General features: G+C 39.3%; 3 protein-coding genes and 1 long non-coding RNA gene across 5 annotated transcripts; 3 read left to right on the plus strand and 1 right to left on the minus strand.

Annotated features, from left to right (window-relative positions):
* Positions 1 to 23035: 23035 nt before the first annotated feature.
* On the minus strand, positions 23036 to 33795 carry LOC119726159. 2 transcript variants are annotated; one of them, XR_005270785.1, is made up of 3 exons: positions 33728 to 33795; positions 25027 to 25107; positions 23036 to 23575 (listed from the first exon to the last, which is right to left on the minus strand). It is a non-coding gene; the product is annotated as an uncharacterized LOC119726159 (long non-coding RNA). The 2 variants fall into 2 exon arrangements; XR_005270784.1 differs by lacking the exon at positions 33728 to 33795 and having other exon boundaries at positions 25027 to 25112.
* Positions 28005 to 30836, plus strand: LOC119726156 (E3 ubiquitin-protein ligase TRIM71-like). The gene has a single exon (XM_038197767.1). It carries the CDS (start codon positions 28086 to 28088, stop codon positions 30072 to 30074), a length of 1989 nt encoding a protein of 662 aa, XP_038053695.1. The 5' UTR covers positions 28005 to 28085; the 3' UTR covers positions 30075 to 30836.
* Positions 33796 to 39393: 5598 nt separating the features above from the next.
* On the plus strand, positions 39394 to 42093 carry LOC119726158 (E3 ubiquitin-protein ligase TRIM71-like; the record flags this gene model as incomplete). Its single annotated transcript, XM_038197769.1, has 1 exon — positions 39394 to 42093. A coding segment is annotated over one exon (1734 nt), but the record flags the coding sequence as incomplete, so codon positions are not given.
* Positions 42094 to 56573: 14480 nt separating this feature from the next.
* LOC119726157 (E3 ubiquitin-protein ligase TRIM71-like) lies at positions 56574 to 58234 on the plus strand (the record flags this gene model as incomplete). Its single annotated transcript, XM_038197768.1, has 1 exon — positions 56574 to 58234. A coding segment is annotated over exon 1 (1497 nt), but the record flags the coding sequence as incomplete, so codon positions are not given.
* Between the last annotated feature and the right edge of the window lie 2714 nt (positions 58235 to 60948).

A 60948-nucleotide genomic window follows, 5' to 3' on the forward strand; every position in this document is an offset into this window, starting at 1 on the left:
TCAGCATCTTATGTTTTCATGACGTGTCTCCGACCATTAGCGACCAATGCGAAATGAGGAATGTAACCTAAAAGCTTGTTTTGAGTAATCAGCGCTCAAGTCCAATAACACATTAAAAATAATGTCAGCATTGATTTTCTGTTTTGACATTTTTAGATACCTGAGGATCAAACATTTCTTGTAGTTATGTTTTTTGTGTAATAAAGATTAATAAAGGTGATAAAAAAGGAGGAATTCTCACATGACTTTGCGTCAAGTTTTCCAAAAATGTAATGTGTTTACCCCTCAAACACCAAAATTCTAGCATTATTCAGATGTGATTTTCGAACCTTTGGATTAATGCCTTGGCGTAAAGCATAGTACCATTTGAAAGAGCAGAGATTTGTCTATCCATTATACATCACTGTCTGAGCTTCAGTCCAACCTAGGCGAACCATAAAAGGAGGTAAACAAAACGCCCTTCCTCACACTGAAATACATGTCCCGTTTGTGGAGACGGCCTACAAAATAAAGCTATTTGATTGGACCACAGCAAGCGTGCGGTTTATGACATCACTTGGATACATGACGTGGGTGTGTAAGCAAAATGATGCTTTGTGATTGGCCCCTACTTATGCAAATGAAGCGTACGCGTTTTACGCAGATCTGTGACCTAGTGTGCGCTTGGCCAATAGCGTGAATGGAACATCATGAACATGCCTGACGATCAAGCATGACGGCCGACACATACAACAAACGTGTAAATAGCCACATGTACAATGTACATCGTGTGCTGCATACAAAGTACATTCTACATGTACATGTACATAGAGCGATGTTCTTGTGAGAGCCATATTTAGGTTCGCAATTCCAATTGCCATAACGATGGCATACTGTCTGGCAACCTCCGGTTGTCAACTTTTGCAGTAAGTGGAATATGTTGAGTTTATTAAGGTTTACTGAAAGTTTGAATTCCACAACTTTTTTAAAATGAGGAGAAATGGAAGTGCACAATTCACCTGTGCAAACTCAACTCAAGCATACAAAAAAATTGAGTCAACGTTGATTCGAATCTTTGTACGTTTTTACATGAAACTTACACTCCAATTACTCATCTTCTTTAAAAGATACGTAACTGAAACTTTCAGGAAACCACATTCAACTCATGATTTCCATTGAGGCTAAATTTCATAGTCCCAAACTGTGTACAACTTCACTATGCCACTGAAGGCAATCTGCAATGCGAACATGCACAACTCACATCAATACACAAATAAATAATACAAGTTTTTCTCGAAAAGTGTATTCGACCGCCCAGACAATCCGTATCGTCTTCATGGGTCGCATTTTTGAAAGGGCATAAGGTACATTAATACATTTGGTATCATTTAAAAGCTTATGAAATGCTCTTTATTCTCATGCATATCTCAAAAAGTAAGAGTTGGGGGTTATTCCTCATTATGCCACAGCAGGTCACATTTAGTCAAACATTGGAGATCCCAAGGTATTTTCATCGTTCTGTATTTAGATGATGGCTGGTGTACATGTAGGTCCCCAGACGAAACTTCTGACTTAAATACTGCTAAGATTGTAAAGTCTGATCTGATAAATGCTGGGTTTGTTCTGAACAAAGATAAATCACACTGGACCCTACACAAAACATTGGATGGTCAGGAATGGTCTGGGACAGCTCAGTCGGCACAATAGCTGCAACAGACAGAAGAATCCGAAATACCACAGGTTCAATAAATTCATTTATTCATGTATTACCATGCACTACAGCTAGACAGTTGGCATCGGTCACAGGCAAGATTATGCATGCCAGTAGGTCCAATGGCAACATTAATGACACAGTTTCTTCATCATGAAATCAATAACAAAACAGGTTAGGACACAAAATTTAAAACTCACCAGGAAGCCAAGCTATACAAGAGTTGTTCTTTTAAAAAAAATAATCTAACATCATACAACAGCCGTAACGTGAAGAATGACACTGTTCCCCAGGTAATCGTATTTAGTGATGCAAGTAGCAAGGTTGCCAAGCAGTCATTCAGGGTACAGACATCATCAACCACAGAGCTTGGTCAGAAAAAGAGGCACAATAAACTTCAACTTGGCGAGAAATGAAAGGAGTCTCAAGTGTTGTAGTCGAGTACTTTCTTTCTGAGTACCGAGTACTGCCGAGTACCTACGGGTAGGTTGCCAAGTACTTGTACCTCCGAGTACAAGTACAGGTAGTCCGAGAGCCCAGTGAGGTTTAATTAGAATATCGCGCACAAAAGGTTTGACGGTGGCAGCGAGTAGGTGGGGGTGTCCAACCTTCAAAACCGTCATTCTTATTAAAGTGTCACACCCCGTGCGTTTGGGAGGGGGACCCGCCTAAAGACCCCCAAAATTGACTTTTAACTAGAATATCGCGCACAAGCACGATTCCAACGCAAAAGGATAGTATTCCATTAACTTATCAATTACCAGTAACTTTAGAATGAGAAATCCTGTGCATTCCATGCTTAAGAATGGCCTAATTAGCGCTTATTTTTGACCGTTAATTAGAATTTTGAGCACAAGAGCGAAACCTTCACTAAAAGCTAATTAACTTGACTATAATGCAAGATTCACAACTTAAGAATGGATATTCCGGTGGATTTTGTGCTTCAGAACAAGTTAAAGTTCAATAATTAGCCGCCCTAGGAAATATTTTTTTATGTGTTTAATTAGAATGTTGAGCACAACAATCATTCTAACACCAAACGGTAGTGAACAAGTCAGTGTTTGCAGAATTTCAACTTTCAAGAATAAAAAATATACTGAAAACTTACTTAAGAACGGCTTTATTTACAGCTAGTTACGACTGTATAGTACGGAGGCCGATTTCTGCACGGCTTAAACAATGAAAACTTAAGTGTTATTATCAAATACGCAAGACACTTGTTAAACAGCGTAATCAAATAATGCAAAAGCATCGCTATACACAAACTGCATTGCAAAATAACCCGCAGAAATACTGCAATATACTATATTATGCAATAAATTTTGACTGGCCTAAATGTTATCAATGAAATAGTAATGCTTTTGCGATTTACGCAATAATGCAACCTATCATGTTATTGATAAATAAATGTCCGCGTTATGGCCCAATTTGGCAAATTCTCATGGTATTTAGATGTTTTTGACGATGTATAAAAGCATGCCCAATACACAGAAAGCATACCCAATCATGGTGGATCCTGAATTATTAAAGAGAGATAAATTACAGAGAATCGCATCGGCTTTTGTTTTGGCGATGATAGTGAGTGGAAGTGTATCTGTGGTGCGAAAATTTAATCTGTTTTTGCCCCCATCAGTGACTGAAATTACAATCACCGCTTCCTCTCCCGGGACACAGGTGAGCTACATCAGTATACCGACAGGTGTATCATACTTTCTTATTTTTACCCCTTGTTTCCCATCCCCCTCCCCCGGAAAAATCTGCCATATATGGCCGATGATGACTGGGAAACACAATCCGAAAATGACTCATGGGATAAGCTATCTCAACAAACTCCTACAGAAGCACAGGAAAATGACCAATCACGCTCAACTCTTGACATCCTGATCAGCCAAGCTCAAAATAACACTCAATCCCAAATGCACACTAGAAAACAGCCGAAATCTAGCATAAGTTATAGCGACGTCTACTCTGATTCTGATGACTCCCCTGAAGAAAAACCCACAAAACGCCGCTATGTAGGTCAAAAAATCACTCAAAACCTCCCCACCCTAGTAATCATCAACTCACCCGATGTTAAACTAGCAAAGATAAACCCAATAAGAATTGCTTAAGCTCTCAATAAAGCTGGAAAATACCTTGTCAAGAGCGTGTCTAAGAATAACCAAGGCGGGATAACCGTTCGATGCCACACTCCTGCACAAGCCAGAAAACTTAAAGCTATAACCCAACTTGATCAATGGGTAGTACAAACCGAATATGCTAAATCAGAAACCCAAAGTAAAGGCGTTATAACTGAAATAGAAACCGATATTACAGAAGAGGAACTACGTACTAGCTACCTGTAAGAAAGATGGAATTATCAACATAAAACGACTGATGCGTTGCCGAAACGGAAAGCTAGAAAAAAGTTTGTCGATTTGCCTAACATTCAACACACCAAATTTACCATCTAAGATACAGGGTTACGAAATCTTCAACATTAAACCCTACACCCCACTCGTTATTCGACGTTTAATTGCCAAAGACTAGGGCACACTGCGAATAACTGTAGAAGTTCCACACGTTGTGTACGATGAGGGGGACCCCACTCCTTCGAACAATGTAACCCAAAGGAAAACATAAAGTGTTGCAGATGTGGAGAAAACCACTCATCTGCTAATGGAGGCTGTAATAACATAAAACAGGAAAAGAAAATTCAAGGGATCAGAGTAACATATAACATCTTGAGACGCAGCAAAATCCATCAAAACTGATATCTATTTTCGCCCTGACGAGACACCTACCCAGTCAACCCCCTCAGTTCAACCCACCATGACAAGCAACAAAGAGAACAAAACCTATCCACGACCTAGCGCCTATAGACCAAGCACCAGTAATAGCGCAAATAGGCCTACCACCAGTACAGAGAACACCAATAGTACGCCCACTACAAAACCCACCTCCAAAGATGCCACTACTCACACTGACGTAATCGCTGAAACACAAACGGAACACACACAATGTACCTGCAACGGACAATACCTAAATTGAAATACTAACTGGTACCATGCAAATTTGGGATACAATCAAAAACAAAGAGAAAAGACACTCGGCTGTTAAGGCACTTGTGAACCACATCACCCAATCTGTGGACACTCCCTCACATACCGTAAGGAAACAAAGAACACCTGCACATCTTCACGAACGTTGCCAATGGTTGCCATGGCAACTGATTGTAAAAAGAGTTTTTCATAATGATGTAAGGTGTTAAACATCACAATAAGAGCATTTTTGCTAGACAAACAATTTATGGTCTATGCCCGGCCAAGACATGGCAAGAAGGTAACGTGACAAATGATACCCCAATGGTTGTTATGGCAACCGAGTTAAAAGAAAAACCTTGGTTTTCATAAACTATAGTTATTTTTTATATAACATTAAAAGTACAATGTATGGGGCTTTTGGCTAATCCAAAAACAAAACGTCTATGCACAGACATGTCAAGAATTCGCTCTCAACCAAATTGATCAATTTGATCAACTGCAGTGATTATGGAAATCCAATATGGCTGCAATCGACATGAAGTAATGTTTAATTCTCATATTTCTCTTTTTGTTTGTTTTGGTTACTGTTTTGGCAGAACTGAAGAGAGGAAATCCAAACGTAGTAGCAATTTTTACAGCAATAAAGTAACTTTATTGGATTCAGTAACTTTAATTGTTTTCAACCAAATCACTAATAATGATGATAAATTTGTACCCCAAAAGTAGTTAAACTCCCTCCCCCAGTGGTAATCTTCATGTAATGTGGACATTTACTGTTTTTAACCCGCAAAATGAGTTGTACAAAATTCTTAAAACACACTTTTGTGGTGGTTATGGCATAACCAAAATGAAGTAATTTTCGTGACATACATGTATGTAGTTGGATCCTGTTGGATTCAGCAAATTACAATGGAGCCAAAATGCAACAACCCCCCCCCCCCCCCCCCCCCCCCCGGTCCCGGAAGAAACCCGAAATGTTCTGGTCTTTATATGGTCTTGATAAGATAAGGTACCTCTTATCACTCTCATTGCCACTCTCATGCAGCATTGATCTTCCCTGAACTGGTCGCCAATTCCAGGCACGATGACAGAGAAACAAGATACATGTACATGTACTGCAACCAAACAGGTGTCACTTTGTGGGGTTTTTTTTGCTTGAGTTATAATCCTCCCTCTCTCAGGTGTTGGAAAGCTGTCTTAATGTCAGCCAAGTCTTCGTGAACAATTTACACATTGTCTAATTGGACTACAAAAAGGACATTCAATCTGGACACTTGGACAGAACACTATACATTATTAACCTACACACACAGTACATTAGTCCTTCAGAAATCGAAGCAGTACTATACACCCCCAATGATATATTACGTTTCAAATTTAATCTTTGAACTTCTGACGGCGCCTTCTTCGGAGCCTCCTTGTCCAACCCCATTGCTAGTACTGGTGGCCTATTTCAAGTTATTTAGACACTGTCGCCTGTGGCACCCTTCCATCAAATGGTGCAAACTACATCTCAAGCACTTCAACCAAGTCACCCTAGGTTTCCTGCCCATCTTTCAATGCAAAGTTGTCTTAAACTTCTGGCTGCTCCTTGCAAGAATGTTACAAGACTTCCCTTGCCTGGCCACCTGTCAAGCCATTATAACAAGTCTTCAAAATTCTGAGTTTAGTCTCCCCATGGGACCTTCTAGCTGTACCACTGCACTAGACCCCCAATCTTGCTTTCCCCTCATCGCAGCTCCCATGTGATTCGCTGGCACTTTCTACTGTATATCGGAGCTACACAGTGACGTTAATGGTGCAAAGGGCACACGAGTGCTGTAGGCACCAGTCTAGAACATCAACAACAACAGGAAGTATGGAACTCCAAACATACCACTTATCACAACATTCGTATATAAAGATATTAAAAGTTATTATTACAGTGTAAACAAATTATTGCAAATAAGTTTGCATTCCTTAGGCCAAAAAAAAAGTCTCCGGTTTCTGGTATGCAGCTTGCCCAAAAAGTGGGGCAGCGACACGTTTTTTTTTTTTTAACTTGATTTTTTTGCTTCAAATGTCAGCTGATGACTGCAAATGGTGCGCGACTAAACTTAGTGCATATATATGGGAGTCCAGAGAGGCCACATAAAGCTTATTCTCGATCATAACCCCATCTTAAAACACGTTAAAATTGTGCAGCAGCAGGATTCTAGTCAAACCAGTGAGTTTGGTGTTTTTGAGACATCATAAGATGGAGTTTTGCGTCAGGGTGATATAAATCAAATAAGGTTTTGCCCTTCACCTCCCGAGTGAAAGTTGGAAAAAATCACTCGGGTGGGACTCAAACCCACGACCTCCTGCTTTCTAGTGCAGATGTCTTACCACTCGACCACCGAGCTAACGGGATCGGTTGGCTGGTTCGAATCTGATGTACATAGCAGTGGGTACCGCAGGAGGTCGTGGGTTTGAGTCCCACCCGAGTGATTTTTTCCAACTTTCACTCGGGAGGTAACACACTGAGTATACAGTGTTTAAACGTCGGTGAAGGGCAAAACCTAATTTGATTTTTATCACCCCGACGCAAAATTCCATCTTATAATTAACAGTTATTCATTCACATGGCAACATATTTCATTTGTTTGGAAAAACTGGAGAAATAGTTTTAAACTGGGATAAATGTGGACACAAATCCAGACATTCAAGTCCTTTCATATTTTTTCATCATTATAACCATAATGCTTCTTTGGGACTGTTTTATTTTTTTAATTTGTAAAATGTGGGTTCATATTAATTTAATTAACCCTAACCGCCCTGAATCCTCCAAAATCCTTTTTGCAAATTGGAGGAATTTGCAGGATTGAGGTTACATGGCAAAAGTGCGTTGCTGATTTCGGAGTATGCACTGTGTCAAGGTCTTGGGCCGGACCTTGTGTTGTTTATGCTCATCCGTGCATAAATTTAGTCCTTGATTATACTTGACAACCTCCATACTGCTCCAGGATGTCACTGCCTCTGCCTCAGCCTATTGACAGTCATAGCTGGAGGATTTTGCAGGATTCAGGCAGTGGTCATCCCTCCATGGACCATACTCAAGAAATAACGGAGGAATTTGCAGGATTGAGGCTATATGCTATTTTTCCATGAGGCCAATTGGAGGATTTTGCAGGATTGAGGCTACATCCTTTAAACATGGTTGCCCACTTCATATTTTATGTCATCGGGAGCTTCCATGAATTCTATGTTGTGAATATCAATGATTTACTTCAACATACAAAATGAATGGAACATTTTCATGAGTTGTTCTCTTCCACAGCATAATGACCTAGTGCGCATGCGCGAAATCAGAACTAAGTGGTGCACAATGGCATGGGAGTGAACATACGTGATGTATGTGCAGTCATGTTAGTGTTCAATTCCTGGTTGGTTTTGGCATACATCTGCCTGTGAGCCGTAAATTGTCACTGTTTTCATGAAGAGTCAAATTTCATGAAAAATTTTTATTTTTATTTTTATTGATTTTTGTTCAACATCCACAACCTGGTGAGGTTATCAAAAAAAAAATTAGAATTCCAAATAACCTAATTAACGAAGGGGCAAATTTTTTCTTTAAGTGCCGTTTTTGCGTTTTCATAAAGGGGAGAATTTCTGTAAAAACGGGTCACAGTTTGCAGAGAAATAATATTAGATGTGGGATGAGTCTATAAAATACCGATAGTCACCAACAGCAAATTTAGACAAAACTAGAGCTTCGTGTTTGTTTAGTTACAAACGCAGAGTGGTCGGGCAGGCATTTTTTCATTAAACATTGCCGAGTTAAGTTATGAATATGTTTATGTAAGAACAAAGGATCAAGAAATTCAATTCTTTCCAGTACAATCAATTACTTCAAGTTGTTGATTTCATTTTAAATTCACCTAACTTTGACCTTCCGGTAGACCCGGAAGTAAAGGTCAAGCGAGTTCACATACAGGAAAAGAAATGTTTTAACAATTAATGGTCTATCTGATTACAAGGTTGGAATATGATAGATCATTTTGTTCAAGAGTTATAGGTGAAAGAACATCATCCTTTTTCAATGAAAATCGCTTGTAATTTGACACCTGATGACATCATTATGAGGTCAGAGTAATATGCACCACTTGGAATGAGGGTCGATATATCTTGAAAGTTACAAGCACATATCATAAACCATTTAGGAGAAAACCTGTGGAGCATTATTGTCTGGAAAAAAAAAGGAAGAAAGAAAGAAAGAAAGATTAATCGTAACATCTTTCAAAGAGTGGTCAGGTTGTGCCCGACCACTCAAAGAAAGAAGATTTATGAGAACAATTCCAGAAAGTGTTCAGGTTGTGCCCGACCACTCAACAATATGGTTTTTTTTTTCAAAAGCGCAATAAATTATCTTTCTTAAAAAGTGGAAATACTACTACTCTGCGTATTTCTCACTGTAGTGCCCAAAACCACCTGAGTACTCTATTAGTATTACCCTAACCGAGCTCAACCCATCAAAGCCCAAAAGCAGGTTTTGTTGAAATTTTTTAGAATGGCTACAGTACCCTAAAGTGATGGTCTTATACAATGGGTTTGGCATACCTCCAGAAACTAAGTCCAACAGTGTGTGTGTACAATTTCCCATGTGGGTGTTGGAACTTGCCTGAATGGGTATGGCTCCTAGTAAATTATGCTAGAGAGTTAGGTTAATGAATTTGCAGTAAATAAATACATTGTATTACACAGAAGCGTTTTTACAAGGGGCAAATTTCAGGCGCTTGCAATGAAGCGTTTTCATAGAAAATCTGCACGTAATGCCAAAATCTCTGCATACTTACTTAAGCGTTTTCACGAAGGGGCGAATTTCACAGCCACAGAGGCGAATTTGGTAAGTGGTTGTATTTTTTAATGAACAGCCACTTCTCTTAATTGATTAATTCTTCAAAACTAATCACCTATTTTTCTTAAGGTTTGCTACATTAAGGAGGATTAGAATCTCTGTCTTCCTCTGATACCTAAATCTTGCATATTCTATGCATCTGCTGTAAAAGGCCTGGAAATGAAACTACATGTAGTCATCTCCACACGTTTCTACAGTAGGCCTACTATTTGGGTAAAGTTTAAATAAACACGAGTAATTCCATAAATCCAATGTCAAAGGTCTGGTTGAAAGGAAACTAACCTAAAGCCTTTATGTTACTTAAAAAAAGAAAAATCAAATGGGTGATTACATCGGACGTGGTGGACAGAATGTGGCACACCAGCCGTAATTTGATTATGACGTACCAAATTTGTGACATTTTTGTGCAAATATCTATGAACAAACAAGCCCATTACAAAAAGGAAATTAGATTTCAGCATGTTTGTGTTCCTGAGATATGGCGATAATCTATAAAACCTACAAAAATCTATATAAAATCAAACAATGACATCATCGTGACGTCATGTACCACTACAAGGCACACATTTGCAATGTGGTCTGGTTTATTTTGTGAGTAGAATAAAATATTCAATTGAAAATGAACGGAGACAGAACTTTGGAATTGGCATAACTCTCATAACATCCAAGGCCAAACACAAAATCTCCAGTTTCTGGTCGGCGCGAGCGTCACCATAGCCACGCATGACGGCAACATTGAAAAGTTTTTTTTGATGATGTTTCAAAACAGCAAAACTCACTGGTTTGCTTGGAATCCTGCTGCTGCACAATTTTAACGTGTTTATAGATGGGGTTACAATCGGCTATGAGCTTAATGTTGCCTCTCTGGGCTCCCACATATTCTAATTGTGCATCTGGAAGCCAAACTGAGGGAGCGATGGTCGTGCATCTTTTTAAATAGCACAATTTGTAAGGGAGCAGACTAATTACCAGCCTGGCAGCCCACGTACGATGTTGATGCTGCTGTATGGTACATGACATTATTACTGTTTTCTCTGATTTTTGTCCTGACTAGCCAAATGTCACAACGATTGTTCGTGTCGGGCGAGACCATAAGTAAGTGCAGAAAGCTCCACCTTGAGGGATATTTTTTTTAAGTTTTAAAGGTATAGTCCATCATTTGTAATTTGTGCATTTCGTTCGTTTGAAGCAACAAAAGTGTTAAAACTCTAAAGAAGGGTGCTGAATAACTAACCTGATGAAGTAACAGCATTCTAGGATCTCGATTTCAAATCAAAAGTTGCCGAATCATGTTTTGAATTGGGTCTGAATTCAGCGTCCGAGACACGTTCTTACTGACCCGATTGCAGCTACGTGATGCCCCGCACTGATCGGACGAATTATAGCAACTGCGCGCACAGTGTGCGTTGTGTCTACATTGTGCGCGCTTTGCCGAATAAAAAAAAAAAACTATTAACGGAAATTAAGGCATTCTTTTGTTGATTTCTTCAAAATGACAGCTTGCCAGAGAGAATAATTTCACAGGGAGTTTTAATAGTCCCCTTTCATTAGTTTCAACCAAGTATGTTTGTCAACAATAATTACGTCAGTTACATTTTGGATAGTTGCAAATGATGGACTATAGCTAATTTAAGTGGATGAAAGTGTCATCTGCAACATGCAGCCGACATTTGAAGAAAAAAAGTTGGGCGGGGGGGGGGGGGGGGGGGGGGGGGGGGGGGGAACCCAAAACAATCTGCATCACCACACCACTTTTGGAACAAGCTCCACACCAGAAACCAAAGCTTTTTTTTTTGGCCTAAGTTGCCTTCAAGTACAGTAACTATGTTGCACTGCTTAAGAGACTCTTAAATGGCGAACTGACCTTCCCTTATATGTAACCTATTCATATTGAAATATTCACAGTTTTGGTGACATGCGACTTGGCTGTATAACTGAAATGAGAGGTGAACTGGGCCAATTCACCCGCATTGAAATGTGCAGTGTTGGAGTACTCGTACTCGAACTCGGGTACAACTCGAGTACCAAAAAGTACTTGGCCCGTACTCGATCATAAGTACTCGGCACGTACTCCTAAATTTGTACTCGGACTCGTCCCTTAACTCGACAAATTGTACTCGGTGAACTCGATCCCAGTCGCGCAGTACTCGAAAGAAAAATCGGATTTTTTCGATACTAATTTTGCGATACTAAACTTTGACCAAAAATTTCACAGAGTATATATGAAAATGATTAAAGAATTGCGCTGTATTCTTTATCGACTTTAAATCGAGTATTCGTGAATGGGTATTGGCAGCGCTCGCAGTATCGCTGGTGCACATTTTTTACTGTTTTATTAATTCCTACTGAATACTACAAGAATACCAGCCAAATAAATCGCAACCTTCTTTCCATGGGCTGCATGTGCGTTCATCACACGAGGCATTTCCTAACTAACAAGGCGCGGAAAGATCGTATCTGTAGGGAAGAGGTTGTGCACATAACTCTTTGTTGTAAACGCGTCACATTCTCTAGCGCATGGCGGCGAGTTCGATCCAGACGTAGACATGTCTTCTTCATCAGAAATTGTATCTTGGGGGTTACGAGATCACAAGGAATATTTCGCTAAGGGACAGAAGCAGCACAGCGCAGGCTGCAAGTCATGTGGGCTGCGGATTTCGGAGAAGTCTGGAACATTAGTTCCAACTTCAATAAGCACCTTCTGACGCAATAAATCAAGAATTCCAAGCAAAAACAACACTTTTTAATATGTGTACGTGTTAATTTCTTGGAATACTGGGTAATTACTTTACATATCACATGTAAGTAACGGTGCTAATTTCCATAATGCTTTAGTTTAAAAATGTACTCGGGGTGTACTCGATATCCTTGTACTCGTACTCGGCCCGTACTCAGACTCTGAAAAACTCGAACTCGGATTTTTGGCCCAATATTTGACTAAAAAGTACTCAGACACGGCCCGTACTCGGCACTCAAGGGCAGATCCAGGGGGGGGGGCCAAAGGGGGCCATGGCCCCCCCCCCAAAACGAAACCAATTTTTTTTGTTTCAATGTGACATCGCAATAAAGGCAGGCAATGAGTACACCACCATCTTTTCCTCAAAATAAATTGGTTAAAGTGGTCAGAAATTGCCTCAGATGGCACCACAGAGCATCTAGAATCCAACATTTTTTTGGGGCCCTTAAAGCGGGCCCCGAACCCCACGCCGTAATTTTTTAGACCCACTTTTTGGGGGGACCAAAAATTTTTTTGGCCCCCCCCCCCCAAAATTGTGTTCTGGATCCGCCCTTGTCGGCACTGTGTGTACTTGGAAAACTTGGTACTCAAGTTTGGGTGCTCAACTATAACACTGGAAATGGGTATAAAGAAATCAGCTTTGAAAACAGACTAGCCATGAGACATCTGAGCTCACCCATAATCCAACCCTGATCATTTCACGTTCACTGAAACTTGTCACGCCTAGGCAAGATCACCAAGTGCATACATGTACGTACATTGTGCATACATGTACGTACCTACGTCCAGATCTTGGCAGGGAAAAGTCATCTGCAGAGAAAGTTGCATATGGGTACAGTGGGTGTACGTGAACAAATTGTCAGAATGTAAATGTACATACCATCTGTACCTAGTATGGGGCATAGGGAAACACACCCCAAACATGCCAAATAGGGAAGCCATTTGCAATAATCCTCATATCCAAGCTTACAACTGCGTAGCTATGCAAAAAGTATGGTGTGTCTAAATAGTGAACTGCCCTTAGCTGCCAGCCACGGCCAATTTTTTTGGATGTGACCACAGCATAAATGTTTTATAAAATCCAATGTTTAAGGATCACATGTTCAAAAACATAAGGAAAAAAAACAGGTTAACCCTCGGAGCAACTTATCAAAAAACTCACACGGTGGAACCACATGGAGAATTTTATCACCATATGTGTTTATACTTTAGATCAATAACCCGGGAATGCCTGTACATGCACAAGATATAGGTCATTCACATGGCCAGGGATTGTTTACAACCTGTCTGAGCTCTGGGCGGCACAAGGGGTTGACACACAAGGGATCAGCAGCACTTAGGGGCTGGACACCGAGATCTCCAATAACTGCACAAAGGCATTAGGCGCCATCTTGGCTTCTGTCTTTCAACACTCCTTACTCCGGAGTGGGTAGGGTCTGGCCAATGGGAGTCTACAGGCTTGTGGTGTATAGTAGGAGTGAGGATTACATGGAAGCTTGGCCTTATTGGCCCACTGGGAAAAAAAAGACCATATTTGGAAAATATGGACTATTAAACTACCGTCTCGCTGCTCGGAAAATAGAGATAGTTGAGCTTTGAAGACAACTTTCCTTCATATCAGAAATGTTTAAACTACTTTTCTATCCTCACAAAAATGCAACTTGTTTGAGGTAGATGGAAATGGGGTTGGGCAAGAGGAAAGCTAGGAACAGCTAATAAACGACCATGTATGTATGGCCTACAGCACAGAGTTTACTCCAGTGCAAGAGGTCTTTTCTCACTAAACCAAATCTCGATGCGGAGTGAAAATAAGCCACCCCCGAGATTGCTCATCCCCAGGGTGAGTTCAACCTTGCTCGGGACCAGGGTTGAACATCTTATCCCAGGGGCGAGACACTTTCCCCGGGGCAAAAACTGTAGTGTGAAACGAGCAGGGGTGAACTCGCCCTGGGGTGAGTATCAGAGGGTTGAAAAGACTCTAAAGTTTGATGTAATTGCAACAATTCATCTGAAAATATGGTAAATTCAAACAATGTTCGACCAAAGCAAATCCAACCGTACCATTCAACAATCAACAGCTCACTTGATTATAATCATACTGGACCGCAAGTTGTAAAAAAATCCAATACAAATGTTGACAAGTTTACCTGATATTTAGACATGTAAATCCACACAGGCTTTTATTCCTTTATTAGAAACAAATTGCAGGCTATGACCTAATAACTAGTTCAATTATGAAGGAAATGCTTTTGTCAATCTCCCATCCTTACTCTTATTATGAATTAATCAAATTCTACAGGAATATTTCCTGAAAAAATAAAAGTTGCCAGAGTTACTCCAATTTTAAAGAATGGTGATTCAAAAACAGTCAACAACTATAGACCAATATCAGTGTCAACATCTTTTCAAAAATCCTTGAGGTAATAGTTTACAGTCGTACCACTCAATATTAAAATAAGTATAATATTACATCCGATAGTCTATTTGGATTTCGAGAAAATTATTCAACGACATATGCCATCATTAAGCTAGAAGACAAAATCATAACCAGCCTCAATATTATTCATCTGAAAGTAAGCTTGACCAAAGGCCTTTGACACCATCAACCATGACATTCTTTTATCAAAGCTTGACTATGATGGGATTAGAGGCATTCCTCTGGAGTAGTTAAAGAAATACCTTTCTAATCGTCAACAATTTAGAAGGTCACCAGTCTTTTCTCAAGCAATTATCCCATGGAGTTCCTCAAGGATCAATACTTGGACCTTTACTGTTCTCTGTTTATATTAATGATTTCAACAAATCATCGGATCTATATGCATTCATTAAGTTTGCTGATGACAGTAATTTATTTCGTAAACATTGATGTACTTGCTGGTTTAGCTAACCAAGAATTACTTAAAAATTCTGAATGGCTTAATTAAAGCAAACAAGTTATCCAAGAAAACAACCTGCATGTTTTTACTGCTAAAAACATGGTCCCATTTATTGGATATATCGATAACATAATATTGCCCTATTGTAACTGCATAAAATTGTTGGGATAATATCAAGGAATATTCATTTAGCATGCACGCGGTGACCTAATTTAACTGCATGCATACGCAATTAACAAATGACGATTAGCCAATCAGCACGGCAGTACCTAATATTCACTAGAGTTGACAGCATCTACCTGTGCAGTTACGTAATGAATAAACTTCGTGGGTGACAGGCAAATAGACCGCCCATGCAGGGCCATCAGGCCGAGCGACTCGGCCGCCTCAAATGCATGTCCGACAGAGTCAGTGTGCCGAAGTGTGAACGTTGTCACTTTGAATTGGAAAGGTACATACTCAAAATGTTTCCATAAGCAGATAAATTTGCTTTCTACAGCAAGCAGAGACCAACTAAATTTACATGGGCTACTTAAGCACATCAGCTACAGAGAGCCTACCTTTGCAAAATGCTATTGAAAACCTCTTGTGGGAAAATCCACAATTTGGAGCGCAAACTTGACAGATTTATCAACAAACTTTCAAATTTTCATTGATAAGGTTACTGTGCCAACATGTACGCAAGCCAACTCGTACGTGTGTATATAGACTAGCGTAGTACAAATGATATACTGAAACTTTTGTTTCGGGTCACATGGATCGAGGAAATTAGGGAAAGAATTCCATACATGGACATCACTAACTTTTCCCCTGCAGTGATTCGCCCATACTGTATGGCTGCACGCTATAATACAATCAGTTGAGATTGTACAAGTGACAGCTGTCACATTGCAATTTTTCAAGAAAAATTAAAGCATCGCTCTAAGGCCAAATGCAACCGATAATTGTCTGTTGATGTCGAAATTTCAAACACCATGAAGTGTAGGGCATGGTTCTAGTATAAGGGAACAAAATCCACTTTAAAATTATTGGTTCTACCAAACTAGTTGGCGACATTCTCAATAAACAGGTACAATGTATGTCGTAGATAGAGGGCAAGGTTTTGATTTTTGAGGGAAATTTGGGGGTAAAATGATGATGACAGCGCAGCGACATCATGCCAACCAAAAATAAATATGTCGATTACTGCGCGATGTACCGTGAGCACGCATGGCGCGATGAATCGCAAGGCATAAACAACGCAGGAAAATCGTGATTTCTACCCCAAGAATCTATTCAAAATTGCAAAATGGGTGTCATTAGAATTGAGAAGAGTCTGCTTTCTATTGTAAGGTGATTTCTGAGCAATAAAAAAACATTTTTGACTCTAATTTGATCAAACCATAACAGGGGCCCTTCACTTGTACTTCACGATCGCCAAAATTACGGTATTGGGGTTTACATTTCTGTGGAAATGACCATAACTGTTTGGTTTAGAGAATTAAATAAACCAAGGTTTTACTCACCTTTATATGGTGATATTCACATGCAGACTGCAGATTTAGCTCAAGTCAAGCAGCAATCCTTCAAATTGTCACAAAAGTCTTAACTCGATCTTTGAAGTTCATTTATTTGATTTAAATTTAAGCTCATGAGGAATGAACCAGCGGCAAGCAACTCATGGGCAACTAAGTTCGAGTTCTAAGTGACCAGTCAAAACTTTGTTCATTGGTTTTCCCGTGCATCACTTGATATGCTGAAGTGCGGTCTCAGCAGGCTCGTCATGCAGACTCCGCTGGGCCTGTCCCGGGAGGAATCCGTGCCGACTCGGTGGTCGGTGGTGAGGCCGCTCTTTACCCGGAGTTACATATAATCCTTTCGAGATTAGTTTTTGTAGCTCACAACAATTTCCACTCGCCAAGCTGGTGCAGAACACTCACCCAACACTCAGTAAGTTGCTGAAAAGGATGTAAACATGTAGCTAGCTCTGCACAGAAATTGAAGTTTGAAGCACGCACAAAGTAAATATATCCACGGCGCGACGGAGGTACGGATGAACGGTGCAAGAAGTCCCAGCCAGAGTACAGCGAAGTGTTTTTGCACGTATATCGTGGTAGTCTGGTCTCCAGACCAAAAGATTCTGACTATTTCTTATGGCTGTCGGCTCATACAAAACGGCGCCAATGTTTACAAACAAAAGAAAGGCCTATTGTTAACCGAAATGTTTACACGACTTGCATTTGTACTTTTGCACGTCGCCTAGAAACTTCGACTCAATTCAACAGCGCCCCCTTCGGCATAATTTTGGCGCGCCACGTGCATATTAAGTAATTTCAAATTACAGGCAACAACGCCCCCATTCCCTTGATTGAATTTTGTTTTAAGATATAGCGCCCTCTAACGATCTGAAGCGGTCGCGGTGGTGCCCTCTATCTATTGTTCAGAATGAACTTTGCTAACCAGAAGTGAATATTATCATGTAACGGACAATCTATGCAGTACTTTTAATGTCATCGCTTTCTGGCGCTAGTGCTCCGCGATCCGGCGGAGGGGCTCCGGCGGCGCGCACCTGACCTGGTTTTGAGTCTGGCTTGCGCGCGCTCCGGAAACAGGCTTAAGTAGGTTTTGTTGGGGGACGCGGGAAAGGTTTTGGCAAGATGCCGGGGTCATTGCAAGTTGTTACAATTGCAAACATTTGTTAAAACTGTGTGTATTTCTATGCTGGGAATCAGCAGTGGTACTGGTAGCAGTGTGGCAGGTTGACCACAGAGTTGTTGTGCTGAATGAATAAGAGTTTCTTCAGAAGTTGGAAATCCTGTGTGTTTGTCCCCTTTTCTTGCGTTTGGCCGGACTAGGAGGACAAGAACCCAATAAGTTCCCGTTACCATATCAAAGATTATGAAACAGACAACAATTGTAAACTGATGACAATTTTTAATAATTGGATGAGTTTTTTTTATATTTCATTTAAAAAACGCTAATGCTGACATATATCAGAGAGAAAAACCAAACAACCCTTTCTATTATGTTTGGCTTATTTTAACACTATTGAACATCTAGTCAGCCAAGGATTTTCGGGGTTTTTTTTTGAGGTGGAGTTCAAAAACTCTGTTTATTCCGATTCATCTTCACATATCACAACAAAGAACAGATAACAAGCAAACATAATTAACAGAGTAAAGCAAAAAAAAAAAAAAACCAAACAAACAAACAAAATTCAATCAAGAGCTAATGGAAAAAAATACAAAACAATTAACAATATACCAATATAACCCCAATAAAAACGAAACATATCACAGAAAACGTTAAGGCATAACATGAAAAAGTAAACTGAATTCAAAATAAAAACAAAAGTCAATTTTATAGCAAATAGAATCATCAAAGTACAGTATACACAGATAAACATGCAGAAAGTTCATCTAGGCGTGTCACCTTTTTCTGTGGTCGATCCCTATATGTTTGTGTTCTTTAAAATAAAAGTCAAATTTTGTGCATTTTTAAATGACCTCAAATGATCCCTAGATCACCTTTGACCTCCAATTTCAGAAAAGTTGTGATGAACCCCGACCCAAGGATCACTCCAAGTTACATTAAAATCCATCTCATTCTGTTAACAAACTTTGAAGCATATTAAAACAATTACCTCTAATGACCCCTACATGACCTCTGACCACAGTAATCCGATGAAAAATTGTGTCTTCCCAGCCAAGGGTCACTGCATCCAAGTTTCATCAAAATCTGTAAAAGCATGTAGAAGTACCCCATTTATACAGGATGAGTAAAAAAAAAAAAGCGGAACCCAAACCCCCCAAAATGATATCTCATATTTAAAACAATATTTACCAAAAAAATAATAATGACTGGAAAGCCAATTTCATAAGCGACTTAAATATGAAAAAAAAATACTGAAATTGCTCAGTCTCATCAAAGAATATCACCATTTAAACGCAATGACCCTAAAACCCTAAAGTGAATATTTAATAATAATGTAACGGACAGTCTATGCAGTCCTTTTAATGTCCTTGCTTTCTAGCACTAGTGCTCCGGCGGAGGGGCTCCGGCGGCGCGCACCTGACCTGGTTTTGAGTCTGGCTAGCGCGCGCTCCGTAAATAGGCTCTTTAAGTAGGTTGCTTAATAAGTGGGGTTTCTTTTGTTGGGGGACGCGGGAAAGGTTTGGCAAGATGCCGGGGTCATTGCAAGTTGTTACAATTGTAAACATTTGTTCAGACTGTGTGTATTTCTATGCTGGGAATCAGCAGTCGTGGTACTGGTAGCAGTGTGGCAGGTTGACCACAGAGTTTTTCGGTGCTGAATAAATACGAGTTTCTTCAGAAGTTGGAAATCCTGTGTGTTTGTCCTCTTTTCTTGCGTTTGGCCGGACTAGGAGGACAAGAACCCAATAAGTTCCCGTAACAATAACACAGATTATGAAACAGACAAACATTGTGAACTGATGACAATTTTTAATAATTGGAAGAGTTTTTTTTATATAGGTTTTCTCGGTCAATTTCGGCAAATGAGCAGCCAATTTAACCACTACGCTATTCTATTTCGCGCGAAATCAAATGCTACTGAAAAGGGTCATTCGATTTCGTTTTATGACCAGTCAAATGTACTGTTGCGTCATTCGATTTAACAAAATAATCATGCAATTTAACAATTCAACAAAGCAGCATTCAAATTAGCAGGAGCTTTTTGAGGCGTGTGTTTAGTCATTCAAATTCATTTTTGGGCAGTCATTTCTGGAATTTGTGCAATCTAAAAACGCTTTGTTAAATATTTGTTTCCTTAAGAATGTTGAAGGCATAACTACGGTTCACTTTTTGGCACTTGAGTCACTTTGCCGATGTACTTCGAAGACGAGCTTTCGCTACAGTTTAACACGCATATTTCTAGAAATGGCAGCTTGTGGTCGCTACGCTAGGTAGATCGAGAAAGGTTGATTGAGGCCTTCGAGGGAAACGAGCAAGACTACCTTGAGCTTGCAGTCAATTTGAACATCAACAAGTCCACAGCCAGATCAATTGTTGCAACATATTTGAGGACTGGAAGGCGAGAGACGCTGGCAAGAGGAGGAGTAACCCACAGCAAGATGGATGATGACATGCGAAACCATCTACAAGGCATCCTCGACGCTAATCCCGTCTTGACACTTTAACAAATGAAGGCTAGTTTGAGTGAGCATCTGCCAGAGAAGCCCCAGGTTTCTACTGCCACCATAGCCAGGGCCTTGGATGGGATGATGATTACACTGAAACTAGTGGAGGACGTCCCTGATGCAAGAAATTCCCCTGAAGTTCTTGATCAACACGTCCAGTATGGTGAGTGGTTCCTGCAGCTCGGTGTTCTGGCGCATCTAGTCTTCATTGACGAGACAGGTTATAACGTCTGGACTCGACGCTCCCAGGGTAGAGCTCCACAAGAGATCGATGCAAGACGAGTCGTCGACAGACAACGAGGGAGAAATTCCAATGTCACCTTCGCTGTTTCTAGTAAAGTAGGCTTGGTGCACCACCGAATCGCATTCGAAACTGTGACGCGAGAGAGATTCGAGGAGTTCTTGCGGACACAATTCAAGAGTGTGATGCAGTTTTTCCAGACGACGAACCCATTTACCTCATATACGACAATGCGAGGCCTCACGTGCGAGCCCAACTCCCCAAAGGTGCCAACCCAATGATCCAGCTGAAGCGCCTCCCTCCCTATACTCCCCATTCCTGAACAGCACGGAGATGGCACACTCTGCATTCAAGGCTGCAGTTAAACGCATCCTTGGGTTACCTGAGTGGCAACAACGTGTCGGAGACAGACAGGCTGCCCAGCAAGCAGGAATGAACATGCAGCAGTGGAGGTGCGATCTCCTTCAACAAGCAGCCATCCAGAGCGTTGATGTCATCACCCAAGTGAAGTGCATGCAGTGGTACAACCATACCCAAACATATATGCCAAGATGTATGGCACGCCAACAGATTTATGGTTGAGGAAGAAACAACATAAACAATAAAAAACCAGGAAAAACATTAAAAAACACCCCATTCAAACACAATACAAAATTAGGTCTTGATCAGTTAACCAATAAAGATCCCCCCCCAAAAAAAAATGAAGAAGAAAACAAAGAAGAAGAAAAAACCTCATTGGCCCCATGTAAAGTCTACTGGAAGCATAAATAAAGAAAACAAGGTTTGCCTGAATTAAAGTGAAGATACGAAACAGTTGCCTAGTACAGTTTATCTGTTTATTCGTATTTCTTTAGTCGTACTTATTTGAATTCTCTTTAAGCGAAATTGATTGCCTCTTTACGAAATTGAAAAAAATTAAATCAGTAAAATCTCCAGTCGAACCAGCTTTGCTAAATTGAATGATGATTGTGTGTCACGAAAAAGAATGACGATATGCTAAATTGAACACAGTGCTAAAGGAATTTGAATGCCTCAAAACGAAATTGAATGGCCGAATTCTGAATTTGAAATGCAGTAACAACTGGAGAGGCAAAATAGCTTCAATTCGAACGCACGAAAATTAAATTGGCTGCTCATTTGCCGAAATTGACCGAGAAAACCTATATTTCATTTAAAAACGCTAATGCTGACATATATCAGAGAGAAAAACCAAACAACCCCTTTCTATTATGTTTGGCTTATTTTAACACTATTGAACATCTAGTCAGCCAAGGATTTTGGTGGTTTTTTTTGAGGTGGAGTTCAAAGACTCTGTTTATTCCGATTCATCTTTGCATATCACAACAAAGAACAGATAACAAACAAACATGATTAACAGAGTAAAGCCAAAAAAAAAGAAAAAACCCAACAAAATTCAATCAAGAGCTAATGAAAAAAATACAAAACAATTACAATATACCAATACAATGTATAACCCCAATAAAACGAAAAATATCACAGAAAACGTTAAGGCATAACATAAATAAGTAAACTGAATTCAAAATAAAAACAAAAGTCAATTTAGCAAATAGAAACACCAAAGTACAGTATACACAGATAGACATGCAAAAAGTATATCTAGGCGTGTCACCTTTTTCTGTGGTCGATCCCTATATGTTTGTGTTCTTTAAAAAAATTCAAATTTTGTGCATTTTTAAATGACCTCAAATGATCCCTAGATCACCTTTGACCTCCTATTTCAGAAGAGTTGTGATGAACCCCCACCCAAGGACAACTTTAAGTTACATTAAAATCCATCAAATTCTGTTAACAAACTTTGAAGCATATTAAAACAATTACCTCTAATGACCCCTACATGACCTCTGACCTCAGTAATCCGATGAAAAATTGTGTCTTCCCACCCAAGGGTCACTACATCCAAGTTTCATCAAAATCCGTAAAAGCATGTAGAAGTTACTCCATACATACAGGGTGAGTAAAAAAAAAAAACGGAACCCAAACCCCCCAAAATTATATCTCATATTTAAAACAATATCTAGCAAAAAAATAATAATGACTTTAGAGCCAATTTCATAAGCGACTTTACGATGAGAAAAAATACTGAAATTGCTCAGTCTCTTCAAAGAATATCACCATTAAAACGCAATGACCCTAAAACCGGTTTCGTCCCATGTCATGCAACAATGCATTGCATGGAGTATAATGTCCTACATAAAAAAATGTTCTTTGCAAATACATGAATGCCAGCCCCCCCCCCCCCCCTCCCGGCGACGGGCCTGATTTCCAGTCTTGATTGAAGTACTGTTACTGATCCCTTCTGTGTTGAACACTAGCATTTTACAATTCTGCTTTAAAGCAATACAAACATTATAATTAGATCAAGGCAGATGCTGTAATATGTTAATAGTTTTATGAGGATGATCCTCATTAAATTACAAACAATATAATTTTTTAGGCATTAGACAGTCATTCACATCCAGCAAGAATTGGAGCTATTTCTGGTATAGCAGCTGCATTGTAGTCATAGACAAGCCAAGTTTATAATAAACTTATGACGACTAGAATTAAGCCTAAGGGCCAAATCTTCTTGAAATTTCATTTTCATTTTCAGATATTTCTTGAAAAAGGTAAATGATGATTATGAACAATTAGCCCTATAATTCCAACATTTTTTTTATCCAGAATGGCTTAAAAATTAAATATTGAGCATTTATCAAGAACGCCAAAATCTGCCTAAAAAGACACTCAAGGCGCTTTGCAAAATTAAAAAATAAACCATTATTATAATAATTAATTAAAGAAACAAAATTGTAATTGTAACATAACAAGGTGTGAAAATATCAATACAAAGTATTAAGATGTCAAAGATAAAAATAGTAAACAAAATGCTAAATAAATACACACATCAATGAAACAGAACATGAAATATGCACTAAATCAAAATCAAAATACAACCCCCCCACTTAAAATGTGTTGCATCCTGGCCATGGCTTCCTGCAATGTTAAGAAAGAAAAGCATACATAAAAGATCAACATCTATGGTAAAGAAACTTTGGCAATCAAACCACCATATTAGCTGCAGCACACAAACAACTTGTGGCAATTCTTGAAAGGACATTTGTGATGAAATTAGTTTATGAACACATTTTGTACAACTTTCTACTCCTCTTCAATGAATTATCTATTTCGCTTCCCTATTTATTGAAAAATGCACTTACAGGCATTTCACAAAATTCCTTGCTCAGTGAACACATTTGTGGGAAAGGTTTGCTCATTTGGCTTACTGCCATGTACTGACACAACAAATCACTACAGAAATCACGAAAGAAATGAAAATTTACGCAAGCAAACTTTCCAAAATTCTAGTAACTTTTTGTGCTGAAATAGACGTAACATTGAGGTTTCCGCCCAGAACGAATCATCACAGTTTTGCTCATGAATATGGAAATTTGCATTTGCATAAAAGCAAAAGGCACCAAAATACCCTGGCATAATGAAAATGGAAAACGGTTAAATGGGACACAAAGGTGCATTTTTAATGATTGCAGTAAAAAAAATACATTGAATGGGCCCTTTAAAAAATGTCTTATTGCAAAGGATTATGTGAATTGTACTACTACCCGCACACTTATTACACTCATGCTATAAGCCAAGCAGCCAAATGAATCTTATGGACATTCAAATGAAAAGGAATAAGCATGCTCTGTGTGAGGACCAGTGCATAAATTACATACCGTGTGAGGACTACAGACTATGTATTAAAGTCCTCAATCTGTTGTTGAGAACAGTACTCGCATGTACATGTATGTTTGTGTGCTTAGTCTATGGTAGAATTAAAAGTAGAGTAGATCATTTGCAGCTATCCAAAAAAGAAACTGACCAAATTATTGTTGAAAGCTTACTTGGTTTAAATATAGTAATGGCAACAAACTCCCTGTGAAAATATTCTTTCTGGCATGCTGTCATTTTCAGAAAACAGTAAAAGAAGGCAATTTCCAAAGATACATCCAGTGAGTAGTAAGGTTTGTTATTTGAAGAATCTGTGAATGGGTGCGTGCAAGCACTGACATGTCACACAAGCACGCGCCATTGCTAACTATTATTTATCGGTTCGTTGCATGGCATCGCGTAGCTGCAATCAGCTGAATGAGAACATGTCCCAGATGCTGATTTTGGGCATAATTGAAAACGTGACTCTGCAACTTTTGATTTGAAATCGAGATCCCAGTATATTGGGTTCTTGGAATGTACAGCAATTACTGAGCTAAAATGTTTTCAGGTTAGTTGTTAAACATCTGCAGATTTTGAACAGTTTTGTAGCATCAAGCAAAAAAAATGCCTCAATGACAGGACCTCTCTTACCCTTATGACTCTACGCCCCGCCCTTTTTGAGCACCCATATACTGATTTCAAATAGACTGACACCACTTTATTGCTGAACATACCTGTTCATCAGTCTGTGATGTGTAGAGGTAGGTGTGGCTCTCCCCAATCTCAGCATTCATCTCAGCAATGGACCAATCAGCCTATATATGGAGGGCACAAAATATGAATGAATATTCAAAAATAGTGCTGCATGAACTGAACTGGGATGCAATAAAAGAGTAAGCCTTAAAAATGTGAGTTTTGAAAATTGTGCAACAAAGCACTGCTGATGCTGAATCACTGAAAGAAATAACAAGTTTTGTTATGATGAATATAATTTAAATGAACTACACTGTATGCAAGCATTGTGCTGTTGATTGCTATACATGCATGTAAAAGACCAACTGCACACGAGCTAAAATGCAGATAAATAAAAAGAAAGTGAAGGAAAATAAAACCCACAACAAAACAAAACTACGATCCAAAACCAATTACTGTCGGTTCATTTTTTAACTCTTTTTATTTGTTTATATTTGTCTACACAACAGACTTGAGTATCCATGGGCGTCAATTGGTGGGGGATGGGGGACAAGTCCCCCCTTCCCACTTTTTAAAGTCGGGGGATATCATATCGTTTGTGTCCCTACCCCCACTTTATTCGTCCCAGAATTAAAATTGTTGCCAACATAATGATCCTATAGCTCACAATAGCTGATGACTTCAAACTCAAAAATAATGTTTAAAAGATGATTATTTTGCTCTTCAAAAATTTGTTGAAGTGGTCAGAAATTGCCTCAGATCACACCACAGAGCGTCTAGACTGCAACATTTCCCGGGGCCCTTAAGCGGGCCCTAGACTCCATGCTGTTAGGGCTTTGCGCTCGCATTAACTCTGTTCAAGATATGCCCCCCCCCCCCGACCTTTGAGAAGCCATTGACGCCCTTGTGAATATCCTGACTGGAAACATATCAAAGGATATTAAAACAGGTGTCATCTGCAATAAGAGTCAGCTAGAATAACTGCATCAGGTAATTGACCCTGTGGCTTCTTTATGTTTACCTTTCTGATACACCTGTCTGTCATATTGCCAGCCCAGGACCTTTGGATCCATTAGATATAAAACACAGTCAGCATGCTGCATTTGATTTCACTATGAGCACGTACCAAAGCTCAACATAAGTGGAATCTGGGGACTGCAAATATTACCAGATCAGAACCTTTGGATCCATTTGAGATAAAACACTGCATTTGATTTTACTATGAGCACGTACCACAGTGCTACGTTATCGGAATTTGGGTACTGGTACTGCAAATATTACCAGCCCAGGACCTTTGGATCCATTTGATATAAAACACTGTTTTTGATTTTACTTTGAGCACGTACCAAAGCGCTACATAAGTGGAACCAGGGACTGCCAATGAGTGTACTCAAAATCAGGTGACATGGACTGTGTTGATACAGAGGGGCGTATACATACAGTGGATCGCCATCTTTGTTCATTTCAACCATTGCCGTAAGTGACATCAGAATGGGAAGATAGCAATGGCTCATTTCATGTGTACCTGAAGGTAAGATTTTGATTTAGTGGGTCTACCTGTAAGTCTGTCTATACATTTGATATAAATCAACAGCAGCACATTATCTCATATGAAGTACATGTACATGTAAACTCAGTATTTGCCAATTACAAGTGTATACGTACATGTATTTACTGGAAATTCAGGTGGATCCGTCAAACCTGTTAGAATACAGACATGTGGATTACATGAATCTCCTTGCATTCATGACAGAAATAAGTGACGTGCATTGTTTGTACTTACATGTAGTCTCTTACAAAATAAGTGTTGGACCTTTAAGAAGATTCGGCACAAGTGTAGCTTAGTAAATCACAAAATAATAATAAAACAACAAAAAATAAACCCAATTTGAAGGTAAGCCTTTTTTTTTTTAAATTAGTGCACTTTTCTTGCAGAAAAGTGGACTATTTTGACAAGTCTACAATTGAAATATGGGCCAGTTTAAAGAACTTGAAATATGGTGTTTTTTTTTCGGTGCAGACAATATTTGGTTGCAGACTAATGCCCACCCCGATTCAAACCACCCAGCTGACCCAGGCAAGCTCAGAGGTGGAGTGATAAGACGTCTGCACTAAACAGGAGGTACTGGGTTCGAGTCCCACCTGAGTATTAAACAGTAAGACTGGCCTATTTTAAAACAAGTGCCCTTTTGTTAAACCAGAGTGCCCTTTTTGTTACCAGCGGCCTTTTACGAGTGCCTAGCTGTTTGGAATTTCATGCTACTGTCAGCAATTGTGCCACCCCAAAAAGTGCCACATATTGTCCATGATTGCACAAAATTTTCAGGAAAAAATACGTTCTTACATTAAAAAGGTAACCCTATTACACATAGGCATAGCCAACAGGGAGGGGGATTAGTAAGGGTGTTATTAATTCCCCCCCCCAAAAAAATATTTTGTATTGACTGCCTTTTCCATTGAAATGCCCTTTTTTTCACCAGCGCTTACCCCCCCCCCCCCCCCAATATTTGTGAAGAGTGCCCTTATTTTGTTAATAAGTGCCCGTTTGACAAAAAGTCAGGCATTTTGTGTGCCAGGGGCCTTTACGAGTGCCTTTCTATCTTTTTTAATTTAGCGTGTGTATTGCCCTAAAAAGTGCTATATGTTGTCCGTTAGTGTGCAACCTCGTTGGTTTTGAACAGCGCCCCCATCGTAAGATGATACCAGGCCCCCCCCCCCCCCCCCCCCCCCCCCCCCCCCCCCCCCCCCCCCCCCCCCCCCCCCGTGTATGGGAGAATTTTTATGGGGGGGGGGTATTACACATTTCTTTTTAAGAAATGTTTAACACTCCCCCCCCCCCAATAAAAATGACCACAAGTTACAAATTTTGTTGTCACTAATTGCTATTTTCTTCTGGAAAAAAATATAACATTAAGTTTGAATCAAGCATGTAATAAACCTTCAATTTTATGAATACTCTACTTGACAAAAAATTTCAACTTTGCATCTTACTTATTTCAACCAAATTATCGTCTGAAGTTCAAATATATGTAATTACAAACATTTTACTTAATGTGCTTCATTTGTAGATTAAAGGTCTCTCCTTTCACATCAAGTGGAGATGGCATCAAATGTTACAGCTCAATCAGTGTTGGAGAAGATTAGTGTGGATCATCTGGAATGCTCCATCTGCACCAACCGTTTCAGGCAGCCCAAACTGCTGGACTGTTTGCACAGTTTTTGCCTGCAATGCCTCCATGACCTCATACAGAGCCAAGATCCTAGTGGTACAAAGCTGACATGTCCTCTGTGCAGACGTGAAACCATGTTGAAAGGGTCTGGGGTTGCTGATCTCCCTAATAACTTTGCATTCAGTGCCCTGGTGGAGGAAGTTACGATGCAGGAAAAGCTACTGGAAGGTCAAGGGTCAGAGATCAAATGTCAAGCCTGTGATGAGGAGAATCAGGCAATTTCGAGATGCATGGACTGTGATAATTTCCTCTGTCAAGAATGTCAAAGGGCTCATGAACGTATGACTTTGATGAAATCTCACAAAATCTACACACTGGCTCAACTTCAATCAGGACAAATTGTTTATAAGAGTAAACTAAGAGATGAAGTTCCGAAATGTTGCAAGCATCCAGATCAGAATCTCAATGTCTACTGCAACTCATGTGAGCAAGTCATATGCACAACATGCTCTGTACTTGATCATGCAAAACACTCACTCACTGGATTACCTGAGGCAGTAGAGAAATGTAAGAAGAAGGTCACAGAAATGGTCCAAAAAAGTGAGAGCACAAAAACTGAATTGATCACCACTATCAAGGAGACGACCAAATCTCGCAAGGATTTGGACAACATGTTTGCCAACACTCACAAGAAAATCTCAGAAAAGGCTCAACAGGAGATTACAAAGATCCAAGAGGAGGTTGCAAAGATTCAAAAGGAAGAACAGAAATTAAAGCAAGAGACGGACAGGATTTATGAAGACAGAGTCAGAACATTTGAAGCTGCTCAAGCTAACAACAGGAAAGAGGTGACACAGACAGAGCACAAGCTGGAGGAGGTCAAACAACTCATGAATCAAGCAAGTTGCTATGAGATTCTTGAACTTCAGCAGAAGCTCTTGCATAACCTCAGTGAATTGACAGGGAAACAGCCACAGCAAGTTCCTGACAAGTTGACCTTCATGGATTTTGAAGAAGGTAAGAGGTCACTTGGGAGACTCATTGTGGAGGAAGAGACAAAGGCTGCAGAAAAGCAATCACCAAGACCTGGAAGATCATGTGTGGAGGAAAAATGGGAACTAAAGACTAATGTCAAGAACTTTAAATTAACATTTGGATTTATAGCACAGGGTTTATCACTCTCTAATGATAAAATAATTGTACTACATGTACCTAAAAAATATCATGGAAAAGGAAAGAGTGGCGCACTGTTTACAACATCAATTCCAAATAGTCACCAGGAACAATCTCCTATCCCACAAAGGCTACAAATCAATGGCCTCACTGATGTAGGGTGTATTGCAGTGAGCAAGGATGACAAGCTCCTTGCTCTAGATGGTCCAGTAGTCAAGGTCTTCAACAAGCAACATCAGCTCCTCCATCAGTTCACACCAGGTAGAGGGTCAGACACTCAACCAACATGCCTTGCAGTGGATGACAGCAATCTGATAGCAGTGGGTTATAAAGGCAAGAATGAGATATCTCTACACAACCCAGATGGATCCCTCATCAGGAGACTGCCTGCTCCAATGATTGAGTATTATCTAACAATGTACAATCACCGCCTTATCTACACAAACTATGGCGACCGAAGGTTGGTGTGTGTAGACTACTATGGTGCCAGTGTATTCTCAGTAGACATGATCAGCAGCATGCAGTGGGGTGGGTTCCCTACTGGTGTGTGCTGTGACAGTGATGGCAGCATCTATGTTGCTGTGGATGGATATCCAACAGGTGATATTCTGCATTACAGTCCTGATGGCAAGTACATTGGATGGGTGATCAAGGGATGTGGTCATCCACGTGGCATCACATTTACATCAGGTGGTGATCTGGTAGTGGCTGCAGGAGAGTTTGTACAGATCTATCACCGAGTGTAAGGACAGATTAATTAATCTAAGGCTATCCATTGTATCCACAAACCACTTCCATCAGACATTGATCATTGTTATCACTGACAAATAACTTTAAAGTTCATTCCTTTAAATAACATTCTACAATACTGTATATTTGGTTTATTTCTATGGTCTTTGGTCTCTGTATGTGTTGACTCTAATACCTCAACCACTTCCCATTTGGAAAATCTTGGACTTCAACACCCAGCCTACTTTCTATAAAATCTTAGATCTGGTGGCCCAATAATGAGAGCAAAGGAATGACCCTTCACATTGTTTGCAAATAGCACAGTGCACATTTTTAAAGAACTACAAATGAGAGGGAAAGTATTACCAATGAGAGGGAAAGTATTACCAATGAGAGGGAAAGTATTACCAATGAGAGGGAAAGTATTATCAATGAGAGGGAAAGTATTACCAATGAGAGAGAAAGTATAACCACGAAAGGCAATTTAGTTCAATTTTCTCAGATTTGTCTCAGCAAATACGAAGTCAATGCATGATGTGTTTCCAAGTACCCTGCTCCTGTATAAAATGTAAATATTTACTTAAATTTTTTTATTCGAATTTTCAAGTATTGTGAAAACTGTTTAGTTTAAATGAATGGAACTGTTTTTCCAATGAGAAAGATTTTGCACATCCATGTACCTGTGACAAAAGTAAATTATCCCAAAGCAACTGGATGAAATGTGTGTGATTTTGAACTAAAGTGATAGTTTAAAAGTAAATCATATGCAATACCTTGGTTGTCTCTTTCACAGTGCTTTCTGCGTGCCTCATCAAATTAATATTAGTTTCATTACATTTACAACCAAATTGAAAATGAAAACCTTGTGCATTCTACTGAAATGATACATGGATGTTTGTAAATGCAGTTAGTATGATGGATGTACATTTGTAAACTGAATTTTTTTTTTTTTTTTGCCTTTCTTCATTTTTTTTTTGATAAACTTTTAAATACTTCAATAGAAGATGCACTTGGAACATTCTATGAATTTGGGGTCCACTTTTTCCTGTCCCTATATGTCTGACATGTACGATTTTGTAATTGAAGATGCACTCCTTTATGTGTGTACTCTTTCGTCCAAGAATGCTTCTGTGAATCAAATGACCTACTCAACAAATATTAATTAGTTTGAAGTCATTTTTAATGGCACTTGAATGGCAAATGATAAATTTCGGATGTGCAGGGACAGGAAAATGTCAGCCTTTGGATCTTAATTGTATAGAATGACCTAGTTGTGAGAGGTTCCGTATCATTACAATAATAGTTTAGTTTATTCCATAAAGGATTGATGCTTTTGCTTCTTTGAATGAGTATTGGTTAGCTAATTAATGCTGATAGACCAAGAAGTCTAAATGAAGCAATGAGCATATGCTTTAATTACAGAATATTTCTCCAAGAGAACTCAGCTTCCATGACAACAATGGCATTTCAGCTAAGACCCAAAGTCTGTTATTTTACCAATCAGCATCTCACATACGTTTCAGCTGCATTTTCCACTCGGCATGTGTGACTCCTAGGGTTATTTGCATACATAATGAGGGCTGCCTGTTTTACACCGATGATGCGACTCAAAAAGATGTATTTGTATTTTATCATTTATAGACCACTTAATTTGGAAGCCGTTGTTATTGTATCACTTGTTAATTTATTCACTGTATATTTGTCAAAGGTATTTTTAAAAACAAAACGGAGAAACAGTGATTTCATGAAACAACCATCTTTTCTCAGATGTTGTTTGTTTACATTTAGGACCATTTTGTTTTCCACAAAAACATAACATCAGTGGTTTCCCCAACATTTATACTTGTACATAATGGAGGATGGGATTATCAAGTAATCAGATTTGTGAACACATTTTCTCTTGAGTTTTTTAATCTCCTGATTGACTGCATTTGAATATTGTCAACATGCTCTCAAAATACATTGAGTATGTAACTATGAGCTTAGAAAATTAGTCAGGCTTGTTGAGGTCTAGTACCACGTATTGCGAGCCAAAAAACAAAAAAACAAAAAAACAATCACAACATCAACACTGTTTAGTCAGCTTTGAAAATTCTTTTTTTTTAACAAAAACAAAACAAAAATGTAATAAAAAGAAATCTTTTGTATGTTAAAGATCGCCTCATGGGGTTTTATGTTCAGTATTTTATTGTCCTATGAAAACTTCAAATGTCTAGAAATCCTAAGCGAAAAAGTGACACATGAATGATCAAAATTTGTTGGCACCTTAGCAACCACTTTACAAGGGAAAAATCAGAGCATGGAATTGTTTTTCCAAACTGAATGTCTAGCAATAGCATTTTTAGGGCATGCTTATACAAAAAATATTGAAAGTAAATATTTCTTTAAATTATGGGCATAAAGACAGTTAAACTTGACATCTAAAAGTGGAAGAACTGATATCGTATGGTTGCCGAGGGTGCAGTCAAGTACCCACCACACCTATAGATAACTTATCAATATCGCACATTCTATGGGAGTGAAATGTACCTGATCTGGAACTTTCTAAAGGTACCAGTGGCGTAACTAGGGTTAAGCTTCTAGGGGGCACCTGGGGGTTCACCAGGGGGTTCACTGGGGGGGGGGGGGGGGGGGGGGGGCAAGGAAGGTGACATATACATTTGTTGTGTGCAATTCAAGATTTCAAAATGGAGTGGGGGGGGGAGAGACACGAGGCCCATAGTTACACCAATGAAAGGTATAAAGAAATAAGAATTGAACAGTCTCTTTCATACAATTAACACTAGTTACGAACACTACTTACGAATCAATAAAAGGTGAATGGTATCAACGGAACCCCATTTAATTGCCTTATGTTACAGTCCACTCTTTTTTGAATAAATTAAAACACAAAATGGTTTTGAAGGAATGAAGCCTTAACACTAGTCTGAGTATCACCCATTGTATCACCCTCTCTGTCTCTGGTCCAACGTCTGATATATATACACATGCAAACTTATGTTACCCCAAGCCAGCCAATCGAAGTCGACATGAAATTATTTCATTCCAAAATCTGGACTTAGCTGTTGATTGGTCAATTTTGATGCCATGTTTTTGTAATACAACAACGGTCATAGATATCCAATGGAACCTGACATTGGCTTTCAAAACTGTAAGCATACACGGACGCTCAGTGTGGGCGAGACATGGGCGAGATGTGAACGTGCCGAGGGCATTCTCATTACGTGCGTTACTTAAAATATGATGTGATGATGATTCAAGGTCACACTCGCGCATCACGTAACATATCGCAACAGGCAGTGTGACACAGCCTATTTTTGCTGACACAATTCACAATGTAAAAGCATAATGGATGTTGTCTCTAGGTTTCATTAGATGTACATGACAAAAGGTTACCGAAGACCCGACATAGAATTAGAAGGCGCCTGCTGAACGGTCTCGAGGTCAAGACACAGTCTTGTTTTGCATAACAATCGCCGAATTTCTCGGATATCACAGACCCTTGCTGAGCAAGGGGATATTCCATAGACTACCTTAGCACCCATCCCCCTACAATTTAGAACAATTCACAATGCAGTGTGGGTGTGCCAACAAGTGTTTGCTGCAAGAGGCCACTTTTCAACTTAACGGTCTATTTAAAATTATACCAACTTCTACAAAATGAACTTACCTGTACATGGAAGTACATTGGGGAATCTGTTCTTGTTTTTGCAGACAGGTTTCTTGGCTTCCTCACAGTTGACTGCCACTGATATTTCATATAGCACCTACATTTCAAAGTGAACAAATTGACAGACAACACACATTACATTGCTTTTTCTCTATCTAGCTCGGACTTCAATTACGAATCAAGTTATCTCTTGCTGACTTAATCGTTTGCATATTCATTCTACAGCAAGTGCATGGACAACATAGCCATACACCAGTATGGCAGAAATATAGAACCAAGTCTGTGACTCGGACTTCAGTTTGACTTGAGTTACAAATTCTCAGACTTAACTTAAACTTACAATTGATGATGACTCAAACTCGGCTCTCATGACTCAACTCATGACTCAGACTAGACATCGGGGACATGTCACCGGTGACTCAACAAAACATTTTTGTCAAAACTGTCTGGTAATACATTTAGCTATTGCTGATCGAGTGCAAAATTTGGTTTGTTGTCGATAACAATTAGATGAAATAAAGCCCTTGTATTCTGATACATTCTGCTTTGCAAAATGGGAAGATCTGATAACCTCACCTGAAATTCTATGGACTACAGAAATTCGTAAAAGTTTTTGAGACTTTTAAATAAGTAAGATTTGAGGCTTTGCATGGTGAAGATACTAAATAATGAAAGTTTTGCGGAAACACCATGTGCGAATAATTTCTCAACTAAGAGAATGGTTCTGAAAAGAACCAGAGGTATAAACTCGACGTTCCGGTCAGTATGCTCTGACCGTCTTCAGGAGAGTGCCTAAACTCTAAGAAAGTGAATACTTAAGTAGCAAAAGGTGAAATCAATGGAGTGTGGAGTTTTAAAGTTGTGAGTTCTTGAAATATCACTGAGCCAAACTTTTACCTCAGAGTCAGCTTGAATTCCTCCACAGGGTCTTGCTTATCTATCTGTTTTTGCAGTGTGGTAATGGTGTTCGGTAGTGACTGACCCAATAAGCACCAACCTTAGCCGGTCTGGTGAACGTCATGTGTCACATCTCAGCCTCGCTGACCATGCGGTCTTGGTCCTTCTAGAGGGGATGTTGGTGTCAGGAGCTAGAATCGTCTCACCATGAGCCTGGGACCTGGGGAAAAGGGAGGGGGAAAATACAACATCAAATTTCACTGATAAAATACTGTACATATAGTCACCCATGGTTATTTTTGTAAACAGTTTTGCACATATTTCGTGCTGTTCGAATGTTCAAACCTCTGGCCAAAATTATTAGGCTGCTGCTGACAATGCCAAGAACTCATTTTACATTCTCCTGGATCAAAATCTCCTTGTCATTCCTCTGTTGGATAAAAATCATCTTCCTTAGTGATTTCATGTAGGGATCTTGCATAGGGATCACATACACAGTCTGGAGTGGCATCATCAACAAGCATCAGTTGTGACAACAGATTGCATCAAGTCAACCTGCACGCTGACTGAGACCTCACGATCACCAATACATTATGTCAGATGTCTGATAAGTTTATCTTAATTTTTTTTATGAATACCTCAATATTTTCAATATTTTTAGCATCCTTAGAAAATATATATAGTGGAAAAATCCATCTAGATTTCAAATTCAGGAAAAACAACTTCTAAGGAAATTTTGCATGCATGTGTAGCTCACGACGGAAGAAGTCCAGTATTTCAGACATTTATGTGGATATTGTGGCGAAACAGCCGGTGGACTGGTGTGAGTTTACCATGGCTCGCCTGGTTCCCCGACGTCGTGCGTAGGGTATCCGGTTCGTAAATGTGACGTCATCTCAACTTAGCCATACATGGTGTAGCATGGCACCAATGGAACCGGAAGTTAACGCAACTTGAGTGTTTATCCAATGGGCGCTCGTAATCAGTGGTGCGTGCGCGTGTATGACGAAGTCACTTACGAACTGGATAGCGCGTAGTCAGAGATTTGTAGGCAGTCCGTCTAAAGACGCCGTTGTGTGAACATCGATTAGTGGAAACTTAGCGTTGAGCTCCGAATCCGAGTAAACCTCGTGCATGTTCGCCGCTGCTGCTATCGGAAGTTTGGGCAACGCGGCGTGCAAGTCAAGGGCGGATGGTGAGACTTTAGAGTAATAATTAGCAAGGTAGACCTTTTGTTGTAAGGGGAAATTAGCCTGGGTGGCTGTTGGTTGAGCTGGTGACTGGAGACCTAAGGTTCGTGTGGTATGTGCAGCAGTATTCCCTGGTCGGGAATTGGGTTGCCTGTTGCCTGTCGACCTTTGTCGCCAGGAGTCACCTCGGGGTTAGAAACCGCGCTCTGTAACCTGAGCCCAGTGATTTTCTGCCTGTGAGGGTTGCTCTGGTAAAGTCTTAATCAGTGTGTGCAGTTCATAACTTGTTGCTGTTGATCGCACTGGGTGTGCACAGTGAGGTTCTTGCCACTGTGGGATAATCGTTCTAGCTAATCAACGAGGTTAATTACATAGAGCCTGCTTAGGCTGGTTGTTGTAAGCATTGTACAATAAGAGGTTATTGTTGTGTAAGGCTTACTTTATAGGGATAAACCTAGAGCAGCGGGGAACGTTGTTCTGCGAGGTTTATTGGCCACTCATTGAACTTTAAGCCTGTGTATTGGACCGAATAAAGAGTTGTTTCTTGTTCTCTAACACACATTTGTAGTGAGGTTTATTGAGGTTCCCTGGTCACCTCTAGGTTGCTTGCCACGTGAATTGGTATTCCTTTAGCGTTGGTATATTTCCAACAAACGGACAGGCCTAGGACTTGAATCCTCCGTTCGTGACGTAGTCCCCCCTTATTTGCGTGTAACCGCTCATGCGCATGTAAGGTCATTAAATATTTTTGTGGGATAGTCAGCTCTTGTTGGTGTGGGTGTAATTCCTCATCCATAGACAAGCGAGCGCACCACAATATATAACCCCATCAGATTTCTTTAACTCTTTCAGGAATCTGGATTTTAATCTGGCAGAATCCTATTTAATTTCTATTTAAGATTTTATACAAGAAAAGTGGCCGGGTGAAATAGATATTTTTATCCTATTCAAAATAAGTAGGTATAGCTGCACTATTTTATCCCTATTTTTCTGGTGGCCATCCTATTTCATTTCTATTTTTCAAACTGCACGCTATTCGTCTATTTCATTTCAATGATCTTTACTTAAATGTATTCAGTTGGTTTTTTTTGTTGCTTATTTTATGTATGTATACTGCTAAAGATACTCATTTATCAAATGTATGCAAATGATTTTGCATTACCGCCATGTGCGCACATTTCCAACATGAGAGATCATCTGCCATATGGATTTCTATGCTCTACATGTACAGGTATATTAAGTTGTAACCATTGTTTAGATACTATTTTTTTTAAATAGCGTCCTATATTGTTAATAGCAACCTATTTTACCACGATATTTTTTTACTATTTATGTCCCCCTTTTTTGGGTGGTGGCGAAATACAATGGAAAAAAATAGATTAAACAAAATATATTTTATTCAATAGGAATTTAAAGAAAAAAAAATCTCCATTTGTTTTTCAACCCAAGTGAGCAAATAGATTGCTGCAGGAACAAAACTAAATTACCACTAAAACATTATTTTCAGGCTGAAATTTGAAAATCACCAGGGCTGCTTACTGCACAAATAGCATTTGTCTTCTGATTCTATTTTTGTGGGGTCACCGGGGTCATGGAAACACTGACTGATATCTCTACACAGGAAACCTGCACCGGATGTGAGCAGAAAGTATCCGGTACAGTTCATGTATACACGGACTCCAACAGCTTCTTAAAATAGAACTGGGAATTTACGCACTGTGTGTAATGATAGTTCAACATTCATGTTCATGTACAGTGTATTGCATTCACATCAAACTGTGTAAACTACAGACATTGCAACATCTTTCAGAAGGATAAGTTTGAATTTCTTTCTAAAACTAACTTCAATTCAGGTAAGTGTATTTCATGTTGTTCACGTATTTAATTAATGACATTTGTTAAGAATCATGGAATAATATGCCAGGTTGTGCAGCACTGATCTTACCAAAGAGAGAGTCAATGCTCGAATGCATAATACTCTTAGATCTGCACAAACACTTTGTGTTCAGTCTACCTTGAGAGGACTAAAAAATATCCTTGATCTTACATTTGAATCTCACATAACAGTTAAAAAGTTGAACAAAGAACTTGATAAAGTGGAGATTGAACCTATATGACCAGCAGATTACTGTACTGATACTCTACTAACTGAGCTATCGCGGACCAGCCCTATGGGCGGTTCCTCAATTTGAAATTGTGTTTGTTCAAGGGGCACTAGTCAGAAGTCGTGGATAGGTTGATGCCATGTAGCCAGGGATCATGCCTTAAGTCACATTAGAAATGTTGCAAACCCTGAAAAGAGCACATAAACATTACTTTAATAAACTAAACAGTTGAGAAACTGTGTAGGTACATTGAAATAAATTAAAATTGTTAAACATTTTAATCCAGAAGCTGCGATGACCTTAATTTGTGCAAATAAACCAAATTGTAACTAAAACGATACTGGCCAAACAGCATTTTACCTCCATTTTTTTCTATTAATCCAGTGGAAAAACTAAGGGTTATTGAATTTTGCTGGAGCCAAAAAACAATTTCGGGGGTTAAAGAGTGGGACTACCAAATCACAAGTGCCTCCCTGCACATTGGTATGTCAAATTTTTTTTAATTAAAGGGAATATACATCATTTGCTTTTGCTGTAATTTTCAGAAATGGATGGAATTGGGGGGTTGGAAATATAAAGCAAATATAGTTTCACTGACTTTTTGGAGGTTTTGGGTTCGAAAATGCTATAAAAACCAAGAAAAACGATCATTTTCCTGTAGTCTGGTTCCCTGACTCCATATAGGAAGAAACAGAGCAGTTTACATACATTGGGGAATTGTAAGGTCAGGGAACCAGTCTAGCTGGCCCGTACCCGTTCATAGGTTTGTAATCGATTGCAAACAAGTGCAATGGTCAATTGGGGCCTGTATTTGAAAAAAAAGCCAGTTGTTTCCAACGCTGATCGGCCGATCAGCGTTGGAAATTGATACAAAAATACCACTTTTCTTGAAAATGACAGTATACCAGGTGCCATAATTTTACAGGATGCTTTAGACTGTCATTTACCAACATCCTATTAAGGTATTTCGCAAAAACTTGGTAGTTTTATTTTTCGATGTTTGCAAATGTTGTATATTCCCTTTAATAACGTACTATGTATCACAAAAATCTGAGAAAGCAAAACACGTTAACAATGTTGGAGATGATTAATAAGATCATTTTATAGATTGATGTCAACCTTTGACACTTTTATCCATTCTTAGGTTAAAACAAAATTGATCCTTCAAGAAGTCAGGATGGCATCTAGTGTTACAGCTCAATCAGTGTTGGAAAAGATTAGTGTGGATCATCTGGAATGCTCCATCTGCACAAACCGTTTCAGGCAGCCCAAACTGCTGGACTGTTTGCACAGTTTTTGCCTGCAATGCCTGCAAGAGCTCAGACAGAGCCAAGATCTTAGTGGTACAAAGCTGACATGTCCTCTGTGCAGACGTGAAACCATGTTGAAAGGGTCTGGGGTTGCTGATCTCCCTAATAACTTTGCATTCAGTGCCCTGGTGGAGGAAGTTACAATGCAGGAAAAGCTACTGGAAGGTCAAGGGTCAGAGATCAAATGCCAAGCCTGTGATGAGGAGAATCAGGCTTTGTCAAGATGCACGGACTGTGATCAGTTCCTGTGTCAAGAATGTCAAAAGGCTCATGGGCGTATGACTGTTATGAAATCTCACAAAATTTATACACTGGCTGAACTTCGATCAGGAGAGATTGTCTACAAGAGTAAACTAAGAGATGAAGTTCCCAAATGTGGCAAGCATCCAGATCAGAATCTCAACGTCTACTGTGACACATGTGAGCAAGTCATATGTCTCATGTGTACTGTTCTTGATCATGGGAATCCAAAACATTCCCTCATCGGCCTATCTGAGGCTTTTGGAAAGTGTAAGAACAAAGTTGAAGAACTTGTTTCTGAAGTCACCAAGAGTAAAACAGAACTAAACACCACCATAGAGAAGACTTGCACATCTCGCAAGAAACTCGACATCATGTTTGAAAACACCAAAAAGAAAATCTCAGAAAAAGCTGACCAAGAGGTTGCCAAAATCCGACAGGAGGAGCAGACACTGTTAACAGAGACCGACAGGATTTATCAAGAAAGAGTCACAACATTTGAGGCTGCTCAAGCTAATAACAGCAAAGCGATGACACAGACGAAGCACAAGTTGGAGGAGGTGAAACAACTCATGAATCAAGCGAGTTGCTACGAGATTCTTGAACTTCAGCAGAAGCTCTTGCATAACCTCAGTGAACTGACAGGGAAGCAGCCACAGCAAGTTCCTGACAAGTTGACCTTCATGGACTTTGAAGAAGGTGAGAGGTCACTTGGGAGACTCATTCTGAAAGAAGAGCCAAAGGCAGCAGCAAAGCAATCACTAAGACCTGCAAGATCATGTGTGATGGAGAAACGGGAACTGAAGACCGAAGAACAGTCAAGGGGTGCTGCGAAGCAATCACCAAGACTTGCAAGATCATGTGTGAAGGAGAAATGGGAACTGAAGACTGAATTCAAGAACTTTGAAGTAGGAAATACACAGATACGACATGTGTCAGCACTCTCTGACAATAACATAGTATTAACCAATTGGAATAATACACTATTCACAGTATCACTGACCAATAGTCAACATACACCATCTCCTATCACACAAAGGCTACAAATCAATGGCCTCACTGATGCAAGGTGTATTGCAGTGAGCAAGGATGACAAGCTCCTTGCCCTAGATGGTGCAGTAGTCAAGGTCTTCAACAAGCAACATCAGCTCCTCCATCAGTTCACACCAGGTATAGGGTCAGGCAACCATCCAACATGCCTCGCAGTGGATGACAGCAATCTGATAGCAGTGGGTTATGAAGTCAAGAATGAGATATCTCTACACAACCCAGATGGATCCCTCATCAGGAGACTGCCTGCTCCAATGATTGGAGGTTATCTGACAATGTACAATCACCGCCTGATCTACACAAACTATGGCAGCCGAAGGTTGGTATGTGTAGACTACTATGGTGCCAGTGTATTCCCAGTAGACATGACCAGCAACATGCAGGGCAGGGGTTGCTACCCTACTGGTGTGTGCTGTGGCAGTGATGGCAGCATCTATGTCGCTGTGTATGGATATCTAACAGGTAATATTCTGCATTACAGTCCTGATGGCAAGTACATTGGATGTGTGATCAAGGGATGTGGTTATCCACGTGGCATCTCATTCACATCAGGTGGTGATCTGGTAGTGGCTGAAGACCAGTCTGTAAAGGTCTATCACCGAGTGTAAGGACAGATTAATTCAACTGGAGCTATCCAGCGTATCCACCAACCAGCTTCCATCAGGCATTGAACATTGTCACTGAAAAAGAACTTGAAAGTACACTCCCTCTAATAATATTCTGCAATACTGTATATTTGGTTTATTTCTAAGGTCTTTGGTCTCTGTATGTGTTCTAATACCCTAACCACTTCCCCTTTCAAAAATCTTGGACTTCAACACCAAAACCACTTCCTATAAAATCTTAGATCTGGTGGTCCACTAATGAGAGCAAAGGAATGACCCTTCACATTGTTTGCAAATAGGGTAGAGTGCACATTTAAAAATATTATCAACGAGAGGGAAAGTACTACCATGAGCGGGCAATTCAATTTCCTCAAATTCATCTTAGCAAAATGCAAAGTCAATGCATGATGTGTTTTGCAAGTACAGTAAACTCCGGCTAAACTGGCACTCTCAGGACTTACAGGAATGGTCTTTTGCACACATGATTCATTGCACTCATTGGCTTCGATGTACCCTGGATTATCTCCTTATAATGCTTGAGTTGAATCCAGCAAATTAATCCTTGAATTGTATCATCATGTTTGGGGTATTGCACAGTAACAAATTAAATGCGCACGCATTGACTGCAGCAGTAGTCATTCAGTAAGACGACCCCCAAAATGGACAGAGCGCATGCGTACAGCCTAGAAGGGGTACTGGTATTGATATGATGTATGCAGCAAAGGTCCTTTATCACCGCGTAGTGGTATGCAGTAGGACACTCTTTTTCGACACTGATGCATGCAGTGATCACGGGCTGTGCGAAACCACTTTTCACATGACACTTTGCCAACCACAGTACAGGAAGTTGATGCCAATGCGTGAGTTGTTGAATGCCGACTTACACAAACGATTTTGTAATGCTTTTATGGAGAGGGGACCGAGAGTAACACGACGACTTGAGCAAAATGGTGACTTATAAAAGCTGACAATCGGGATTTTAGTCAGACGGCCGACTTGAGCAATTTGACGAGTTGTACGATGTCGGTTTAGCCAGAGTTTACTGTATAAGATATAACCCTGCTCCTGTATGAAATGTAAACATTTCCTTAAAGTTTGCTATTCGATTTTTCAATTATTCAAAAAAATTGTTGAGTTAAAAAAATGCAACTTAGTTTTGAATGAGAAAGTTTTTTCACCTCCGTATACATGAGACAAAAGTAAATACTCAAAAGCAGCTGGATGAAATATTTGTGATTTTGAACTCAAGCGGGAGTTAAAAGTAAATCATATGCAATCTTTCGGTTGTCTCTTTGACAGTGCTTTCTGATTCAATCATCAAATAACTATTTAGTTTCATTACATTTACAACCAAGTTGAAATGAAAACCTTGTGCATAACACTGCAATGATACATGGATGTTTGTAAATGTGGTTAGTATGATGGATGTACATTTGTAAACTGAGATCTTGTTTTTTTTTGCCTTTCTGAAATGTGATTTTTTTTTTTACTTTAAATACTACAGTTTAGATGCATTTGGAACATTCTATGAATTTGGGGTCCACTTTTTCCTGTCCCTATATGTCAGGCAGCTACGATTTTGTAACAGAATGCTTCTGAAAATCAAATGACTCACCCAAGAAATGTTAATTAGTTTGAAGTCATTTTTAATGCCACTTGAATGGCAAATTATATAAATTCAGAGGTTACAGGGACAGGAAAAATGTCCGACTTTGGACCCTAAATGTATAGAATGACCTACTTGTGAGAGGTTCCATATCATTACAATAATAGTTTAGTAAATTACATAAATGATTGAGGCTTTTTTTTTGGAATAAGTATTGGTTTGCTAAATGCTGATAGACCAAGTAGTCTAAATGAAGCAATGAGCATTTGCTTTAATTACAGATTCTCTCTCCAAGAGAATGCAGCTTCCATGACAACAATGGCATTTCAGCAAAGATCTAAACTCTGTTATTTTACCAATCAGCATCTGGAACTTTCTAAAGGTACCAGCGGCGCAACTAGGGTTGGAAGTTTTTTTTGTAAGTACTAGGATAATTTTATTTTTCATGGGCTTTTGTTTTCTCAAAGACTTTGGAATAGTAGTCTCTATTGAAAAGGTGGATACGATGAAAATGGAATGTCATCGGCGTTTTCTTGTGTGGAAAAGGTCAAGACACACTCAGATTTACAGTATTATAGGAGAAACACTGGGGCATTGAAAACATCTAAACAGTAAAGTGTTTATATTGTGTATGATTGGTCCAAAAGATTATAGCGGGCAGCTATTGAAAACATACATTTGTACATGTACAAACTCAACTACCCGGAATGTAATCAAGTTGTGCGGTTCTTCTAATACTTTGTAGATTAAATGAGATTAAAAACATTGCCAATTTGTGAAATAAATATATATATATGTACAACCATTAATTATAAGTACACTACATTGTAACTTCTACAAAATGAACTTACCTGTACATGGAAGTACATTGGGGAATCTGTTCTTGTTTTTGCAGACAGGTTTCTGGGCTTCCTAATACAGTTGACTGCCACTGACATTTCAAATAGCACCTACAGTTCAAAGTGAACAAATTGACAACATACTACTTTTTCTCTTTCGAGCTCGGACTTCAATTACAATTAACAATTGTTGGCAGGTGTGATGTGGGATATGACAACACCCTAGGAGTGCATTTCACCTCTGGTGCTATGCACCCCGAGGGGGTTAAAACGGCATATCCCACATCACAGCGGTCAACAATTGTTTTGTTACATCGTATCAGAAAGTCAATATGATAAATGCTTGTAACCTACTATGCAAGAAATATTAAAAATCAGTGCCGTGTAACCGGTGATAACTGCAGGCTTACCCGCCGGACATGAGACTGAGTGGTTGTGCATATGCATTGCACACAGCTCAGTCCAGCGCGCGTACAGGTCCCACGGGCCCATGCGCAACATGCATTGTACCAGTATATGAGGTTAGCCATTGTACATATGTTTTTAGACTAGACATGTGGCCATTCTCAACCAATGACATTACAGTATCTGAGCACATGATGTATTAAACATAATCAAGTTATGTTTTGCTGGCTTAAACGTTTAGGCCATCGGCTGGATGTTAACATTTGTTTGTTTCGCTCCAGCAATCGCAGGTCTAGATTTTCTTGACAGTTTTACTGAAATACTCTACCAAAGAATGATATTGTAGAAGTTCTCCACATTTCGTCCTGCAGGTTTTTGATAATTTGACTCGAAAAAGCGAACTATTTGTTCATTGTGAAAGTTCAAAAATGTACTGTGTTACGTTCAATCATACCAAGCAATCATACCACGTGACGTGAACTGTCTTATAAGACATCAGATAGGAAATTGTAGGTCATGACACCCAACAAACATGGCGGCGTCCATTGCCGATGGTGCGTCAACGTTTCACGTAAACATCAACCGATGCAAGTGTATTTGTTTTAATGCATATAGAATCTGTCAAGTTTGAGGGAAAAAACAAAGGATCTTATGTCCGGGGATATTAGGCCTATAAGTTCACTGCCAAAGAGGAGATTGCAGAGTTTCGACATCCGTATTTCAAATTGCACTTCACAAACATAAATTTGTGATGACTACATGTACATGATGATGTCAAGAATCCTACTACAAAAAAAAGAATTTAGAATTCAACATGTTCTATTTGCGAGATATGGCTTTAGGTTTAAAAATTAATCAATTCATTACAAATCATACGATCATGTCATAGTGACGTCAAATCGATCATGCATCGCCTAAAACACATCCCGGTCTACCAACATACCAAATCTGAACCAAATCGGACTTGTAGTTCTCTAGATATACATGTACATGTAGGAACTTAAAATGTACACCAATAGAGATGATGTCACGTGACCCCTGATGACGTCATGATGACGTCACTCTTCTGGAGATGAGTTTACTATGGAGTCTATGCATAAGTTGAGTTTTAAGGGAAAACAACTTTGTCTTTATTTTACCAAAAGTACTTGGTGGAATAAACCATGTACAAAGTACAGATGGTTACAACTTAATTGATCATTTTGTTCAAGATTTCTAGGTGAAAGTAGATCATCATTTTTTTCAAACAAATTTGCCTGTACATTGTAATTTGACACCCGTTCATGTCATCATGACATCAGAGTAATATGCACCACTAGGGATGAGGGTCGATATATGTAAAAAATTACAAGTTCATACCATATACCGTTTAGGAGAAAACCTGAGGTGAATTATTGTCCAGAAAAAAAGAAAGAAAGAAAGGAAGATTTATTAAAACAATAAACAGTGGTGGGGTTGTGCGCGGCCACTCAATAAGTCATTTTTTTTAACTTGCCACTATGACTGAACTCCGGGCATATACAATAATGGAGCTTTAACATGAAACGGATACAGGTCAACTTGTACGTGACAAACTTGTACGCAGGACAACTCATACGCATGAGTATAGACTAGCGTAGTACAAGTACATGTGATGTACTGAAACTTTTTTTCGGGTCACATGGATAGAGGAAATTAGGGCAAGAATTACACACATGAACAATGGCATCACTAACTTTCCCTGCAGTGACCAGCAGCCCTCAGGAAGCGATAACATGTCCTAGAAGGCAAATTTAGCAGGCAAAATATGGAAGCATTTACTGACAAAACACTTAGAATTCTTCAGACCAGTCTCATAGGGTTTGTGCACAGGGTGCCAAGTGATGTCCAGGTATGGAATTCTTTTGGAAGGTCGGCATGATGTTTATTCTGAAGGAGAGCATTTGATGTTACTGCGTTAGTTGATTTTGAAATCAGCTTTTTATTGCTTATGCATTTTCCCCCCTGACCATCAGACACTGTTCTGGCCCACACCGTGTGATACGACAAGACAATACCACCCGTAGTGAGAATTTTAATCGTATATCAAAACGATCCACTGCATTTGTAGACTTTAACATACACTGCTAAATACATTGGACTGCGCTGTGTGCAAATCAAATCATTGTACATGTATGGGCAAAAACAAACTCTGCATGTAGATCGCGCGCAGTCATGTCCCGGCCCCTGCTTCACGTACGTGTTTGTATGTGTACATGATGTACGTCCATAGTACCATATACAATGCGTTGGTAGATAAAAGCCATAAGCCTTTTTGAATGATCGCTGTATGATGTCTGTTCAATAGTGGTTGAATTTCATGGATTTTCAACCAAAAAATATTTGTGAGTATGATTGAAGTCCCATTACCTCGTCTTTGATATGTGGAAATGCCAGTAGGTGCTTTCAAAGGTATTTTTGTCAAGTATTTTGTGTGATTTTTGTGGTGAACTTTGAAATTGTCACTTTGACAATATTTCCGCTGTGGGATGCTAGTATGACAGACCAACTCCCAAATGTCAAAAAAAGAAGTTCTAGCGCCCCAGTTAGTGGGACTAGGTTTAGAGTATTAAATAAATCAAGGTTTCACTCACCAATATATGGTGTTATTCACAAGTAGACTGCAAATTTATCTCAAGTCAAGCAGCAATCCTCCAAATTATCACAAAAGTCTAAACTTAATCCTTGCACTGGCAGTTCATTTAAATTTAACTTCATGACGGCAAGCACCTCGTCATGGGGCAACGAAGTTCGAGTTCCAAGTGACCAGTCAAATCTCATTTCATTGGTTTTCCCGTGCTGCCGTGCATCACTTGATATGCTGAAGTGCGGTCTCAGCAGGCTCGTCATACAGACCCCGCTGGGCCTGTCCGGGAGGAATCCGTTCCGATTCGGTGGGGAGGCCTCTCTGTTCCCGGAGTCAATTCGAGATTTGTGAGCTTTATGTAGCTCAATTTAAACGAATTCCACTCGCCAAGTTGGTGCAGAAGACTCACCAAGCACTCAGCAAGTTGTTGACAAACCTGTAAACGTGTAGCTGGCTGCATAGAAGCAGAAGTAGAAGTAAATAAATCCTCGGCGCGAGGGAGGTACAAAAACAGAAAACAGACCAGATTGTGTGGGCGAACAGTACAAGAAGTCCCAGCCAGAGTACAGCGGCGTGTTTGCACGTACGTCATGGTAGTCTGGTTCCCAGACCAAAATATTCTGACTATTTCTCACGAGTTCTATTCCTGATTATTTGTTTATTGTTGATCGAAATATTTACACGAATTTGTACTTTTGTACGTCGCCTAAGACGTCGACTCAATTTAAGAGCGCCCCCTGTTGAGCACTTCGGCATAATTTTGTTGGTGTAATGCGCGCGCCACGTGTATATTAAGTAATTTCAAATTACAGGCAACAACGCCCGCATTCCCTTGATTGGATTTTGGTTTCGGATATAGCGCCCTCTAACGATCTTATACGGTGGACAACAAAAAAGCAATTTAGTGCCCTCTATCTATTGTGCAGAATGAATTTTGAAGTGAATATTTAATAATTACAAAGATAATGGAACAAAACAAACATTGTGAACTGATAAAAAGTTGATTGGATGATTTTTTTATAAATTTCATTTTAAGAAGGCTTAATTTAAAGGGAAAATACAACATTTGCAAACATCAAAAAATAAAACTACCAAATCATTTTGAAATATTTTGCTGGACTATTAGTGAATGACAGTGTAAAGCATCCTGTAAAATCATGGCACCTGGTATACTGTCATTTTCAAGAAAAGTGCTATTTTTGTATCAATTTCCAACGCTGATCGGCCGATCAGCGTTGGAAAAAAACTAGCTTTTTTTTCAAATACTGGCCCCAATTGACCATCGCACTTGTTTGCAATCGATTACACACCTATGAACGGGTACAAGCCAGCTAGACTGGTTCCCTGACCTTACAATTCCCCAATGTATGTCTGCTCTGTTTCTTCTTATATGGAGTCAGGGAACCAGACTACAGGAAAATGATTGTTTTTCTTGGTTTTTATAGCATTTTCGAACCCAAAACCTCAAAAAAGTCAGTGTAACTATATTTGCTATATATTTCCAACCCCCCCAATTCCATCCATTTCTGAAAATTACAGCAAAAGCAAATGATGTATATTCCTTTAACATAATAATGCTGACATATTCCAGAGAGAAACAAAACAATTGTTTCTATAGATATGTTTGGCTTCTTTTAACACTATTAGACATCTAGTCAGTCAAGGTTTTTCGTTTCTTTTTTTCTCTGAGGTGGAGTTCAAAGACTCCGTTTATTCCAATTCATCTTTGCATATCACAACAAAGAACAGATAACAAACAAACATGATTACAAAATCAAGCCAAAAAAAACCCCCAAAACAACCTCAAACAAACAGTTAAGAGCTAATGCAAAAAAAAATAGAAAACAATTAATATAACAATATAAACCCAATAAAACTGGAATCATATCAACAGAAAACGTTAAGGCATAACATTAACAAGTAAACAAAATTCAAAACAAAAAACACAAGTTATTTAGCAAATAGAAACATCAAAGGACAATAGACACAGATAGATATGCAAAAAGTACATCTAGGTATGTCACCTTTTTCTGTGGTCGATCCCTATATGTTTGTGTTCTATAAAAAAAGGCACATTTTGTGCTTTTTAAAGATCACCTTTGACCTCATTCACATCCAGCAAGAATTGGAGCTATTTCTGGTATAGCAGCTGCATTGTAGCGATAGACACGCCAAGTTTATAATAAACTTATGACTACTAGAATTAAACCTAAGGGCCAAATCATCCTGATATTTCACTGAAATTTTCAGATATTTCTTGAGAAAGGTAAACGATGATTATGAACATTTTACCCCATAATTCCAACATGTTTTTATCCAGAATGGCTTAAGAAGCAATTTAACAAACATAAATAATGAACATTTATAAAGCGCCAAAATCCGCCTAAAAAGACACTCAAGGCGCTTTACAAAATTAAAAAGTAACCATTATTATAATAATTAATTAAGAAACAAAATTGTAATTGTAATGCAACAAGGTGTGAAAATATCAATACAAAGAATTAAAATGTCAAAGATAAAAATAGTAAACAAAAAAGCTTAATAAACACACAACTCAATAAACCATGATAATGATCCCATGCCAATGACGAATGCAATACAATGCGAAAGGAACCCTGTCCCATTCTACTGAAGCTACAGTTTGATCTGTACTGATAATATTGTTTCATACAAAAGGAAAAATGATCACTGCATTCTGAAAGAACAGGCATTATAATGTGCTTTACAACAGACCAAACGTATCTGACTGAGCCACACAGAATGTGCATGAATGTATATTTTAGTATGTGAGCCATATTATGAGCATAAATTTTGTCGGGTGCCTGGAAGAAGGTCGTAAGTTGGTCAAAAGATCAAATTCAGGTATTTCGGGTAATCGATAAAGCTTGGAAATATCTTTCATTTGATATTCATATTGTCTCAAGGGGCTACATCATTCTGACGTTATTAACAGTAAACAAATGACGGAAGGAGGTTTTTCATTATTTGTGCCCAGCAAAAGGTCGTAAGCGTGTAATTATACTGTAACAAAAAAAGTTACCTAGATGGGTACGCAAAGCCAGTTTTGTTCCCAGCAAAGGGGCGTTAGGATTTAACACGATGCTTAAGTGCATGTTTAATGCAGGGCGAGTTCACACTTAAGGCAGATGGAGTTCCCGGTAACAAGTCGTAAGCAGAAATATTTAAACAACTTCAAAATTAAGCAATATTTTGGAAAAAAAATATTCAATATGATTTAAAATATTAACGACTTTCATGCGCCCAAATTTCAGCCTGATGTGATTTTTCATTTAGAAATGGAAGCACAAAACCTTTCAACTCGATTATCTCCAAAAGTGCATTTTGTAGGCCTGGGCTGCTTACGTCATTTCCCTTGGCACACAACGACTTCAAGATGGCAGCACCCCATGCAGGCGATCAAGCCAGGTCAACTTATTCCACTTCTCCAGATCACCGCCTCCAGCTTGGGGTGGGAGAGAATCAAACGAGACCGGATTCAAAGGCGGGGACCAGTCGAGCGAGGTCTTGTAGACTGGATTGAACAAGTTGATGGTGGACTTTGCTGTGGCCCTGCCCACTGCCGCGCCCACATCAGCATAACAATTATTATCACTGTCATTGATGGTGGACTCTGCTGTGGCCCAGCCCACAGCAGCATAACAATTGTCATGGCATTGATAGTAGACTCTGCTGTGGCCCCACCTGCTGCCCCGCCCACAGCAGCATAACAATTGTCATCATTGGCACTGATGGTGGACTCTACTGTGGCCCCGCCCACAGCAGCGTAACAACTATCATCACTGGCGTTGCCGGGGCGATCCTGGGAGCACCGGTTTGGGGGTGGGGAGGGGGGATAGTCATCTAGTAGGAGGACTGGCTCCTTTTCCTCTTACCCTTGACCTTTCTGATGACCAGAGTGATGAGGATGATGACAATAATGAGGAGGACTAAGCAGCGGTAACGGCAATCACTGCAATCATCGGTCCATTTGCCAGTCCTTTAAATAATAACATGTAATATGTTATAAATTATATTTTTAGCTTTGCATTTTTTCATTGACAATGCGTTGCGAAAGTTTTCATGGTCGTTAGAGCCACCAGATCCAGAATTCCAACATTGTATTGCTGCATTGCTTAGGAAGTGACCAATTCTTGTTTTTTTTTTAATAATGTTGCACGGATTCCAAACAACCCAGGAATTAGTGCTGCATTCCCCAAATAAGTTCATGCATGTCAGTGAAATATGACATCCATGGGAATGTCACATGCAAGGGTGGATCCGGGGGGGGGGGGGGGGGGGGGGGGGGGGGGGGGGGGGGGCAAAAGGGGCCATGGGACATCGCAATAAAGGCAGGCAATGAGTACACCACCATCTTTTCCTCGAAAAACCATTGGTTAAAGTGGTCAGAAATTGCCTCAGATCGCACCCAGAGCATTTAGAATCCAAACAATTTTCGGGGCCCTTAATTGTGTTCTGGATCCGCCCTTGGTCACATGCGCACCCAGATGCATAAATGTCAGGTGAATATGAATATTCATATCCTCCTGATTCATAGCCAATCAGAGTGCTCCATCCAATTTTGGTAGCACGTCCATGCCTTGTGTACAATGGGGTTGCAGATTATTCAAGTCGGTAATTGGAATCAACGTACACACATATGAGGTCAAGGATGTAGGAATCGTTCCTGCGTGTTATGATACCACGCACTTCACATAACCCCAGGACGTTATGAGGTAGTCAACGCCGCTGGTACAGAACGGTATGCCATGGTGCAGGCGGACCAAACCCATTGCATGGGGGGTCCTTTCAAAAATTTCTTTTCTAAGGATTCTATGCACTACTCTTCTGCTGTAAGCCATGCACCTAAATAAACCTATGCGCTTGTGGATATTAATGAAAAGGAGTAAGCATACTCTGTGTCAGGACCAGTGTGTAAATTACATACCGTGTGAGGACTACAAGACTATGTATTAAAGTCCTCAATCTGTTGTTGAGAACAGTTCTCGCATGTACAGTTCTCGCATGTGTGTTTGTGTGCTTCGTCTATGGGAGAATTAAAGGTAGAGTAGATCATTTGCGGCTATCCAAAAAGTAACTGACAAAATTATTGTTGAAAGCTTACTTGGTTTAAATATAGTAATGGCGATAAACTCCCTGTGAAAATATTCTTTCTAGCATGCTGTCATTTTCAGAAAACAGTAAAAGAAGGCAATTTCCAAAGATACATCCAGTGAGTAGTAAGGTTTGTTATTTGAAGAATCTGTGAATGGGTACGTGCAAGCACTGACATGACACACAAGCACGCGCCATTGCTAACTATTATTTATCGGTTCGTTGCATGGCATCGCGTAGCTGCAATCAGCTGAATGAGAACATGTCCCGGATGCAGATTTTGGGCGCAATTCAAAACGTGACTCTGCAACTTTTAATTTAAAATCGAGATCCCAGTTTATTGGATTCTTGGAATGTACAGCAATTACTGAGCTAAAATGTTTTCAGGTTAGTTGTTAAACATCCGTCTGCAGATTTTGAGCACTTTGCTTCTTTGCTTCCAGCAAAAAAAATGCCTGAATGACAGGACCTCTCTTACTCTTATGTCTCTACGCCCCGCCCTTTTTTGAGTACATACAGATTTCAAATAGACTGACACCACATATTGATGTTGTATTACCTGTTCATCAGTCTGTGATGTGTAGAGGTGGGCGTGGCTCTCCCCAATTTCAGCATTCATCTCAGCAATGGACCAATCAGCCTATGGAAGGCAAAAAATACAAATGAATATTCAAAATTAGTGCTGAATGAACTGAACTGGGATGCAATAGAAGAGTAAGCCTTAAAAATGTGAGTTTTGGAAATTTTGTAACAAAGCGCTGCTGATGCTGAATCACTGAAAGAAATAACAAGTTTTGTTATGATGAATATAATTCAAATGAACTACACTGTATGCAAGCATTGTGCTGTTGAATGCTATACATGCATGTAAAACACCAACTGCACACGAGCTAAAATGCAGATAAATAAAAAGAAAGTGAAGGAAAATAAAACCCACAACAAAACAAAACTACGATCCAAAACCAATTACTGTCGGTTCATTTTTTAACTCTTTTTATTTGTTTATATTTGTCTACACAACAGACTTGAGTATCCATGGGCGTCAATTGGTGGGGGATGGGGGACAAGTCCCCCCTTCCCACTTTTTAAAGTCGGGGGATATCATATCGTTTGTGTCCCTACCCCCACTTTATTCGTCCCAGAATTAAAATTGTTGCCAACATAATGATCCTATAGCTCACAATAGCTGATGACTTCAAACTCAAAAATAAATGTTTAAAAGATGATTATTTTGCTCTTCAAAAATTTGTTGAAGTGGTCAGAAATTGCCTCAGATCACACCACAGAGCGTCTAGACTACAACACTTCCCGGGGCCCTTAAGCGAGCCCTAGACTCCATGCTGTTAGGGCTTTGCGCTCCCATTAACACTGTTAAAGATATGCTCCTCCCCCCACTTTTGAGAAGCGATTGACGCCCTTGTGAGTATCCTGACTGGAAACATATCAAAGGATATTAAAACAGGTGTCATCTGCAATAACAGTCAGTTTAGAATTTTAAACTGCATCAGGTAATTGACCTGTGGCTTCTTTATGTTTACCTTTCTGATAAACCTGTCTGTCATATTGCCAGCCCAGGACCTTTGGATCCATTTGATATAAAACACAGTCAGCATGCTGTATTTGATTTCACTATGAGCGCGTACCAAAGCTCTACATGAGTGGAATCTGGGGACTGCAAATATTACCACATCAGAACCTTTGGATCCATTTGAGATAAAGCACTGCATTTGATTTTACAATGAGCACATACCACAGTGCTACGTTATCGGAATTTGGGTACTGGTACTGCAAATATTACCAGCCCAACACCTTTGTACCCATTTGATATAAAACACTGTATTTGATTTTACTTTGAGCACGTACCAAAGCGCTACATAAGTGGAACCAGGGACTGCCAATGAGTGTACTCAAAATCAGGTGACATGGTCTGTGTTGATACAGAGGGGCGTATACATTCAGTAAATCGCCATCTTTGTTCATTTCAACCACTGCCGTAAGTGACATCAGAATGGGAAGATAGCTGTGGCTCATCTCATGTGTACCTGAAGGTAAGATTTTGATTTAGTGGGTCTACCTGTAAGTCTGTCTGTACATCTGATATAAATCACCAGCATCACATTATCTCATATGAAGTACATGTACATGTACATGTAAACTCGGTATTTGCCAATTACAAGTGTATACGTATCGGTATTTACTGGAAATTCAGGTGGATCCATCAAACCTGTTAGAATACAGACATGTGGAATACATGAATCTCCTTCTATTCATGACAGAAATAAGTGACATGCATTGTTTGTACTTACAGGCAGTCTTACAAAACAAATGTTAGGCCTTTAAGAAGATTAGGCACAGGTATAGCTGAGTAAATTACAAAAAAAAATAATAATATAACCAAAAATCAAAACGACGGAAGGCAAGTCTTTTTTTCTGAAGTAGTGCACTTTTCTTACAGAAAAGTGGACTTCATTGACAAGTCTTCAATTGAAATATTGGCCAGTTAAAGTACTTGAAATATATATTTTTTTCTGGTGCAGGAAATATTGGGTTGCAGAAACTCCGGCGATCATGGAGTGTAGGGCCCCTGTTTTGTTTTGATCAAATTAGTGTCGAAAATGTTTTTATAGCTCAAAAATCACATTTACAATCAAAAGCAGACTTTTCTCAATTCTAATGACACCCGTTTTGCAATTTTGAACAGATTCTTGGGGTAGAGATCACGACTTTCCTGCGCGGTTTGTGCCTTGCAATTCAGCGCGCCATGCGTGCTCACGCATCTTTATTTTTGGGTCGCGTGTTGTCCCCGCGCTTTCATTATCATTTCACCCCCAAATTTCACTGAAAAAATCAAAACCCTGCCCTTTATCTATGACATTCCTGTTCATTGAGAAATGTCGCCAACTAGTTTGATAGTCCAATAATTTTAAAGTGGATTTTGTTCCCTTATAGGAATCAGGCCCTACACTTACGATCGCCATGAATCCTGCCCACCTTGACTCAAACCACCCAGCTGACCCCGGCAAGCTCAGAGGTGGAGTTGTTTACGTCTGTACTAAACAGGACGTACTGGGTTCAAGCCCCACCTGAGTAACAGTAAGACTTACCTTTCGTATACAAGTGCCCTTTTTACACCAGCATTTACCCCCCCCCCCCCTATTTGTAAAAGTTTTTTTTTTTAATATGTGCCCTTTTTTTTTAAACCAGTGCCCTTTTTGTTACCAGCGGCCTTTTACGAGTACCTTTTTTGAAATTTCACGCAACCGTCGGCAATTGTGCCGTCCTGACAATTGCCACATATTATCCATGATCGTCTGGTTTGAACAGTGCCCTCATAGGAAGATGGTACTAGCCCCCACTCCCTATTTTTAAATTTACCAAGTTTTTACAGTGAGTGCTCTTTTCATGAACTTTTTACAACACCGAGTATACAGTGTTTATTGAAATACGTCAGCGAGGGCAAAACCCAGTATTAGAAAAAAATATTCTTTTTTTGTGTGAACTGTTTCATTCAGACCTGAAGCCACATCCTCATTAAGTCAATGAAATGTCATTCTTCGTCAGGTCAACTCACAAACTATTTATATTAAAAACTGTGGCAAAAGGCATTTTTTTGTCGAAGTGGAAAACCTTTCACTTGTGACCTACTTTTGTTTGACTTGTTATGAATTTTATTATAATTTACCTCAGGCGTAAAAAATGTCCCATAACAGCTGAAACGAATTCTTTAATGTTGCATTTTCAGGACAAAATATATAATTATGCTCTTACATTGAAGGGAATATACAACATTTGCAAACATCAAAAAATAAAACTACCAAATTATTATGAAATACCTTACTGCACTGCTAATGAATGACAGTCTAAAGAATCCTGTAAAATCACGGCACATGCTGACATTTTCAAGAAAAGTGGTATTTTTGTATCGATTTCCAATGCTGGTCGACTGACCAGCATTGGACAAAACTGACTCTTTTCAAACCCCCAATTTAAAGCTACAGTCCATCATTTGTAATTTGTGCATTTTGTTCGTTTGAAGCAACAAAAGAGTTCAAAATCTAATGAAGGATACTGAGCAACTAACCTGATGAAGTTTCAGCTAAGCTTCAGCTGTACATTCCGAAAAAAACAGCATTCTAAGATCTCAATTTCAAATCAAAAGTTACTGAGACATGTTTTGAATTGTTTTGAATTGCAGCTATACGCGGCGTCGCGCACTGATCCAATGAATTCTAACAACCGCGCGTGCGTGTGCGTCGTTCCAATACTTGTGCGCGCTGCGCTGAATAACAAAACGAACTACTAATTAAAATTTTCCTACGGTGCTTCTTAAGAACCACCGTTGGAAATGCCTTCTTTCGTTGATTACTTCAAAATGACAGCTTGCCAGAGAGAATAATTTCACAGGGAGTTTAGTTCCCTTACTATCTTTCAACCAAGTTTGTTTTTCAACAGTAATTACGCCAGTTACTTTTCAGATGGCTGCAAATGATGGACTACAGCTTTAACAGATTTAGTTTGCAATCAATTACACTCCTATGAATGGGTACAAGCAAGCTAGACTTGTTCCCTGATCCAATTCCCTGACGTCTATAAATTGCTCCATTTCATCATTTTGGGTCGGGGAACCAGTCTACAAGAACAGGATTGTTTTTTGTGGTTTTTCTAGTATCTACAAACACAAAACTTAAAACAAGTCAACATAACAATATTTGCTACAAAATACTAACCACAAAATACATTAATTTCTGAATATTACAACAAATGTTGTGTATTCCCTTTAACAAGGTAACCATATATTGTACATTTGTTGCAACTGATTGCTATTTTCTTTTGAACAAAACTAAACAACCGCAGTTTTAAAACAAGCATATACGTAGCATGTGATTAGACCTTCAATTTGTGAATAATGTACTGGACAAAAAGTTTTCAACTTTACATCTGACCTATTACAACCATATCATCATTTGAAGTTTGAATACATGTAATTCCAAACCTTTTATTTGCAGGTAAAACGTCCATCCTATCACACAAAGCCCAACAGTGAGGATGGCATCTAATGTTACAGTTCAATCAGTGTTGGAGAAGATTAGTGTGGATCATCTGGAATGCTCCATCTGCACCAACCGTTTCAGGAAGCCCAAACTGCTGGACTGTTTGCATAGTTTTTGCCTGCAATGCCTCCAAGAGCTCAGACAGAGCCAAGATCCTAGTGGTACAAAGCTGACATGTCCTCTGTGCAGACAAGAAACCATGTTGAAAGGGTCTGGGGTTGCTGATCTCCCTAATAACTTTGCATTCAGTGCCCTGGTGGAGGAAGTTACAATGCAGGAAAAGCTACTGGAAGGTCAAGGGTCAGAGATCAAATGTCAAGCCTGTGATGAGGAGAATCAGGCAATTTCAAGATGCATGGACTGTGATCATTTCCTGTGTCAAGAATGTCAAAAGGCTCATGAACGTCTAACCCTAATGAAATCTCACAAAATCTACACACTGGCTCAACTCCGATCAGGAGAGATTGTCTACAAGAGTAAACTCAGAGATGAAGTTCCCAAATGTGGCAAGCATCCAGACCAGAATCTCAATGTCTACTGTAATACATGTGAGCAAGTCATATGTCTCATGTGTACTGTTCTAGATCATGAAAAATCAAAACACTCTTTTATTGGCTTACCTGAGGCTTTTGAGAAATGTAAGAAAAAGGTAGAAGAACTTGTTGCAAAAGTTGGTAAAAGCAAAACAGAACTGAACACCACCATAGAGAAGACTTGCATATCTCTCAAGAAACTTGACATCATGTTTGCAAACACCAAAAAGAAAATCTCAGAAAAAGCTGACCAAAAGGTTGCCAAGATCCGACAGGAGGAGCAGAAACTGATAACGAAGACTGACAGGATTTACCAAGAAAGAGTTACAACATTTGAAGCTGCTCAAGCCAATAACAGCAAAGAGGTGACACAGACAGAGCACAAGCTGGAGGAGGTCAAACAACTCATGAATCAAGCAAGTTGCTATGAGATTCTGGAACTTCAGCAGAAGCTTTTGCATAACCTCAGTGAATTGACAGGGAAACAGCCAAAGCAAGTTTCTGACCAGTTGACCTTCATGGATTTTGAAGAAGATGAGAGGTCACTTGGGAGACTCATTCTGGAAGAAGAGCCAAAGGCTGCAGCAAAGCAATCACCAAGACCTAGAAGATCACGTGTGATGGAGAAATGGAAACTGAAGACTGAAGTCAAGAACTTTGAATTAACAAATGCATTGATAGCACATGTTACAGCACTCTCTAACAATAAACTACTGGCACTCTCTGAACCAAAATTCTTGTTTGAAAATACCAGTATTCCTGCCATCTTTACAGTCTCATTGCCCAACAGTCAACCTGAGCCATCTCCTATACCACAAATGCTGCAAATAAATGGCCTCAGTGATGATGTAAGGTGCATTGCAGTCAGCAAGGATGACCAGCTCCTTGTTCTAGATGGTCCAGTGGTCAAGGTCTTCAACAAGCAACATCAGCTCCTCCATCAGTTCACACCAGGTAGAGGGTCAGACAGCCAACCAATATGCCTTGCAGTGGATGACTGTAATCTGATAGCAGTGGGTTACAGAGGCAAGAATGAGATATCTCTACACAACCCAGAAGGATCCCTCATCAGGAGACTGCCTGCTCCAATGATTGGATATTATCTGACAATGTACAATCACCGCCTTTTCTACACAACATTTCAGAACAAAAGGTTGGTTTGTGCAGACTACTATGGTGCCAGTGTATTCTCAGTAGACATGACCATTAATGTGCAGAGGCGTGGGCGCCCTACTGGTGTGTGCTGTGACAGTGATTGCAGCATCTATGTTGCTGTGGGTGGATATTCAACAGGTTTTATTCTGCATTACAGTCCTGATGGCAAGTACATTGGATGTGTGATCAAGGAATGTGGTTCTCCACGTGGCATCACAATCACATCGGATGGTGATCTGGTAGTGGCTGCAGGACTGTCTGTACAGATCTATCACCGAGTGTAAGGACAGATTAATTAAACTGGAGGTATCCAGTGTATCCACCAACCACTTCCATCAGACATTGATCATTGTTATCACTGAAAAAGAACTTGAAAGTACACTCCCTCTAATAACATTCTACAATACTGTATATTTGGTTTATTTCTAAGGTCTTTGCTGTCCGTATACATGTACTTTGGAAAATCTTGGACTTCAACACCAAGCCTACTTCCTATAAAATCTTAGATCTAGTGGACCAATAATGAGAGCAAAGGAATGACCCCTCACATTGTTTGCAAATAGGGCAGAGTGTACATTTTAAAAATATTACAAACGAGAAGGAAAGTATTACCATGAGAGGCAATTCAATTTTCTCAGATTCGTCTCATTAAATGCAAAGTCAATGCATGATGTGTTTCCAAGTATAAGATATATCCCTGCTCCTGTATGAAATGTAAACATTTCGTTAAATTGTTTTATTGGAGTTTTTCAATTATTGGGAAAATTGTTGGGATTAAATGAATGCAACTTATTTTCGAATGAGAAAGACTGTGCACCTCTGTGTACACAAGACAAAACTAAATACTCAAAAGCAACCGGATGAAATATGGGTGATTTTGAACTAAAGTGATAGTTTAAAAGTAAATCATATGCAATCCCTTGGTTGTCTCTTTCACAGTGCTTTCTGAGTGCCTCATCAAATTAATATTAGTTTCATTACATTTACAACCAAGTTGAAAATGAAAACCTTGTGCATTCTACTTCCATGATACATGGATGTTTGTACATGTGGTTAGTATGATGGATGTATATTTTTAAACTGAAATCTTGTGTGTTTGCCTTTTTATTGTGATTTTTTTAAAATACTACAATAGAAAATGCAATGGAACATTCTATGAATTTGGGGTTCAGTTTTTGTTGTCCCTATACGTCAGGCATCTACGATTTTGTAATAGAAGATGCACTCCTTTATGTGTGTACTCTTCCTCCAAGAATGCTTCTGTGAATCAAATGACCTACCCAACAAATATTAATTAGTTTGAAGTCAGTTTTAATGCCACTTGAATGGCAAATTATAAATGTTGGAGGTTACAGGGACAGGAAATATGTCAAACTTTGGACCCTAAATGTATAGAATGACCTATATGTGAGAGGTTCCGCATCATTACAATAATAGTTTAGTTTATATCATAAATCATTAAATGATTGAGGCTTTTGCTTCTTTGAACGAGTATTGGTTTGCTAAATGCTGATAGACCAAGTAGTCTCAATGAAGCAATGAGCATTTACTATAATTAAAGAATATCTCTCCAAGAGAACGCAGCTTCCATGACAACAATGGCATTTCAGCAAAGATCCAAAGTCTGTTATTTTACAAATCAGCATCTCACATACATTTCAGCTGCATTTTCCACTGGGCATGTGTGACTCCTAGGGTTATTTGCATACATAATGAGGGCTGCCTATTTTATACCGACGATGCGACTCAAAAACATATATTTGTATTTTATCATTTATAGACCACTTAATTTGGAAGCCGTTGTTATTGTATCACTAGTTAGTTTATTCACTGTATATTTTGTCGAAGTCATTTTAAAAAATGTTTTGAACATATCAACAATGATTTCATGAAACAACCGTCTTTTCTCTGTTGTCATTTGTTTTTACATTGAGGACCATTTTGTTTTCGACAAAAACATAATATCAGTGGTTTCCACAACATTTATACTTGTACATAATGGTAGAGGGGATTATCAAGTAATCAGATTTGTGAACACATTTTCTCTTGATTTTTTTTTATCTCCTGATTGACTGCATTTGAATATTGTCCAAATGCTCTCAAAATATATTGAGTATGTAACTATGATCTTAGAAAATTAGTCAGGCTTGTTAAGGTCTAGTACCACGTATTGCGAACAAAAAACAAACAAACACTACAACAACACAGTTTACGGTCAGTTTTGAAAATTGCTATTTTTATCAAAACAAAAAAAAATTTAGTAAAAAGAAATCTTTTGTATGTTAAAGATCACCTCATGTGGTTTTATGTTCAGTATTTTATTGTCCTGTGAAAACTTCAAATGTCTAGAAATCCTAACCGAAAAAGTGACACATGGATGATCAAAATTTGTTGAACTTAGCAACCACTTAACACGGGAAAAATCAGAACATGGAATTGTTTTTTCCAAAATGAATGGGGCATGCCTATACAAAAAATATTTAAAGTAAATATTTCTTTAACCCTAACAACCCTGAGC

Source organism: Patiria miniata, unplaced genomic scaffold, assembly GCF_015706575.1.
Source record: "Patiria miniata isolate m_02_andy unplaced genomic scaffold, ASM1570657v1 HiC_scaffold_2, whole genome shotgun sequence".
In the NCBI taxonomy this organism is placed as follows: Eukaryota; Metazoa; Echinodermata; class Asteroidea; order Valvatida; family Asterinidae; genus Patiria; species Patiria miniata.

Bases quoted from the DNA above. Each gene is read 5' to 3' on its own strand.
- LOC119726156 (XM_038197767.1), top strand. From the start codon at position 28,086: ATGGCATCAAATGTTACAGCTCAATCAGTGTTGGAGAAGATTAGTGTG.